Consider the following 72,089-nt stretch of genomic DNA (forward strand, 5'->3'; position numbering starts at 1 on the left):
TCTATTGTGTGTGGAATATAAAAGTACAGGTACAACAGATCACAGGTGGAATTATATTGATGCACTTTAGAAAAAAGAATATCCCTACAGTTTTTATGACATTCTGTATGGATAAGCACATTTTCCCTACGGATTGTTGTGAAACTCCGTAGGGACAAGTCTATCCCTATCGAATTTAAAATAATAACAGTAGGGAAAAGCTTATTTCCAAAAGAGATTATTTGAAACTTCTGTAGGGAAAGTTGGCTTATCCCTACGGATTTCATATTAAATACAGTAGGCAAATGTAGATTTCCCTATGGAATAAATTGGCATATCCCTACGGAGTTTGTTTGGAATTCTGTAGGGATATATATTTTTTCCCTACGGGAAAATTGGATTAACCTTACTAAAAATTTGATTTTCCCTACCGAAAAATGGAATTTCCCTACAGAAAAAGTGTATTATCCCTACGGACAAATATGTAGGGAAAATAGGGCATTTCCCTACTGTGGTCATTAATGCCCGTAGGGACAAATCTACGTTAGTCCCTACGGAGTAATCCGTAGGCAACAGTTCTATAGCCCTACGGATTATGACATCCGTAGGCAAAAGTCTTTCCCTACCCCTGATAAGGCTACTGAAGCTGCGCACCAAGAATTCCGTAGGTAAAAGCCTTTCCCTACAGATTTGGGTAGTTGTCCCTACGGATTTTGCCGTAGGGAAATCCCTGTTTTGTTGTAGTGCTTGAACTGTCCACAAGAGTGTCCTAGGTCCTGCTTTCATGGTATACAATTAGGGCTTAAGTTTAAGATAAGTGAAAAATACATATTAAGGATATTAGGATTGTTTTCAATGGAATTTTTGTTGGGGTTCCACGCAAAAGCAAATAGTCCCACATCGGATAAGTGAAATGGATGGGGATGGGTTATAAGGGAATGGGCACACTCCCTCCAACAACTAGCTTTTAGGCGTAAGTTCAAATGGTGTCAGAGCTCAGGGCGTGGTAACCCCGGTTTGCCTCCGAGGGCAGAAATGTGCCTCAGCGAAGATCTCAGAATCCCGGGTGTAGTTATCTCGTGGTTCCCACATTGCCGTCTCGTGGAGGGGCGAGATTGTCCGCGTTGCTTCCACGTGGAGGGGGAAGATTGTTGGGGGCTCCACGTGAAAGCAAAGATCCCACATCAGATAAGTGGAAGGATGTGGATGGGCTTATAAGGATTTGGGCACCGTCCCCTCAACGCCTAGCTTTTAGGGGTGAGTTCTACCCGGTTAAATTCCCTACAAATGGTATCAGAGCTCAGGGCACGGTAACCCCGGTTTGCCTCCGTGGGAGGGAATGCCCTCGGGGAAGTATCTCATGGTTCCCACGTTGTCGCCACATGGAGGGGCGAGATTGTCCACGTTGCTTCTTCGTAGAGGGGCAGATTGTTGGGGTTCCATTCAAAAGCAAATAGTCCCACATTGCCGTCTCGTGGATGGGGATGGGTTATATAAGGGAATGTGCACCCTCCCTCTAATAGCTAGCTTTTAGGGGTGAGTTCTACCTGGTTAAATTCCTTACAATTTTTTACCACCATCTTCTATGACGACGAGCTCCACTACGTCCCCGTCCTTGGAACCGACTGAAGCCTGAGCATCTGCCGACAAATCACCCTCTGATTCATTCTGTTTGAGAAAGTCAGAATGTAAACAAGAAATAGTTGCAGTTCATAGATGGAGAGAGAAGTGCTAAATTTTTTATATTTTGGTTTTGAGTTGAGCTGGCAAATGGGTGGGTCGGGTCGGGTTGACGCGCGGGTCACGCGGGTTGCGGGTCAAGATGACCTGCATTCCTACGGGTCAACAACCAGGTGACCCGTACCCAATGCGGGTGGTTCGGGTCGACCCGCGGGTCACCCGCAATTTTTTCCAAAAATCATTTACTTTGATGAGTGAAGAACTTTTTTTTTTTTGGTGAGTAAAGATCTTGATAGATTGAGAAAGGATAAACCTGGAGAACTGAACTTGCAAAGTACCATTCAAAAAAAAGAACTTGATAGATTGAGGTAATGTCAATCTCAAGGTGAAGTTAATTTTTTTTTTTTACAGAAAAGGCAATCTCAAGGTGAAGTTCTATTTCTTCTGAAAAGCTTCAAGGGGCAGGGATTGGTGCTAATAAAGAATCATGGCTGTAAGACAAATAAAAAATGACTGTAATAAGTAAATAAATGGTTTGGATCTAGTGGTGGGGTGGGGGCCGGCGGTAATGGTGTTGGCCGGCGGCAAGGAGGTTGGTCGGAGGTAGATATAATAGCCGGCGGCTCGGATGGTGGCTGGATCGAAGGTGTCTTCTTCAGTTTCTCTTCTTCACTTCTCTTCTGTTACAGAAATGGGAAACCCTAACTCCCTAAGTCTAAAAAGGCATAAAAGAGAAAACCCTAACTCCCTTTGTTTTGGCTTTTGATCTTTTGATCTTGACCTTTGGTTTTTTCATCTTTTTAAATAATAAAAAATTACACAAAAAAAAATCCCCAAAACCCGCGAGTACCCGCGGGTTAACCCGACCCGACCCATGTTTTGGCGGGTTGGGTGACCCGCGGGTCGACTTTCACGGGTCATGAAAATTCCAACCCGTGCCGGCAAATTTGCGGGTAGGCCAGGTCGACCCGCGGGCACGGGTCAGTTTTTGCCAGGTCTAGTTTTGAGTGTAGGTTTAAATAGAAAGTGGTATTTAAGTGAAATATGATCAATGGAAATTTAAGTGAAGAAAAATTATTTGCTTAAAATATATAAGCAAGGACGAGTATAGTAACTAAACTCATGTTATTATTTGCTTAAAATGTCGGGAGTACATAAGTATAAATACCGACATGGACATAGGTAGTCCTCCAAAGAAGCGATCTAACTGATTCTAGCAATTTCCCCCGGGTCCCCCAAAAAAGAAAGAATGAACGGTAGGATAACTCTCACTGTCAATGGGTTTAACAGTATAGCATTTGGGGGCAGATTCTTGAACGGAAAGCCGAAAATGGTCGACATCTTGAGTATCACCATTTTCCTGTATATACTTCATTTGTCCCACATAACTTGCATGCTTAAATCCTTCATCTGCAAAATGGCCACTCCCCATCTGAGGCCATGGTTCAATGCCAGCGTTGGAAACTCCCCCACCCCATTGAACAATAGTAGCATGATCAGTGAACGTGGAAGAGAAGAGAGCATTTGGCCAGTAACCTACCTTCTTATTATCGTTTCCAAATAATAACCACCAATCTTTGGTCACGGGATCCTACGATTAAATATAACATTAAACAAAAAAGTATTTAAAATAAAAGAATCAATATCTAAAGTTAGAAGGAATGACAATATCTAAAGTTAGAAGGAATGATTCACAAGATACAACTCCCTTCACTCTAAAATAGTGGAAAATCCCTTTAAGCTGTTCCCACACGCGCGCACACACACACACACACGGATTTGCTAGCGTCCATCACAGAAGGCATTTCGAGGATGGGCTGTTGCATTGAAAATAGCCACCTCATGAATGAAGGAAAAATCTGCTGAAAAGTGAGCCTAAGTTGCTGCTCTCACATGCAACAGCCCATCCACGAAATGCCTTCTGTGATGGACGCTAGCAAATTCCATATATATATATATATATATATAGAGGAAAGTGTTTCTAGTCCGGCCGACTAGAGATCATTCTCTAGTCCGCCACCCAAAAACACATGGGTCCCACATATTTGGGTGATGCAAAGCATTCATTTGATGGGCCCTGACATAGAGACGGTGTCCACAAGAAATTAGCTTCATAGGATCATCCCAACCCTATGATTTGTGGAGCTTAAAATGGACGGCTATAAACCGCCACAAATCTGTCCATTTTTTAACTCCACAAATCGAAGGGTTAAGAAGATCCTATGAAGCTGAATTTTTGTGGACATCCTATCTATGATGAGGCCTATCAAATGAATGCTTTAGATCACCCAAATATGTGGGACCCATGTGTTTTTGGGTGGCGGACTAGAGAATGATCTCTAGTCGGCCGGACTAGAAACACTTTTCTCATATATATATATATATATATATATATATATATATATATATATATATATATATATATCTGAGGAAAAGGAGTGTGCGGTTGACCGCACCTAAGCTTTGATGCGGTCGAGGGCTTAAACACATGGGTCCCACAAGTTTGGTGGTGATCAAAACCATTCATTTGCAAGGCCTCATCATATATAGGGTGTGTACAAAAAATCAGCTCCATTGGATCATCCTAACCCCTCCAAAAGTTGAGGGAAAAAATGGGCAGATTTGTGGCAAACGGTGTCTGTCCATTTTGCCCTCCATTTTTGGATGGGTTAGGATGATCCTATGGAGCTGATTTTTTGTACACACCCTATCTATGATGGGGCCTTGCAAATGAATGCTTTGGACCATCCTAACAATGTGGGCCCACATGAGTTTTGGGCCCTCGACCGCACCTAAGCTTGGTGCGGTCGAGCGCACAATCATTTTCCACTATATATATATATATATATATATATATATATAGAGGAAAATGATTGTGAGCTTGAAGCTCATATAGCTTATATGAGCTTGAGGGTCCAAACACCACATTTTTTGTGGTGATCCAAACCATTCATTTGCAAGGCCCCATCATAGATAGGATGTGTACCAAAAATCAGATCCATTGGATCATCCTAACCCTTCCAAAAGTAGAGGGCAAAAATGGGCAAATTTGTGGCAAACGGTGTCTGTCCATTTTACCCTCCACATTTGGATGGGTTAGGATGATCCTATGAAGCTGATTTTTTGTACGCATCCTATCTATGTAAGGGCCTTTCAAATGAATGCTTTGGATCATCCTAACAATGTGGGCCCACATGTGTTTGGGCCCTCAAGCTCATATAAGCTATATGAGCTTCAAGCTCACAATCATTTTCCTCATATATATATATATATATATATATATATATATATATATATATATATATATAGGGGCGAGGTTTATGAGCTATGGCTTAGCGTGAGCAAGCCACTATAAACACACCATCTCCATCTCCATGTTGTTTGACTCGTCCAACCCATTCATTCCATAGAACCTCGCATAGATAGGGTGTTCCTAACAAACCATCTCCATACAATCATCCTAACCACTCGATCGGTAGAAGCCCACTTTCTAGCCGTCCATTCTAAAACTCGATCCACAAATCAACAGATACCACGATCCTATGGAGATTATTTCATAGGGACACCTTACCTTTGTTGGGTCCTATAGAATGAACATGTTTGATGAGTCAAACAACATGGGAGATGGCGCATATAGAGGGATGCTCAGGTTGCGCGATACCACAGTGTCTTGTGAGATATAAGTAACCAAGAGTAATAGTTATACTGACATGTCAAGTGGGTGGGCCCGTAGAATCAATTCCTTCTTACAGCATAAAGGGGCAATTATATGATGTTGCATGTACTCGTTTTTTCTAAAGGAAATATGAGAGGGAAAATGTACAAGTTTGGGAATCTTGTGATATGTAAGTGCTTGCTATGGATGGGTCAAATACAAAAAGCCAACACATGGGACAATTCTATTTAAGCCTTTTTGTAGCCTTTCCTGATAAATTTCAAAGGCAACAAATTGGAGGATAAGAATTTTGATGTGTGTGTGTGTGTGTGTGTGTGAGAGAGAGAGAGAGAGAGAGAGAGAGAGAGAGAGAGAGAGAGAGAGAGAGAGGCCTAGAAGATAAATATGTTTGAAGAAGTAATACCTACTTACACTTATAGTTTCATCAAGTGAGACCTAAATCTGCATGCTCATATTGTTCCAAAGAAAAATATAACATATGTAATTTAACAATTAACTCTAGTTACAAGTCCCGCTCTTCTTCTTATTTTTTTCAGAAAAATGCATCCTTTCTGATTGAAGGTAAAGGAATTCAAAATTACCTTGTATACAGCGAGTGCTAAGGAATATTGGGTACCATTATAGGATGAAATCGTTTTAAAAGCAGCTCCTAGCGGTATGTCTGGAGAAACTTGTACGAAACCTGGGCAGAGAATATCTTCGCATCGTGTTTTACCATTCTGTGGTGTAGGTAAACCGGAAAAAAAAAAAAAAAAAAAAACAAAGATGAAATCAGTAGCATTCTAATAACAAATTTATATTAATTTAGATGACACAAGATTAAGTTACTTTTCAAGCATACCGTCCAGGTCGAACTTAAATGAGGGCGAAAGTCATTGTATAATTTAAGATCTACCTACACATTTTAAAAACTTGAAAATAAGAATACAATATTATTAGTCGTCTTACCTAATTAATGCAATTGATCCCACTACATCGGTCATGTTATTTGTTAAGAAACAACCAAACGCATAAAGGACCATATGAGAATGATGCAGATCACAGATCAAGTATTAGATATTAGCAGATGAAGGTTGAATTAGATAACTTACAGCCCATCCAACCGCTATTCCAACCTGCGACACATCCATAACAGCCATATAAGAATAACTAGTTTGGTTGCCTATAACTGTTGGCTCCCATACATTGAGGTCTGCTCTTGTTCCGTAAAATTTTCCCTTGTATGACGTTTGCGTTGCAAACTGTGAGTAATAAATAAAATTTGTGAGTCAATAACCTTTTTTTTATACACAGAGGCATTATATAATAAAATAATCTATATACTACACATGTTTGTTTTAGGATTAAGCAAAACAATCGTCTTAATGTTTCCACATTTATTAAAATATGACTATATTTTTCATTTAATAAAGAAAAAGGATATTCTTGTCATTGAAAACTTCTTATTGAATTTCATTGAATTTTATTTGTGCAAAAGGGGGGAGTGTTATAGAACTAAATGAAATAAGGGTGTCTGATGCAGCCCACACCCATGCGGCTGAGAAATTTGAAGCTCACATGAACCATCCCAAGCAAGTGAGAAGATCGGCCCGCGTTCAAGCCCAACATAAGGACCAAGCCCAAGTTGAATCCACCAAGCATAAAGGCCATCTCAAGCCCAAGATCATGGACATGCTAATTCGGGCCTCATCTAGTTGCATTCTCGTCATAATGATTCTGGTCGGTTTTGAAGCACGAATTTAGACCTTAGATGGATGAGTCATGGAAAATATTAAACTAAGAAGTTGTAGATCTTTGAGTTATGTTTCCGACGGATATTTATGGTCTTCATTTGGCCAAGTAGTTGGAAAGTTATGACCATTTTAGTAGATTGTTTCTGTAGGACTTTGACTAATTAATGTGTTTTGAATTCCTAAGCTATTAATGATGAACGTAAGTCCCTAAAATAGTTAGTGGGCTATCTTGAATGTCTTTTCTATTGTATTTTCTCTATAAAAGTCCAGCAAACATCTGTAGTGATGTTTTTAGCTGAATATTGATGAAAATTTGCCATGAGCATTTTCCCTTGAACCTTGTAGAGTTCAACCTTGAAACCTAGAAGAGTTTCACTCCTTCCTTGAAGATTAGGAGCTTTCCCCTATTGTTTGTATCCTTGAAGAGTTGTAACCATCAATCTAGAAGAATTGATGTTACCACTCTTCCTTGGCAACCTAGAAGAGTATGCATTGAAGTTGTTATCTTTACCCTGAATGTAATCTTTGCTGGACATCCCACTTCCAGCATACTTTCGAGTAATTTGCAGTTCTTTTATGAGAAAAGTTTCTTCACCAAAGTTATTGATCTTTGAGTCCTTCAAATTTTGGCTTTGGAATCAGGTCATTCCAACCCATATCGAAGGAGATAAGCTAATTTTACTCAACTTGCGCAAATCTGCTTCCCTATATCCAAATTATTGAGCGATTGAGTGTGTGTCTATCACTCTTCCGATCCTTAGTCCAAGAAGCCTAGGGGAGGCTTGCATCCGTGTCTTTCTAGCAGCTAAATTTTCTAGAAATAGGTTCATCTTCCTCACAACAAAAATAATAGAAACTTATTATGTAGTAAGAAGAATCGGAAAGTTGACTTATAAATCATCCATATTGACTGAACTTTAAAAAAATTTGAGGTCACTTATTTTCTTGGGTAATACATACAAATTTTTAATACGATTTTATAGAAAATGTACACAAATTTTAAAATATCCAAGCTTTGATAGAAACATGCACTCGAGTTTATATTGAGTATTGAGCGAGTAGGCCACACATACTTACCTCAATTCCAAATCATGTTTCCAATTATTTGAATAATGATTGAACTCTCATAAAAACAAATTATCCGATTCATAAAAAAGTTTATAATAAAATTATATGAGACGAAATGTGACGTACACGATTATTGGGTTGATCATTTGAAAGAGTCTCAGCATTTGAAGAATATCGTTTTCCAAAATTTGTGGCAGATTTAGCCCTAGTTAGGGCTTCCTTTCCAATCCTTCTGATAGGAACTGTTCTTAGAGGGCACCCTCCGTCCATGAGCTCTATCCCTAAAGATACGGCTATTGAAGAATGTTCTTTGACCTCAATCACTTTTGGAAGAGAACTTGGACTCATCTGCATCGCAATGTAAAATTTTCATCCCTATATTTACATTGTAATGAAAGAATATGTTCTATTTGGAAATGAACACCTAGTCTCACATATAACATATCACTTGAAACTGTAAGACAAAAACTACAAAAAATATAAGAAACGACCTTGATCTTATGATTCCTTAATAACGGATGATCAAAAGCAGGTTGTTTGTTGATATCAACACAATCAAAGATCTGCCCATATTCAGCCTGAAAAAAATACAAATATCCATCAATTTCGATATCATCGTACCAATACAATCTCTCTCTCTCTCTCTCTATATATATATATATATATGTATATACATATATATATATATATATATATATATAGAGAGAGAGAGAGAGAGAGAGAGAGAGAGAGAGAGAGAGAGGAAAGTGAAGCTACACCGCCGGCTTAAAATACAATGGGCCCACATTGTTTTGGTGATCCAAACCATTCATTTGATTGGCTTTCACATAGATAGGGTGTCCACCAAAAATCATCTCCATAGGATCATCCCAACCCTTCAAACGGTGGAGGAAAAAATGGACAAATTTGTGAAGGTTTTTACACGTTCATTTTTGCCTCCACAAATCGTAGGGTTGGGATGATCCTATGGAGCTGATTTTTGGTGGACACCAAATCTATGTGAGGGCCAATCAAATGAATTCTTTGGATCACCAAAACAATGTGGGCCCATTGTATTTTAAGCCGGCGGTGTAGCTAAGTTAACTACACCGGCGGTGTAGCTCCACTTTCCTCATATATATATATATATATATATATATATATATATAAGGGCGAAATTTCTGAGCTCTAGCTCAGCCTAAGCTAGAGCTCTATAAATCCACCATCTCCATGTTATTTCAGTCATCCAACCCATTCATTCTATAGGACCTCACATAGATAAGGTGTTCCTAACAAACCATCTACATACCATAATCCTAACCATTCAATCTATAGAAGCCCATTTTCTAGCTATCCATTCTAAACCACCACAAATCATAATGTTAACCATAACCTATAATCCTTACCATAACCATAACCATAATCATAACCTATAAAATGAATGGGTTGGATAAGTCAAACAACTATGGGAGTGGTAATTTCTGAGCTCGAGCTGAGAAACCTTTTCATTATATCCTCACAGCACCAAATACCTACTAAATTATATAAACAAAAAGGTTGGGAGGAATTCCATTGAGAAAAATAGGGATTTTGTTCTTTGTGAGAGGAGTTTCTTAATAGTTAGGGTATGGGTTTCAAGGAAATGTTGCAGCTCATTTTTCTATTTTCTTTTGTTCTCATTGGCTATGGAGTGGAAGGAGGAAGAAATAGCTCATCTAAAGTAGCAGTGAAGACTATTAAGGTTTGGTTAATATTTTCTTTGCTTTTGGGATAGCTAAGAAAAACCATCCCATGGTTATCTAAACCGTTCATCTGGTAATTGATATATATATATATATATATATGAAAAGGTTTCTGAGCTCGAGCTCAGAAATCACCACTCCCATAGTTGTTTGACTTATCCAACCCATTCATTTTATAGGTTATGATTATGGTTATGGTTATGGTAAGGATTATAGGTTATGGTTAACATTATGATTTGTGGTGGTTTAGAATGGATAGCTAGAAAATGGGCTTCTATAGATTGAATGGTTAGGATTATGGTATGTAGATGGTTTGTTAGGAACACCTTATCTATGTGAGGTCCTATAGAATGAATGGGTTGGATGACTGAAATAACATGGAGATGGTGGATTTATAGAGCTCTAGCTTAGGCTGAGCTAGAGCTCAGAAATCTCGCCCTTATATATATATATATATGAGGAAAGTGGAGCTACACCGCCGGCTTAAAATACAATGGGCCCACATTGTTTTGGTGATCCAAAGAATTCATTTGATTGGCCCTCACATAGATAGGGTGTCCACCAAAAATCAGCTCCATAGGATCATCCCAACCCTACGATTTGTGGAGGCAAAAATGAACGTGTAAAAACCTTCACAAATTTGTCCATTTTTGCCTCCACCGTTTGAAGGGTTGGGATGATCCTATGGAGCTGATTTTTGGTGGACACCCTATCTATGTGAAAGCCAATCAAATGAATGGTTTGGATCACCAAAACAATGTGGGCCCATTGTATTTTAAGCCGGCGGTGTAGCTTCACTTTCCTCTCTCTCTCTCTCTCTCTCTATATATATATATATATATATATATATATATATATATATATATATATATATATAGAGAGAGAGAGAGAGAGAGAGAGAGATTGTATTGGTACGATGATATCGAAATTGATGGATATTTGTATTTTTTTCAGGCTGAATATGGGCAGATCTTTGATTGTGTTGATATCAACAAACAACCTGCTTTTGATCATCCGTTATTAAGGAATCATAAGATCAAGGTCGTTTCTTATATTTTTTTGTAGTTTTTATTTTACAGTTTCAAGTGATATGTTATATGTGAGACTAGGTGTTCATTTCCAAATAGAACATATTCTTTCATTACAATGTAAATATAGGGATGAAAATTTTACATTGCGATGCAGATGAGTCCAAGTTCTCTTCCAAAAGTGATTGAGGTCAAAGAACATTCTTCAATAGCCGTATCTTTAGGGATAGAGCTCATGGACGGAGGGTGCCCTCTAAGAACAGTTCCTATCAGAAGGATTGGAAAGGAAGCCCTAACTAGGGCTAAATCTGCCACAAATTTTGGAAAACGATATTCTTCAAATGCTGAGACTCTTTCAAATGATCAACCCAATAATCGTGTACGTCACATTTCGTCTCATATAATTTTATTATAAACTTTTTTATGAATCGGATAATTTGTTTTTATGAGAGTTCAATCATTATTCAAATAATTGGAAACATGATTTGGAATTGAGGTAAGTATGTGTGGCCTACTCGCTCAATACTCAATATAAACTCGAGTGCATGTTTCTATCAAAGCTTGGATATTTTAAAATTTGTGTACATTTTCTATAAAATCGTATTAAAAATTTGTATGTATTACCCAAGAAAATAAGTGACCTCAAATTTTTTTAAAGTTCAGTCAATATGGATGATTTATAAGTCAACTTTCCGATTCTTCTTACTACATAATAAGTTTCTATTATTTTTGTTGTGAGGAAGATGAACCTATTTCTAGAAAATTTAGCTGCTAGAAAGACACGGATGCAAGCCTCCCCTAGGCTTCTTGGACTAAGGATCGGGAGAGTGATAGACACACACTCAATCGCTCAATAATTTGGATATAGGGAAGCAGATTTGCGCAAGTTGAGTAAAATTAGCTTATCTCCTTCGATATGGGTTGGAATGACCTGATTCCAAAGCCAAAATTTGAAGGACTCAAAGATCAATAACTTTGGTAAAGAAACTTTTCTCAGAAAAGAACTGCAAATTACTCGAAAGTATGCTGGAAGTGGGATGTCCAGCAAAGATTACATTCAGGGTAAAGATAACAACTTCAATGCATACTCTTCTAGGTTGCCAAGGAAGAGTGGTAACATCAATTCTTCTAGATTGATGGTTACAACTCTTCAAGGATACAAACAATAGAGGAAAGCTCCTAATCTTCAAGGAAGGAGTGAAACTCTTCTAGGTTTCAAGGTTGAACTCTACAAGGTTCAGCTAAAAACATCACTACAGATGTTTACTGGACTTTTATAGAGAAAATACAATAGAAAAGACATTCAAGATAGCCCACTAACAAATTATCCTACTCATAAAAAAGTTTATAATAAAATTATATGAGACGAAATGTGACGTACACGATTATTGGGTTGATCATTTGAAAGAGTCTCAGCATTTGAAGAATCTCGTTTCCCAAAATTTGTGGCAGATTTAGCCCTAGTTAGGTTTTCCTTTTCAATCCTTCTAATAGGAACTGTTCCTAGAGGGCACCCTCCGTTCTTGAGCTCTATCCCTAAAGATACGGCTATTGAAGAATGTTCTTTGACCTCAATCACTTTTGGAAGAGAACTTGGACTCATCTGCATCGCAATGTAAAATTTTCATCCCTATATTTACATTGTAATGAAAGAATATGTTCTATTTGGAAATGAACACCTAGTCTCACATATAACATATCACTTGAAACTGTAAAAACAAAAACTCTAAAAAAACATAAGAAATGACCTTGATCTTATGATTCCTTAATAACGGATGATCAAAAGCAGGTTGTTTGTTGATATCAACACAATCAAAGATCTGCCCATATTCAGCTTGAAAAAAATACAAATATCCATCAATTTCGATATCATCATACCAATACAATCTCTCTCTCTCTTTCTCTCTCTCTCTCTCTCTCTCTATCTATATATATATATATATATATATATATATATATGAGGGCGAGTTTTCTGAGCTCTAGCTCAGTCTAAGCTAGAGCTCTATAAATCCACCATCTCCATGTTATTTCAGTCATCCAACCCATTCGTTCTATAGGACCTCACATAGATAAGGTGTTCCTAACAAACCATCTACATACCATAATCCTAACCATTCAATATATAGAAGCCCATTTTCTAGCCATCCATTCTAAACCACCACAAATCATAATGTTAACCATAACTTATAATCCTTGCCATAACCATAACCATAATCATAACCTATAAAATGAATGGGTTGGATAAGTCAAACAACTATGAGAGTGGTGATTTCTGAGCTCGAGCTCAGAAACCTTTTCATATATATATATATATATATATCAATTACCAGATGAACGGTTTAGATAACCATGGGATGGTTTTTCTTAGCTATCCCAAAAGCAAAGAAAATATTAACCAAACCTTAATAGTCTTCACTGCTACTTTAGATGAGCTATTTCTTCCTCCTTCCAATCCATAGCCAATGAGAACAAAAGAAAATAGAAAAATGAGCTGCAACATTTCCTTGAAACCCATACCCTAACTATTAAGAAACTCCTCTCACAAAGAACAAAATCCCTATTTTTCTCAATGGAATTCCTCCCAACCTTTTTGTTTATATAATTTAGTAGGTATTTGGTGCTGTGAGGATTTAAGAGTAAGGCTTATTTAGGAAAGTAAATCTTCAGGAGAGATTTCTCAATTACTATTACGGCTTATGTGGGGAAAGAGTTGTGAAAGGTGATGCAGGTGCTTATCTTCCATTAAATGTATCCATATCCATATCCATTAAGTACTATCAGAATGGATATGGATACATTTAATGGAAGAAAAGTACAACATAATAAAAAAGGGAACGAATAAATTTGCCCCCCTTTTCTTCGTTGGGCAAGCCCTATAGTAATAATGTATTTATGATTCACTTTTTACACTAAAGGTTGTGGCCCCGGGTAGAAACTAAGTTAATTCTTTAACGGTTGCCACACCCTAGGGCTCTTATATTTTATATTGCCAGTGTCATCATTTTATATAAAATATTAGAGCACATTGAGTATTAGAAAATAAGTCTACCACTCGATGGAATTGCTATGTAGGCACAAAGCGAGAATGAGGTTGCTACATAGATTTATTCCATGGGTTCTGCTGCCAAAAACAAAAAACCCATTTTAATTAATAATTGTGGAGAAATCAATAATTATTAAGGCAAGCAAGAAGAGTAAAAAAAGACTTTGGAGGGAAATTTTGTCTTTTTCTTTATTCAATTCAAGAAGGAAGTTTTAGCTTGAATTGCAAGCCATTTGCCCTTCTCGTTCTTCATCTCGTCTCCCTTTGGAGAATATTTGATTTGGGAGAAGAGCAAGGTTCGATGGAAGAAGGTATGACCTCGATATTGCGATTTCATTTCTTGCGGGAAACACCAAAATTTCGTTTCGACTATTTCGCTTTAAGATTGAAATAAAAATAGATAAAATCGATTTCCCTTAGAATCAATTATCTCATGCAATATTCTAACTTTCTAACATAGAAATGTCTATAATGAGCATAGATTTCTAGTTTGAAATTTTCCCAGATTAAGGCTCTACAACTTTTGAGAAAAAGAAAAGAAAGATGAAGGAAAATAAAATGTCCTTACAACTTAGTGGAGAAGAAGAAGCTTAAGATTTCTAGGGTTTGTGTGAGAAGCATGGAAAACGAGAAACATTCAATCATATTTCAGCGATGAACAAGGACACAACGATCATTGATATTGCTGATCTTATCTGGAATAGCAACCGGATATGCAAATTTCAACAAGGTCTAGAGGGCTTCGTTCCAGATCTATAAGATCTACGTGTGGAGGTACCTCAGGAGAGAACATGGTAGAAGAATAGATTTACCATCTTTATTTCCATAATTGTTGTTCCTCTTGAGGTGCCCGGAATCCGTCAATATTTTGCAAGTGTCCTGCATGAGTAATATAATGTAGTTGTTTCGTCATTGTCATATGTCTTTACCTCTTCTTGGTATTTTTTTTCGTCACTGTCTGTGTCGGTACTTTTCCTATGTTAGATTTAGATTACGATTTTACCCTAAAGAAAGTAGTTAATATCATAACTTATTATTAAAGAGAATAGGCATAATACAGGTGGGATATAGATGGGATTTTTGGCAAAGGGTGGAAGAACTTAACCCACGTTTCCGCCTTTATATATCGTAGTTAGATTACAACCAATGCCCAATATTGCTTTATTTTTCTATTTTACCAGGTTTTAATAAATATGTAATTAAGACAGGTTTTCATTTCTCTATCGTCAATAATTTTAATGCTTCTTCAAATTAACAATTATCTTATCTTTTTCTCTATTGTCCTGTGCAACACATGGGTTTTTTTAATAGTATTCACATATACCCAATTTTCTATTTCACTTTTTTTTTTCTCCCAAATGTATTAAAATGATCTACTCATTGAAAATATTTTTCAAGTTTCTAGAACGTGTAGGGATTTCCATATAGTGTAGACGTGACCATAACACAAATTGAAGATCCTGAGATGCATGTCAGATCCTGAGATGCATGTCTTCTTGGAGGCCCATGACGTAAATTGAATAAGCTAAAATAACAAATCAAATTTACAAGTTGCAAAGGGAGGATGATGTTCTTGTCTTCTTGGATGACTCTAACAAAAATTGAATGACCTTCAAAATCAAACAACTTAACTTAAAGTATATAATAGATTTACCATCTTTATTTCCGTATTTCTTCAAATTTATCTAAATAAATTAAACACTCAACTCCTCGCACTGTTACAATTGAATACTGGATCGTGGGCAATTTTATCACCTTATAGGCACCCACGAGTCGATCCCGATACTTAGCGGCAAAGTAGATAAAGAACACCCCCAAAAACATAATTATTGCCGTCGCAACCATCACTGGATACCTGCGAGGTGGGACTCATAAGGAATATTGTCCGCATGATCTTTGAAATCCCTGGCCAAAAAAAATATTTGGAGTCACTCAAATGCCATAAGACCAAAATATGAAAGAAAAATATTCAACTTGGGCTGTTTTTGGCAATCATGAATTTTTTTCCATGAAATACTATTTTACCAAGTTGCGAGAGATGGGGAGTCATCCTCAATCACAGAGCTAAAATCCTTCTTTCATTCTCATTCTATTATGAAGTAGGCACTAGCATGATGGTCGAAACCCATGCCCTATTGTAGACACGCAATTTTGACCGAACCCTAAATTTTTGTTTTTAAATGAAAACCTTTTAAACTAGTGTATTAGTGTCCCAAATTTCATCTTGTGGTATGTTAGGATCCTAGGTAGGTCCCTCTAATATTTCATTAAAATCCGTCGGGGTCTGCCTAGCGAACGAGTGTAGGTTGTTGTATAGTGTAATTAGGGGTGCAACTTGGGTGGGCTCAACCCAAACCCGTTGGGTTCAACCCGGGAAAAAGTCGGGTTGGGTTGAGTTCGGGTCGGGTTCGGGTTCGGGTTTGGGTTGACTTCGGGTTCGGGTTGAGGGCTTGGACAACCTGACCCGAGTTCAACCCGACATTTTTAATATTTTTTATATTTTATAAGCTTAAAATCTCGGGTTGGGTTGGCAAAAAGGGTTCCTCAGGTCGGGTCTGGTTGAACCTCGTCAGGTTGGAACTTGGGTCGGGTCATGTTCGGGTTGAGTAAATGGTTGGTCGGGTTGGGTTCCGGTTGGCCTCAACCCGAACCCGACCCACCCGAGTTGCACCCCTAAGTGTAATATAGTGTAGAAAGAGGGGAGTGACTTATCCGGTTTGGATGTGCTCTAGTTAGATTAAGGTGTTATAGAAGGGTTGTCCCTGGGCAACTAAAGGGTTAAATAACCATTCTAATTTTTCATTAGACATTCTCCCCCCATGGACCACCCTTATTTACCAAGACAAGTTGAAATATTATAAAATGGGGGTGTCATTTGAACTTTAGGGGCATAATATTAGCATATACTCCGATAAATAGAAGTCAAGAAATGTCTTGAATTTTCTCATTTTCGTTCCTTCTCGGGAGAGAGAGAGAAAAAAAAATAATCCCAAAACCCTTCCCTCACTTCATCTTCTCCGATCGCACCATTGCCGGATTCCGGCCATGTCCCGGTTGGCTAGTTCCTTTGTAAGCTTCTTTTTCCAGGTTAGAGCTTAGCTTTTGATTGCTCAGGTTCATCATTCACTTGTTTTTATAATCCAGATATAGAATAGAATCTTGATGATAATTTCTGGTATTTTCTCATTAATTTGGATTCATTATTTAGGATCAGTTTTCCATGTGTACTTAGATCAGTTTTTAGAAGTGGTGACTAGGGGATTGTTTTGGCCATTGTTGTTCTCTGGTTTGGTATTTTTATGAGACTGGTTTAAGAAAATGATTGTAATAAGGGGAGTGGTTACATTAATCATACTATTCCTTGAGGAATGCATTAAATTGAGTTGCTTCTGTCATTTCAGCTGCATGTATCATAGATGCACAGAGACACTTCGAATACTTCCATTAGTATTACACATTACTGATTTCTTTAGGGAATCCATGATGAGTCTAATTTGTTCAAATTTCTATTGATCCAATGTTTTGGTGTCTGTGTTTAAAAAAGAAGAAGAAAAGGAACATTTTGTTTGTCCTTTAGTTCATTTTCCTATATAACCCTTAGATTCACCTGCTTCTTTGGTTTAAATTCTGATTTTTTTAGGAAGGTTTTAAAGCCCCCAAGCTTATGGATCATCTGTATTTTCAAATGACTATTGCATAAGTGGATGAATACATATGTTTTACGTCTATTATTCAGGTCATTGTCTTTAGGACAATCATTTAACTCACCTGTAATTTAGCTTCTTATAGTTTATCTTTAATACATGGCTAGTGGTCATTAATTCCTATGTTTTTAGAGTTCCTACTGATATATGTGTATTTGAAGCTTTCATGTGATATACGCATCTTTTTTCATTAGACACTTGTGTCAGGTTCAGTTAACAGAATATATGCATTATTTTCAAAATGTTCCGTATCAATTAACTCAAAAGGGTTTGGATTATGTTTTCTAGACATTCTTTTAGGTGACACAGTTGTTATTCTATTCTCTTACGTTGTCCCAAGTTATGCTAAGGTTATAGCATCTCAATGTTTGTTATGGTAACATGGCTCCTTAAATAACGTGCTCAATTATTCCTTTGCTAAAGCCTCATGGGATTACCCTGTTTTGATAAGTGTACCGATCTATCTGTTGTCATTGAGGTTACTCCTGATCTATTTGGTTATAAAGAGTGAGTTGGTGTGATTACATGCACAGATTGTAGGATTCATTTCTTGATGTAAGTGGTTATGTTTAGATAATAATATTATACTAATGTAGTTGCTTCTAGAGAACTATATTGACTCCCTTGGCAGTTATTTAAGCATTAAAAGCCTAATTAGGTTTGTGTATATAATGGAATATGGTTATGTCAATATTTTTTTTCTCATTCATAGGGGTTTATTTGGTTAGCTTATTTCTTCTCATGTTCCCTGATACAATTATCTTGATGCTCACTCCTTCTGTGATGACCTTCTACCACTCTCTGTTTTAAACCTGTTTGTTTATTCCCTAATGATTTGAACCATCCCACTTGAGTTCAGGTTTCAGTTTTGGATTTCTAAAAAGCTTCTTCATGATTTTAGGGTTCTCATTTGAGTTAAGGTTGTCATCACTCACCAGTATTTGATTTTGTCATCAGTTTGTTTTTGTACAACATAGTGAGAAATTAACTTGACTGTGTGGGGCTGTTTGGTGCATGATCTCCATTTTTTTTTTATCTACACATAAGTCATTATGTCAACTGGTATGAGCAGCAATAATATCAAAAGTTTCTTTTAAAAAGAAATTAACCATGAAAGAGGAAAAGATTGAGAAATCACCTGAACAGGTGAATGCCAATACCAGTAGAGTTGGAGTGGCTAAATCATTGCTGTTGTGTTTCGATTTTTTTAAAATAGCATGTATATTTTTGGCGTGTATTAGTCTTTTGACAGTTATACAAAACCTTCCGTTATTTGAGAAAAATCTTCTAGAAAATTCCAACTCTTATTGTCACATTACAAGGTTTGTTGATAGATTGGTCTCAAGGTCTCCTTTTCTGGTTTCAGTTTCTGTTCATATAGTCTTGTAGCTCATTTCATTGCCATTTCAGCATTTAGATAATCAATTTGATTACGGGCATTCCCAAGCAATTTTCCCTTCTCTCTAGAGCTTTATAAAGGTATACCTTCTACTCATTAGCATTAGATATATCTTGTTTAAGCTGTTCTAGCTCTGATTTGTAATGGCTCTACTGAGCTTCCATTCGTTGTTGTTCTCTAACCAGTCGAGTAAATTTTCTGATCTATACTTTGAAGAGAATTTCTAATTTTCTCAAGTTCCACTCCCTTCGTGTTGATGGACTTTGCATTCTGCCAAATAACTCTCATAAACTTCAGCTTGGGATGCTTATCATCATGATATCTCGTTGTTATGCTGTCCTTCTTACTCACCTGACCATCCTTCATAGTGATATAATCTAAGCCATCAGTTCGAGTAACCTTTATGGCCACATACAAGTTTCAACATACTGCTGTTCTACCAAACACTTGTGCAAAAGCTGACTTATAATGGGGAGAGAATATCAGTTTCTTTAATAGAGATATCAGGTCAGAAGTGTATGGAAAACTTATTTGTGGTGCCTTCACCCTATTCAGTGGTATAAAAGTAACCCTTCCAGTTTTTTTATAGCAAGGTATCTTATTATCCTAGTTAATATCTCACTTGTCTTAACCCCCACATGAAATAAACTATTTCCAGCAGTAACTTCAATGGTAATAAATTTTTTTCTACCTAAAGCTTCATGTTCACCCTTGGGTTACATTTGTTTAGATAAATTGCTCTTCATGGTAGTATAACAGTGCGAACCTCATTCTATTCATTTTTTTTTTTGGGAACAAAGTAGTTGATGAATTCTATTTATATCTAATTTTTAGTTTTGAGAAGGAAATGTTATTTTTGATGGGAGCACTTTGGTCTGCATGTTTAATTTCTCAGGGGATAAAAGAAACTGATGATCACACTGATGTTTTTAAGTATCATCTATTTTTATATTGATCATATAAGTTTTGGGTAATAGGTGTAAGAGCTTGCTTTATCTTGGACATACTGTGCATTTTAAGAAGTTAATGCTACAAAAACTTAATTTTCTTTTCAATAATTATGTCTGTTCAAGCTTCAACCACTAATATCGAAATTTTTAAGAAGGGACCAAGGCTTGACGATATGCGTTTTGTTAATAATCTCATAAAAGATGATCATGATAAGTATTGCTAGTATGTGCAATATCTATTAATGACATGAAGTCTACTGGTTTTTATTAATAAGAATATCATAGTTTTTTTAGTTTCCATTTGACAGGACATCATTGCAAGGGCAATGAAGGAGTCATCCCAAGCCCCCATCCTTAGGGGACTTGCTCGGTCCTAGTAGCACTCCCCTCTTTATTTATCAGACTAGCCTAGCTTTTTAGATACCTATAGACATTAGTAGCCTATTCATTGCAAGGGCAATGAAAGAGTCATCTAGAGCCCTCACTAGGAGACAAGCTATGTTTCATCAAGGTAATTCTCCTTTGGAGACAAGCCTCATTTAGAGCCTACCCTTAGGGAGGTCACCTTAGTCGTGTTAGAGAGTGAACCCATAGGAAGCATGTCTTGCCTCATTATTAGAGCCCCTACTAAGTTAAAGACTAACATAGATCTTAGTTTTCTTATCCCTATTTATCATTGCAAGGGCAATGATAGGGATACTTGAAGCCCACCTCTGTATCTAGGAGACTTGTCCAGTCTCACAAGCACCCTCCTTTGTCTCCTCTTCTTCTAGGAGACTTGCTTTAGTATAGTTAGCACTCCCCTTAGCGCTTATAGGTTAGGAGTCGGCCATTAGACTAGGAATCTACCCTTTAGCATAGGAGTTTGTCCTTAGCCAGAGAGTCAGTCTTTCAGAAATCAGTCCTACCGTCATAAGGAGTTAGGATTCTGTCCTACTTTTCATAAAGTCATGGGATTCTGTCCAACCCTTGCAAAGTATAGGATTTTTTCCAACCTTTGCAGAATACATGAGTCTATCTTACGCCTATAGATGATAGGAGTCTGTCCTACCCTTACATAGTATAGGAGTCTGTCCTTTAGATAGGAGTTCCCCTTTAGTTCTAGGGATTCTGTCCTTAGCGTTGACACTCCGCCAGGCTGTGGATCATGGGATGTGGTCTTATAGGTTCTCTTTAGCTGAAAGGGTTAAAACATTTTCAAAAGAACAAAAACACTTGAAAATATTTAAAAATCTAAAAACATTGAAATATAAAATTCAAAAATATCTGAATAGACATGGGTCATTAGGAGAGTAGTTAGGAGAGTCTGTTTCCGAACTACGTTGGCTTGATCATCTTCTACGAGGTACGTAGGTAGTGTGGGATCTTTATCCCAAGTCCAATCAAACCTTTCAAAATAAAAATTGTCAAATCTTCAAAAAAGAAATTATTCAATCCAATTTTTACAAACGTTTTTGAAAAGTCTTTCTCTAGAGTTAGGAGTCTGTCCTAGACGTCTTGGGTGTTTTAGAGTTAGGAGTTTGTCATAGCTAGGAGTTTGTTTACGCCTTTGTACGGTCAGTTGGATATACTCTTCGTTGACTGATGACTAAATTAGGATGTACTAGTGATCTCATTGTTTCCCTTAGGACACACAGCCTAGTTACACATATGATATAGGAACAACTTGCATTAGCTTAGGGCTAAACTTGCATTAGTTAAGGCATATGGGGTGTCATAAAATCTACAATTCGCTTGAATTTAAGTAATCGCACAAGAAGCTGTTAAAAACTAGTCGAGTCTAGTTGGTCGAGTCTAGGATAGCGGTCTTAGATGTGTTAGGAATTGTAGTTTAGAATAGGTGCGAAAACTACGTAGCCTTGATTCCTTAAGAGGCGGGGATACGCAGGCGGCTTGGATGAACATCAGACCATCCAAAGATTTGGGCCTGAAAAACAATTAGAGTGTTAGGGTTTGTTGTTAATATTTTAGGGTTTGTGGTTGTGGTCATCACTGTTTCTTACATAGGACTATGACTGTATGTTTTCTTTCAGACTGAGATCATTTCCTTATTTGATTACTCACATGCTTAGCTGTTGCATTTACCTGCTTACTTATTTTGATCCCATGCTTGGTTGTAGCTCTCATATACTTAGCTGTAGTTCTTTACTGTTTGCTTGTTTGTTATCTCCTGATCACATGCTTAGTTGTAGCTCTTTACCGATTACCAGTTTATTACTTCTTGATTATATTGCTTAGTTGTAGCTCCTTTATTGCTTTACTGTTTCCAGCTTATCATATCTGCTATATTCTGTTTAGTCGTAGCTGTGCATGCGTTTGTTACTGCTTTCCTAGATGTGATGAGTTAGGATTAGATATGATGAGTTAAGACTTGGATGTTTATTTTTCTCTATTAAACCCCGAGTCATGCATGTTTAGGTAGACGTCTTCTCGGGGATACCTGTTCCCATTTCACATGATTTTCACCCAAAATTCTTCAAAGTTAATAAAAATGGCATAAGAGACCGAGTGCTTGCACTCGGGCGGGTGGGGGTGCTCTCCGGACCTTCCTCATTCGTCACCAGGCACGAACCTTTTTTATCTCTTGTTATCCGTTGCAACACAGTATCTTTTGGGTTTCGGGGCCGACTTCTCTAGATGACGACTCTTCTTTATTTTAGGTACGTATTGGTTCCGGGCTAGTCCCCGAATCAAGAGGTATCTCATATACATCGCCACTCATGCTGTGAGAGGTACTCTTTCGAGAGTTCCTTGATAGAGCTCTCCTTCACTTGTGGAGATCTTGGAGGCCATTGAGAGCTCGTCTCTCACCAATCTCGGGATCGGGATCCACACCTCTTAGACGGGCTTAGATGTTGCTCCGCATTCAAAATGTCTAAGATAATTGTAGGATTCGATAGCAAAGTCTTAATTGACCTCATATATGGTAAAGGCTAAATTCCGTGGGCCATTCAAGACTTATGGAAGGAGATCCGAGCCCTTCTTGCTCTTCTTTCACCAAGCTGCCAACATCAATTTCGAGAAGGCAACACAGTATAGGATTCCCACGCCAACTTCAAATGTTTGTCTAAGCGCAACCTCTTATACTCATCCTGGGCCACCGTCTCGTGCCTAGCCAGAGGGACGGCAAGATGCGACCCCCCTGGCTCCCCAACATCAGGTCCACCACTACCATGTGTTGGCCTCCTCCCTTCCCCTAATGCCTCTGTAATCAATCCCATGTGGATCTCTTGGGTGTTGTACTGGAGCCTCATCAGTCCCGTGCATCGCTCCATTTTTTTGTATTCTATTTATCCACCCCATACACACACATACATCAAAAAAAAAGTTGCAAGAGATGGGGAGGGCTGGAGATGAAGAGGCTCGAGAAGGCATGAGTGAAGAGAGAGGGAGAGAGATAAGTGGCTGAAAAACAAGGCAAAAAAACTATATATTTCAGGCCATATTTGGCCGCCGTGAATTTTTTTCCATGGAATATTAAGGGCGCATTTGGCAAAATTATAGTTTCGTTTCTTAATTTTTATTCTTTTTCTTGATTCTGTTTTTATCCTCATTCTGATTCCGGAATCAGAATCATGTTTGGCTACTGACATAACAAAATTAATTTTTTTGTTTTTGATTTAAAACAGAATTACACTTGGAATGGGTTTCGTTTCACATGGGTTTTTCTTTTCATAGGTTTTTCTTTTCTTACTGTTGGGTGTCTAGAAATTATATTTTGGGGTGGCTTGTTCAGATTTTGCTAATTTGGGTTGTATCCAGGAAGTGCAGGGATTTCCATATAGTGTAGACGTGATCATAACACAAATTGAAGATCCTGAGATGCATGTCTTCTTGGATGGCCCAAGACCTAAATTGAATAAGCTAAAAAACCAAATCAAATTTACAAGTTGCAAAGAGAGGATGATGTTTTTGTCTTCATGGTTGACCCTGACAAAAATTAAATGACCTTCAAAATCAAACAACTTAAGTCAAGTATATAATAGAATCACCGTCTTTATTTCCTGTGTATTTCTTCAAATTTATCCAAACAAATTGAACAATCGACTTCTCACATTGTTACTGCTGAATAGTGGATCGTGGGCAATTTTATCACCTTGTAGGCGCTCATGAGTTGATCCCAATACTTAGCGGCAAAGTAGATAAGGAACACCCCCAAAAACATAATTATTGCTGTCGCAACCATTACTGGGATACTTGGGAGGTGGTACTCAAAAGGGATATTCCTGGTAAAAAAAAACAATATTTGGAGTCACTCAAATGCCATAAGACCTATCGGTTGTCAAAATACCAAACAAACAGTGCCTAAGGGTAAGTAGCAAATAGGAAAATTTAAGAAATGTCAATAGAAATAAAACTACAGGAAAAAAAAGTAAAACATACCTCGCAAGTTTGTTCATGGACCAAGCATGATAAGATAAATGGCCCTTATAATCCAACAATAAGTAGAACTTACCTCATGAATTCTTCTTCTTCTTCTTCTTCTTCTTCTTCTTCTTCTCTCTCTCTCTCTCTCTCTCTCTCTCTCTCTCTCTCTCTCTCTCCCGCTCTCTTTTTCCTCCCTTTATAATATTTCTTATTTCCACATTTTCTCTCTTCTATTTTACATCATTTTCAAACATTGCACTCTCTTCCTCCTCTATCATTTTGTTTTAATTGCAGTGGAAATGGGAGAGCTTTGATGGAGACACATCAACATGATCTGGAGCTTCTATATGAAGCTACGCCCACTATTACATAGTGGGCCCCATATGTGAAGGATCTTGACTGTCCATCTGATGTTAGATAACCAGGTGGTTACCAATCAAATGCAACCCCGCGAATGATCTATTAAGCAATTAATGGGAGAGCTTTGATGGAGACACATCAACATGATCTGGAGCTTCTATATGAAGCTACGCCCACTATTACATAGTGGGCCCCATATGTGAAGGATCTTGACTGTCCATATGATGTTAGATAACCAGGTGGTTACCAATCAAATGCAACTGTAATGTTCCTTTTTAGGAACATTGATCAAGGACTGTGCTCCATCATGTTCAAGGGCCACCCTTTTGATCATTCTCAAGAAGGCACCCCTTATAGTGCTAATGTGGGCATAAGCCAAGGGCCATCTTCGTGTGGGACCACTCAGTGGGCCGAAGATCAAATGAAGTTGCAAGGTTTGAGCGGTGTGGGGCCCCTTTTTATGTGTTTGGGCATCATCCGTGGGGCCGGACCGAGTGATGGTGGCCCAATTGTGGGACCATTGGAGTGGAAGTCCCTCTTTAGTGCATTGGCCAAGGAGCCATCTGGTGTCCAAATGGCCCATAAGATGGCCTTATTTTGTACTAATCCTCCTTGGAAAAAATGATACGAGCACCACTCTTTTTGAATATAAGTGCTTGACTTGGAATGAGGGTGGTATGCAATCAAGACATTCAAAGAACTTATCTCCTATGCTAGTGAAGCAACCAACTTAGAAGGCAGTGGGTTTTCTAATTGGACGGTGCAGTGAGCACCCCATCCATCCTCCATCCTCCATCCTCCTTGCAGCGTGTGCCCTTGGAGATCACCCATATTCCACAACCATTGAAGAGAGCATCCCCTCCATCCAGCCAAGCTTCCCCATCTTGGACGTCCATCCCAAGCTTCCACGAATGTTATGTTTTTATTCTCTACTTGGTCATTGTTGATTTGGTAGCTTCCCAATCATCTCTTTATGAGAGCTATAGCTCTATTCTCTTATGTAAAGCCATTTTTGGTGGGTGGAATGATATAGAAGTGCAAAACAATCCCTATAAATTGATGCAATTGAACTGTTTGATGAAATGTCTATGTGAATGGCCATTCTTTTTGTAGTTAAAAAGGTGGGTGATGGCTCACCATTCCTTTTGAAGAAAAGGGCCATTACAAGTGGTATCAAAGCATCATCCTGCCAGCCTTGGTGCCCAAGGGAACTCAGAAATGCGCTGCGAGAAAATTGGTCCACGTTTGGACAGCTTTTAGTGGCTTGATTGCTCCATCCACTACGCCCCCTAGGTGTTTGAGGAAATTCCCAAGTGAAGGTAACAGTTCTGGGCAGTTTAGAACTGCAGAAATACACTTGCAACAACGCCCACCAACTGTTTGAGAAAAGGCCCAAGAGCAAAAACGTTTTCTGGTCGGTGTTTGGGCTGAAAAAAAAAAAAAAAAAAGCCTAGCTACTGACACCTCCTAGGTGTTCGACGAATTGCTCAAGTGAGACTAGCAAATTTTGAGTTGTTGTGACATTCCTCCATTGGCGCCCCCTAGGTGTTTGAAGAAAGTCCTACAAGAACCATTCTACAAAGGGACAACTATCATCCGTGGTGTACCCCGACTGCTTGAAGAAAGGGCTATGCAAACCGTATAGGAAGGGGCATAACTCAAAACAGCACACCCCAATCTATAAAGCTTGCATGCTAATTGTTTGTTGGGTGCTCTGTGAGACATCAAAGGAGTTTGCACAACCATTATTGTTGGGAAGTTTGTGAGACTTCAAGCATCGCTCCTTGAAGCGGTGATTGCGCGGACAGAAATTACAAACACAAGTGTTGTATAAGAGCTACTACAACAAGGTATCAAGGTATTTTCGTAGGCACACCAACTGTTTGTAGAAAAGCTGAAGAGAAGTGCATAGCTCTGGCCAGTTTTGGGCTGCTGAAATGCCAAGGCACGGACGCCCCTAGATGTTCGATGAAATGCTCCAATGCTGCAATGAGACTTGCTAACTGTTGATGATCAAGCTGTGGCGCCCCCTAGGTTTTTGAGGAAGGACTACAAGAACCCATATTTCAAAGGGAGGTGGCTCAAATCTGCCGTTGCTCAAACCTGCATGCCAATTGTTTGTGTTGTACACTGTGAGACATCAAAGGAGTTTGCACAACTATTGCTTGTTAGCATTTTGTGGCGCATCAAGCATTGGCCGTTGAAGTGGTGATTGTGTGGCATGGATACTTCAAACATGGGTGTTATATAGGAGCTGCTACAAGGAGGTATCAAGGTCTTTCGCTATGCACACCAAATGTTTGTCGTGTGGTCCATGAGGGGACTACATAGTTGATTTGGGACTGCACACCAACCATGTGTCCGGTGGCCTGTAAGACAGCTTGAGAAATTAAAAGGACCGCATTCTCCATAGGTGGACAGATTTGCAGAGTCCCCATGGAGTCCACACAGAGAAGGCCTATGAAAAATGATGCAGAGGAGAGGTTGGTAGCACGCTTTGCTTATGCTATGGACACCCGCTTTGCCCGCCTTGAGCGCACCCTAGTCGAGGCTATAGAGTGCTTGACAACTCGCTCAAACAAGGGTAACAATTTTAGGGTGGTGACTATGCCCCCTGATTTGGAGAGCGCCTCTACATCCCTTACCATAGACATACCAACCCTTCATCCATGCCGACCAATAGTTTATGAGGATATTATGACATCATTTGAGAGCGAAGTTAGTGCCCTAGTGACTTGCACTCCTACCCCAACACCACCCCTGCTGACTTGCACGCCTACACCACCACTACCTCCGCCCACACCGCAGATGCCAGCACATATTGATACCATTGGTGCTAAATCAGAGGCCGAGTGTGAAGAGGTTGTTGATGATCACAGTGATAGTAGGGATGGCACTTTGGGTGGGGGACCAAGCCTTCAGATGCAGATCATCAATGTGGCTCCATATGAGGTGGAGATAATCAAGGTGCTTTGTTTACCACTCCAGTCCATGTCCCATGATGAGGATATGGATTTGGATGCCCCTATCTTGATGACCCTCTTGCTGGGAGGGGCACCTATGGACATGATGCATGGAGGAGCTCTGCTAGTAATTATTCCCAATTTCGAGGAACCAACACAGTACCCTTGGAACTCCAACATTGATCGACAATGTTGTTGTCAGTATTTGCTCGATGCTCATGGACTTCATCAAGCGCATCATCCCCATGTACCACGCAGATTCCCATTTGACCGCGGACGACACAATGACAGTGTAGTATCATTTCTCTTCCAATTGCTTGGGGGCAAGCAATTCGGGAAGGGGAGATTTGTAATGTTCCTTTTTAGGAACATTGATCAAGGACTGTGCTCCATCATGTTCAAGGGCCACCCTTTTGATCATTCTCAAGAAGGCACCCCTTATAGTGCTAATGTGGGCATAAGCCAAGGGCCATCTTCGTGTGGGACCACTCAGTGGGCCGAAGATCAAATGAAGTTGCAAGGTTTGAGCGGTGTGGGGCCCCTTTTTATGTGTTTGGGCATCATCCGTGGGGCCGGACCGAGTGATGGTGGCCCAATTGTGGGACCATTGGAGTGGAAGTCCCTCTTTAGTGCATTGGCCAAGGAGCCATCTGGTGTCCAAATGGCCCATAAGATGGCCTTATTTTGTACTAATCCTCCTTGGAAAAAATGATACGAGCACCACTCTTTTTGAATATAAGTGCTTGACTTGGAATGAGGGTGGTATGCAATCAAGACATTCAAAGAACTTATCTCCTATGCTAGTGAAGCAACCAACTTAGAAGGCAGTGGGTTTTCTAATTGGACGGTGCAGTGAGCACCCCATCCATCCTCCATCCTCCATCCTCCTTGCAGCAGTGTGCCCTTGGAGATCACCCATATTCCACAACCATTGAAGAGAGCATCCCCTCCATCCAGCCAAGCTTCCCCATCTTGGACGTCCATCCCAAGCTTCCACGAATGTTATGTTTTTATTCTCTACTTGGTCATTGTTGATTTGGTAGCTTCCCAATCATCTCTTTATGAGAGCTATAGCTCTATTCTCTTATGTAAAGCCATTTTTGGTGGGTGGAATGATATAGAAGTGCAAAACAATCCCTATAAATTGATGCAATTGAACTGTTTGATGAAATGTCTATGTGAATGGCCATTCTTTTTGTAGTTAAAAAGGTGGGTGATGGCTCACCATTCCTTTTGAAGAAAAGGGCCATTACAGCAACCCCGCGAATGATCTATTAAGCAATTAATGGTTCTATTTTAGGTACTCGGAGAAATCATATGCCTTAGTTACAAAATGCTTTGAGATTTTCTCACTTGCACCAAAAGTGAGAAAATGTGACTCTCACAGAAGCTAAACCTGAAAACTTCAAAGAAGCTATGACACATAAGCATAAGGAACAGTGGGAGAAGGCTATGCAAAAAGATCTCAATTCCTTGATTTCGGAATAGAGCAAACTGAATAGCAGCACAACCGAAGGTTCTCAGGATAAAAGAGGTTCGTAGCAATAATCAAGATCAGGCTTATCTCTATTTATTTTCTTTCCGTTTGCATTTGTGTTTATTTCTCTTCATTAGGGTTTGGGTTGGGATTAGATTTTTTGCTGATTTTGTTTCTACTTTTCTGACAATTGCGTTAGAAAGATACAACAGACTTTGGTTTCTCTGATTTATTTGCTTAGTTATAGTTGATTAGATGTGAAGAAATTTAGTCTGAAATCTCCAAGTTGCTTGGTTATCAGCAAATAAGTTGAGATTCATCAATGTGTAATGCATGAAGGTAAATAACAAAAGGAATTTCTTTTGATAGTTTTTGGTAGAGAAATATATGCTTAAAAATCAGATGATTGCACTATTTGCAATATGTAATGCATTAATGAGATGTCGTTACATGGGTGATTTAGAGGACGTGCTCCAACATTACGTTGGTTGTGGAATATGTGAACGTATAATGGATAATGGGTTTTATGAATAATGGGTTTGGGCCTATGTGAATGTATAAATTGTGTTGTGCGGATATTTGGCTTTATTATTTTTCTTTTTGTCATGGATCTTCATTGGACATGTGTTTCCATTGGAGTACATCTTCTCCAAATTTGGCCTAAATGTGTTAGAATCCCACTTTTTTCCACTTGCTGTTGTAGGGGACCAAATTGATTGACATTTATTTAGTAATTCTTCATTGTAAAATAACTACTATATTTGAGTTGCTATATATTTCTGTTTTGAATGGTTAGTTGCTATAGTTCACTTACAGAGTTTCCTTTCTCTTTTCTCCTTTTTAGTAATTGATTCCATTGTTTGTTGATAATTTAATTATTAATTTATGATTTATCACCACCACCACCAGATAATTATTTGCACGCCCCTTCTTTCATTGATATGACCTTTTATATGAACACAATGACATGGAATTTCTCATAGCTTGTACTTCCTTCATGCTCATTCATGTCAGCGTATTCATTTGTTAGGTGATTGTAAATCTACAATATTAATGTTTGTGAGTCTCTTTTTGCTCTTGAAGACATGAAAAAATTATTCAACCTTTTCTTCATTATGTACTTTCTGGTATCAAAGAGCAAGGCCAATCATTTTATAGATCCAGGACTATATATTTCAAAAAGATGGACATATATAGTCCTCTTAGGTGTGCTACATTGAATGGGTGACATGCCTAATTTAAAGGGGTGTATGAAGACTTTAGGTGATGGGGAATTAAACTTGTATGGCCTTAAAAGGTTATTTAGAACCTTATAAATGTAAAGGATCTTCTGTTGCCCTTTATTTAATACCTTATAAATGTAAAATTCTTTACTAAATACCTCACATTTTTAGGCTCTAACTATTTTTTAAATGATGCCACTTTATTAATGATTAAATACTGACTCACAACCGAGGAGGTTGAGAGAAGCTAGAGAATAAGGGACGGAGAAAAAGATGATACAACAATCACAATCAAAGAGGTGAATAGACGTATATCCCTAGCGAAGGGTGATCAACTCAAGCAAGACAATTGGCCTCTTCATTAGCTGACCTCGAGTATAAGGGTACAGAACTGGGTGGCCCTCCCCTATATCCAAGATCTTGTCTAACATCTTGGAGAATGTCCAAGGGTGCGGGTGCCCTTGCTTTTTTTCTAATTCATTTAATTCATCTGAGATGGCTGCACTCTCGTGCAATAGTCCTTCAGCGAAATGCCTTCTGCGATGGCCCCTAGCGAATCTCTTTTTTATATTCTTAAAACTCAAAATTCTAACATGTGGTGTTTGTCGTAGAAAAAATCATTCACATTCCAACTCTATATCCTGCAATATTTTCTATAGCTCACCGTGATTTCAATATGCCCCACATCTATAGTGACAGCTTTTCTTCTCCCTAGGCCTGGAAGCATTGACTATGGGTATTTTTGTAATATGAAAATCGCGTAACTTCGTGTACTTTTTAAGATATTAAAGTTTTTGGTCGTAGATCGTTTGGCTACTTTTTAACCTTCGCACAGTGAAAAATCCAAAACCAAAGACTTAGTCACAGAAGGTGACAAACCGATCATGAATGATTATGAAGAATAGCTCATTCCATGAATTACTCCTCTTTTCCTTTCATTCTATTCAGTTTTGAAAAGGAAAATATGACATTATTGTGGATGTTTGTTACTGTCACCCTCTTGTTTTTGTCGTTTCCAACCATCTCTCTCTCTCATATATATATGCCATTCAAATGGTTTGAAAGTTTGGCCGACATCAGCCAATGGTAAACTAAAACTGAAATGATTACATTCACTTTAAATTATAATTACATTACTTGTAAAGTTGATATCTTTATTTATTTTTACTTAGAATGAGTATAATATACTATACATTTAAATTGACTGACGGCATGACGGCATGACGGCATGTAGGGCACGATCTATGTAATACCATCCACTTGTAGATACAATCATAGTGAAAAATGTGGTTGCATGTAAGCTTTTTAAGGTTGGTATTACTTTCTTCAAATTTCTCCAAACAAATGGGACACTCGTCGTCTTGCATGGTTTGTGGTGAATACTGAATCGTCGGCAGTTCGTTCATAGCGTCCACGAGAGCATGCACGAGTCGACGCCGATCCCGATACTCAGCGATAGGGTAGTATAAAATGAATCCCACCAAAACCGTAAACGTCAGTGCCACAATCACTGATAGGGTAATAATCACCGATTTTGGGACGGGGGCCTCAGTCGCTGGATCGACATTCAAAATCCTGCCAAAAAAAAGAATATTTAGTGTCATCTACATACCCCCTTTTAAAGTACATGTTACTGCTAGGGTAAATTATGTCTCGTATGAAGCAAACAACATGTACACTAGAAATAGAAAACGAGCAAATATGTTCAGGTTCACGAAGCACTAAACCCAACTCCAAATTTAGCTAGTTTTGGGTCAAACAGTTTAGTTCCATATGGCTATCAGCAATCTCCAAAAAGGGCAATACTAGATATATTCAAATCTGGAAAATGGTTTGAATGCCAAAAAAAAAAAAACGTATTGGCCTCTATCAGATCCATGACTCTTCTCATAACTTTGAAGAAAGGATTATGATTATCACCTTCCTACTTAATTCTACATAATAACAGCAGATGGTTGGTTGAATTTACCCTAAAAACAAGTATAACTTATCAATGCTAAGAGGAACTGTTACACACTACAGAATGCAGGACAAGGGAAAAAAATATCGCAGATTAAAGCATATGGCTTAATCACATATGTATTAATAAATCAGCAGTTAACTTTTCACACGGAAAGAAATGGAAAATCCAAAGCAAAATAGCGCATGCAACAAAATTTAATGAAAAGAAAGAAAAAAAAAGAAGCAGAGATATGTACCCCATTTTTCTTCTTCTTATTCTTCTTCCCTCTCTCTCTCTCTCTTTACTGAAAGTTTACTGAGAAATGAGGACAAGAGAGCATTAATAAGGAGAAGGCCAAAAATTTATTAAGGGCAGTGATAAATTCACACCCTTGAAAGGAATAGGGGTTATTATTCTTTCAAAGAGGTAAATTTATCACTGCCCTTTATTAAATGTATCCATATAAAGCATGCTCTGTAAGATCATCCGAATTGGTTTAAAACATGAACAAATTATATAAAATTGCACTTAGGTATACTAAACACAATTTGCTAGAGGTAGATTAGACGACATTTACTTAGTTTATTGAGCTAAGGTGTATTTGATCAGATTGCAAGAACAGTATTCACATAAATGTTTCATCTCGAAGGCCAAAAAAAGAGTAAATAAGAGTAGGTACCAGAATAAAATAAAAATTAGAGTTTGAGGAAATCCTAAGATTGCAAACATGTGCCTCAGCCATTCATCCAGGAGAGGGATAAAAATGGAATTCTTCATTTAGAGTTCGGGTGGGCGGTAAAAGCACAGGAAAGAGAAAAGGATAGAGCATCCGAAAAATTCAAAAAAATCGACTATTTTCTCAGTTGCTATATAGTAATAGATAGATAGAAGCATTTGTTTACAAAAATACATTGGCAAGCTGGCAACTCCGCAGCAAAAGTGAGAAACTAAATGCTTCTTTAAATAGTCGAGGAAGCCTATTTCCACTCAATTGTTTCAATAATAACACCCTACTCTTTGCTTAGCACTTTTTAAATCAGCTTTTGAGAGCATTTTTGGAATTATAACGAACTATAGAAGTTATTGAGAAAAGTGTTCAAGCAAAGGCAAAGAGCCACCATGAATCATGGGTGAGGAAATATTTCATTTTCGATTTGAATAATGTATACAACTGTGTATTAGAGGTAGAATTTGCTTATGGAGGAATGATAGAGGCAAGGGCGCCCTTGCATAAGGAGCCAGAAAAGGGCCCTAGATTGGATCCATATCATTTTCGGTTACTTTTTAAAATCAACTGTAAAGGTAAAATCAGTTACACTTAATGATGTGGAACCAATCAAGGGCCCTCTTCGGCTCCTTATTCGAGGGTGCCCTTCCCTCTATCATTCCTCTTTTTTTTTTTTTAAAAAGAAAAGATAACCGTTCATGTGCAAAGAAGATTACAATTGGGAATCAATGGGCAAAGACAACTCGAACTGCGAAACAGATCAGTGTCTCTCAGATAAATATTTCTATCCGACTCTAGAACTGATAGTCTAAGATAGGTTTTGAATCAAGGGTGTGGGAATATCATTTCTCTACAAGCAAACATTTTCATGCACCAGTGTTAAAAAATGGGCCAGCCCCATCAAAATAAAGAACGACGTGTAAAATTGTGGACCCACCATATATACATGTACTCGGTGGAGATTGCGGGACCTACTCTACGAAAGCATGAGGCAAAAATGGTGGGCCACACCCGATGCATGGTTTTCATAGAAGGAAAAATTGCCAATTGGGGACACCAAAATACTAGAATTGTCAACGGGGGACACAATTTTGAAAAATTGTGAAAGAGGGTTGATAATCCCCTTTTGAGAGTTTGATAACCCCATTTAGAGGGTCCGTAACCCCCTTTTAGAGACTTGATAACCCCTATTTCGTCCCTCTAACAATTTTTCAAAAGTGTGCCTCCCGTTGGCAATTCTCGTATTTTGATGTCCCCCATTGGCAATTTTTCCCTACACAGAGTTGGTGGGACCCACCCTAATCAAATTAGATCACTAAGGTTAACGGGTCTTTTGGACTTTTCCATAAGGCGGTTCTCCTCTTTTCAAAGATAAGTGCATTTTGGTCCTTTACAAGTAAAAAAAATCCCCTAAGGTGTCAATTTCATTTCATTTTGATTGAAACATTTCATTCCAGTTTGAAAAATGGAACAAAAATACTCTCTATTCTGTTTCAGCCAGAATTACATTACTTTTCGGCCCGTTTCAGCTGTTTTATTCACAAAATAAAAATAAATAAATAATAGTTTCACCCCTTAACAGTCCTTTTTTTGGTTTTTTTACTGCTTTACTCTTCCTGTTGCCATTTTTTTACCGTAAAAAATTGTTTGAAGGATATTTCGCCTTTTTTCCTCCCAAACATGAAAAACCCTATACAAACCCATCTTAGCCCTATTAATTTTCTTTATTTTACTAATATGTTATGAAATGGAAATGAAACAGAATCAAGACCAGTTATCTATTGTATTCTTCATATAACTGAAAAGAGCAAAAGTGGACTCTCTTAAGATCAGTTATCTATTGTATTCTTCATAATAGAGCCATCTAAATGCGGGTATGCCACACAAGCTACAACAGCCCACCCAAAGCAACCCATGCACTGGAATATCTAGTTATCCAAGAATACTGCACAAGCCACGAAGGCCCCACCAAAGTATACTAAGTGTCAAATGCACAACTGTAATACTACTCATGCATCACACAGCATGATAAGGAAATCTATGTATACAAGTCAGCAACAGAAGTACGCACTGTGTATAGTGACATAACAAGTCAGAACCAATAGAATATACAAACACAGATTCCTCAGCCATAAAAAATGAAAGGATACATTGGCATGCCGGGTCCCAACTTACGAAGTTCAGAATAAAACCATGGAAAATGAAAGTATACATTGACATGACACCTTATACCACTGTCGTGATGAGCCGTAAAAAAAGGGTAGTACTAGGGGTGTAACTCGGGCCGGGTTGAGTCTCGTCGAGGCCAACCCAAACCCAACCTGATGCATTCCTACTTCAACCCGAACCCGACCCTCAACCCGACAAGAGTCAACCTGAACCCAACCCGCCCCCTGAATAACTCAACCCTAACCCCACCTGACCCAACTAGATCCTCTCCTTGCATTCCTTAATCCTTCCAATCCTTCCAAGAGAAACATCCATCAAATCTCTGCAACTTCGCAAAGAACAAATAGTCCCCAAAAATCATCTCCCATACAACAATGTTCTGAACCGGGATACACATTACAACAAATCCAACGGCTGCTGCAAGATGGAGGGATAAACTGCTATCAAGTTATGTGTTTTTTTATTTGACTAGACATAGCCCTCGACTTATGTGTTTTTTCATGCCCTTTATTCGAGGGTGCCCTTGCCTAGTTGCCTCTATCATTCCTCTTTTTTTTTAAAAAAAAAAGAAAAGATAACGGTTCATGTGCAAAGAAGATTACAATTGGGAATCAATGGGCAAAGACAACTCGCACTACGAAACAGATCAGTGTCTCTCAGATAAATATTTCTATCCGACTCTAGAACTGAAAAACATACCTCTATGGGCTAGTTTGGCTACCATGAATATGTTTTTCACATGGACTATTAGCTTTACCCAATGGTTAAGGAGGGTGAAAGACACGAGAGAGAGGAGAGGGTAACAAAAGCTTGAATTAACGACAAGGAAACAAAAAACTCCACCCAAAATATGATAGATTTTTGGAATTTGCTTATGGAGGAATGATAGAGGCTAGGGCGCCCTTGCATAAGGAGCCAGAAAAGGGCCCTAGATTGGATCCAAATCATTTTCTGTTACTTTTTAAAATCAATTGTAAAGATAAAATCAGTTACACTTAATGATGTGGAACCAATCAATGGCCCTTTTCCGGCTCCTTATTCAAGGGCACCCTTGCCTCTATCATTCCTCGTTTTTAAAAAATTATATATATAACAGTTCATGTGGAAAGAAGATTACAATTGCGAATCAATGGGCAGAGACAACTCGGAATATGAAACAGATCAGTGTCTCTCAAATAAATATTTCTATTCGACTCTAGAACTGAAAAACATACCTCTATGGGCTAGTTTGGCTACCATGAATATGTTCTTCACATGGACTATTAGCTTTACCCAATGGTTAACGAGGGTGGAAGAGGGATCGACACGAGAGGGAGGAGAGGATAACAAAAGCTAGAATTAAATAGAGTCTTCTACTTTGCTTTATTTGGGATTTTTGCAAAAGAAGTCTTCTAATTTGCTTTATTTGCAAATAGAGTCTTTTCCTTTTAGAATTTGCAAATTGAGTCATCAAGTTTGAGTGAATTTTGCAAATCAGGTCTTGGTATCCGTTTGCGACCAAAATACCCATGTTAATTTTTTTTTTGTCTGACTCAATGAAAGAGAACAAAATGTCATTACACGTATAAAGACAAATTACCTTATGAAAAACCAAAACACACATGATAGTCAAAGATAGGTTTTGAATCAAGGGTGTGGGAATATCATTTCTCTACAAGCAAGCATTCTCATGCACCAGTGTTAAAAAATGGGCCAGCCCCATCAAAATAAAGAATGACGTGTAAAATTGTGGACCCACCATATATACATGTACTCGGTGGAGATTGCGGGGCCTACTCTACGAAAGCATGAGGCAAAAATGGTGGGCCACACCCGATGCATGGTTTTCATAGGCGATGACTCATATAACTGAAATGGAAATGAAACAGAATCAAAACCATAGGAGATGACTCATAACTGAAAAGAGCAAAAGTGGACTCTCTTAAGATCAGTTATCTATTGTATTCTTCATAATAGAGCCATCTAAATGCGGGTATGCCACACTAGCTACAACAGCCCACCCAAAGCAACCCATGCACTGGAATACTGCACAAGCCACGAAGGCCCCACCAAAGTATACTAAGTGTCAAATGCACAACTGTAATACTACTCATGCATCACACAGCATGATAAGGAAATCTATGTATACAAGTCAGCAACAGAAGTACACATTGTGTATAGTGACATAACAAGTCAGAACCAATAGAATATACAAACACAGATTCCTCAGCCATAAAAAAATGAAAGGATACATTGGCATGCTTGGTCCCAACTTACGAAGTTGAGAATAAAACCATGGAAAATGAAAGTATACATTGACATAACACCTTATACCACTGTCGTGATGAGCCGTAAAAAAAGGGTAGTACTAGGGGTGTAACTCAGGCCGGGTTGAGTCTGGTCGAGGCCAACCCAAACCCAACCTGATGCATTCCTACTTCAACCCGAACCCGACCCTCAACCCGACAAGAGTCAACCTGAACCCAACCCGCCCCCTGAATAACTCAACCCTAACCCGACCTGACCCAACTAGATCCTCTCCTTGCATTTCTTAATCCTTCCAATCCTTCCAAGAGAAACATCCATCAAATCTCTGCAACTTCGCAAAGAACAAATAGTCCCCAAAAATCATCTCCCATACAACAATGTTCTGAACCGGGATACACATTACAACAAATCCAACGGCTGCTGCAAAATCCAAGCAAAAATAAAAAACAAGGAGTTATGAAAACCACTACCAAAGTTTCTAATCTTTTATCTGTAGAAATCCACGTGTATTGACATAGCCCACGACTTCTTCGCCAACATTTTAGGGTTTGTAATTGCTTCCATATTTTTTCACAAAGTCAACATCAGTCCTTTAACGCACCTTTTACTATCCTCTAGTTCATCTCCACCTTTGGAATTGATCAAAGGCCGTGAATGATCTTTGATCACGATGGAGAGAACTTCTTTTCTTCTTCCTCTCGTCCATTTCAGAATGTTTCTCCATCAAGCTTCTAAACTCGGTTCCGGCACTGTTCATTCTTATACTAAAAGCAATAAAAAGCGATAAAAAGATAAAAAATCTTGGGTTGATTGTCGGGTTGGGTTGCCAATGCCTCAACCATAACCCGACTCGGATTAAACTTGGGTTCCCAACCCTAATGCTAACCCGACCCGGCCTAGCATCAACCCAACCTGACAAAAAATTGGTTTCAAATCGTCGGGTTCGGGTTGAGCCCGACCCAAGTTGCACCCATAGGTAGTACAAATGGTGGGTATTGGCATTCATACCATTGTAGACTAAGCTCATCTAGGTACATATTGTTGCATTGGGATGTGATATTCATATGATACATATTGCATAAGTTTTATTGCATACATGGATCATGGCATTCCAAGTGAAACTGATAAAAGAATATCCAATGTAAAATGTGTTGTTTGTAATGTTGTTCCATATTTAAATAAGTATCAGTATATGTTAATATTTACAAAAAGATCAATTGGAATATTATTAGTTTATTTTTTCTATGATTTCACATGACATAGAAGTTTCTTTGAATCCCTATTTCGAGCATGTCTGTTTCTCCCGTCATAACTATCATCCGATCATGAATGATTATGAAGAACAGCTCATTCCATGAATTACTGCTCTTTTCCTTTCATTCTATTCAGTTTTGAAAAGGAAATTATGACATTATTGTGGATGTTTGTTGCTGTCACCCTCTTGTTTTTGTCGTTTCCAACCAGCTCTCTCTCTCTCTCTCTCTCTCTCTCTCATATATATATATATACCATTCAAATGGTTTGAATGTTTGGCCGACATCAGCTAATGGAAAAGAAGGCTAGTTAAACTAAAACTGAAATTATTACATTCACTTTAAATTGCAATTACATTACTCGTAAAGTTGATATCTTTTCTTATTTTTACTTAGAATGAGTATAATATACTATGCATTTAAATTGACTGACGGGATGACGGGATGACGGCATATAGGGCACAATGTATGTAATACTATCCACTTGTAGATACAACCATAGTGAAAAATGTGGTTGCATGAGAGCTTTTTAAGGTTGGTATTACTTTCTTCAAATTTCTCCAAACAAATGGGACATTCATCGTCTTGCATGGTTTCTGGTGAATATTGAATCGTCGGCAGTTCTTTCATAGCATCCTCGAGGGCATCCATGAGTCGACGCCGATCCCGATACTCAGCGATAACGTAGTATAAAATGATCCCCACCAAAACCGTAAGCGTCAGGGCCACAATCACTGATAGGGTAATAATCACCGATTTTGGGACGGGGGCCTCAGTCGTTTGTTCGACAACCCAATTTTTCCTGGCCAAAAAGAGAATATTTAGTGTCATCTACATACCCCCTTTTAAAGTACATGCTACTGCTAGGGTAAATTATGTCTCGTATGAAGCAAACTACATGTACACTAGAAAATAAATAGAAAACAAGCAAATATGTTCAAGTTCACGAAGCACTAAACCCAACTCTAAATTTAGCTAGTTTTGGGTCAAACAGTTTAGTTCCATATGGTTATCAGCAATCTCCAAAAAGGGCAATACTAGATATATTCAAATCTGGAAAATGGTTTGAATGCCCAAAAAAAAAAAAAAAAAAACGTATTGGCCTCTTGCAGATCCATGACTGTTCTCATAACTTTGAAGAAAGGATTATGGTTTTCACCTTCCTACTTAATTCTACACAATAACAGCAGATGGTTGGTTGAATTTACCCTAAAAACAAGAATAACTTATCAATGCTAAGAGGAACTGTTACACACTACAGAATGCAGAACAAGGCAAAAAAATATCGCATCTAGATGAAAAAAGAGGAGGAAAAGAAGAGAGATCTAGATTTTTCAATTATAAAGACAAATATAAATACACAATAATGACACTTTTCAAATAGGTCCAGTAAAATCAAAATCTCTGGCTATTTCCTAATTTATGGATACTTCTTTGTATCACATATGAAAATGAAACAGATCAAAGGCTACTGCTGCGGCAGATTAAAGCATATGGTTTAATCACATATGTATTAATAAATCAGCAGTTAACTTTTCACACAGAAAGAAATGGAAAATCCAAAGCAAAATAGCGCATACAACAAAATTTAATGAAAAGAAAGGAAAAAGAAGCAGATATATGTACTCCATTCTTCTTGTTCTTCTTCTTTTGGAGGATCGAACAAAGTTTGTCTCATTCAATTAATTCATGTGAGAGGGATATGCTAGGGACCATCACAGAAGGCATTTTGTAGGCAGGCTTTTTCATGAGAGAGTAGCCACCTCATATGAAGTGCTTGCTCTCTCATGCAACAGCCTCTACATGAAATGCCTTTTGCGATGGTCCCTATCAAATAATAAACATAAAAAGTGATCATGATGGAAAACCTTTTTTTTTCTTTTTTTGGAAGGATAATAATGATAGATCGGGTTGGCAGAAATGCCTTCTGCTCATTTAGTGGTAGAAAATAGGGTTCATGTCTAAAGAAACATCGCATGCATGCATACATAACATGAAGAAATAAGGATAATTGCTAAGGTGTTTGTAAGCTGCTTCCTTTAATTTTTTCTCTACGAATCGAAAGGTTAGGATCATCCTATGTAGATGATTTTTGGGTATGACCTATTTACTCTGAGCATAACTACTAAAAACATCTCCGTAGTATGATCTAACTCTTTGATATGTCATATGATGTCTTCTATTTGTAGATTGAAGGTTTAGGATCATCCTATGAATATGATTTTATAGGGAAGGCCTATTTACATTGGGCCCAACAAATAAACGTTTTGGATTTCAAATAACGTGGGCTCAAATATGTTTTTATAAAAAATAAAAACATGTTATATGGTCTCCGCATGTAGGCCCATGTGCATGCATTTTTTATATTTTTTTTGGACATAGTGGGCCTACTGTTCAGGGATAAAAACATTCAGTTGTTGGGCCCACCATATAGTTGGGTTTTGATTGAGAATTAGAGTAATTTATTAAGGGCAGTGATAAATTCACACCCTTGAAAGGAATAGGGGTTACTATTCTTTCAAGGAGGTAATTTTATCACTGCCCTTTATTAAATGTATCAATATAAAGCATGCTCTGTAAGATCATCCGGATTGGTTTAAAACATGAACAAATTATATAAAATTGCACTTAGGTATACTAAACACAATTTGCTAGAGGTAGATTAGACGACATTTACTTAGTTTATAGAGCTAAGGTGTATTTGATAAGATTGCAAGAACAGTATTCACATAAATGTTTCATATCGAAGGCCAAAAAAAGAGTACCAGAATAAAATAAAAATTAGAGTTTGAGGAAATCCTAAGATTGCAAACATGTGCCTCAGCCATTCATCCAGGAGAGGGATAAAAATGGAATTCTTCATTTAGAGTTCGGGTGGGCGGTAAAAGCACAGGAAAGAGAAAAGGATAGAGCATCCGAAAAATTCAAAAAAATCGACTATTTTCTCAGTTGCTATATAGTAATAGATAGATAGAAGCATTTGTTTACAAAAATACATTGGCAAGCTGGCAACTCCGCAGCAAAAGTGAGAAACTAAATGCTTCTTTAAATAGTCGAGGAAGCCTATTTCCACTCAATTGTTTCAATAATAACACCCTACTCTTTGCTTAGCACTTTTTAAATCAGCTTTTGAGAGCATTTTTGGAATTATAACGAACTATAGAAGTTATTGAGAAAAGTGTTCAAGCAAAGGCAAAGAGCCACCATGAATCATGGGTGAGGAAATATTTCATTTTCGATTTGAATAATGTATACAACTGTGTATTAGAGGTAGAATTTGCTTATGGAGGAATGATAGAGGCAAGGGCGCCCTTGCATAAGGAGCCAGAAAAGGGCCCTAGATTGGATCCATATCATTTTCGGTTACTTTTTAAAATCAACTGTAAAGGTAAAATCAGTTACACTTAATGATGTGGAACCAATAAGGGCAAAGAAGATTACAATTGGGAATCAATGGGCAAAGACAACTCGGACTACGAAACAGATCAGTGTCTCTCATATAAATATTTCTATCCGACTCTAGAACTGATAGTCTAAGATAGGTTTTGAATCAAGGGTGTGGGAATATCATTTCTCTACAAGCAAACATTCTCATGCACCAGTGTTAAAAAATGGGCCAGCCCCATCAAACTAAAGAACGACGTGTAAAATTGTGGACCCACCATATATACATGTACTCGGTGGAGATTGCGGGACCTACTCTACGAAAGCATGAGGCAAAAATGGTGGGCCACACCCGATGCATGGTTTTCATAGAAGGAAAAATTGCCAATTGGGGACACCAAAATACTAGAATTGTCAACGGGGGACACAATTTTGAAAAATTGTTAAAGAGGGTTGATAATCCCCTTTTGAGAGTTTGATAACCCCATTTAGAGGGTCCATAACCCCCTTTTAGAGACTTGATAACCCCTATTTCGTCCCTCTAACAATTTTTCAAAAGTGTGCCTCCCGTTGGCAATTCTCGTATTTTGATGTCCCCCATTGGCAATTTTTCCCTACACAGAGTTGGTGGGACCCACCCTAATCAAATTAGATCACTAAGGTTAACGGGTCTTTTGGACTTTTCCATAAGGCGGTTCTCCTCTTTTCAAAGATAAGTGCATTTTGGTCCTTTACAAGTAAAAAAAATCCCCTAAGGTGTCAATTTCATTTCATTTTGATTGAAACATTTCATTCCAGTTTGAAAAATGGAACAAAAATACTCTCTATTCTGTTTCAGCCAGAATTACATTACTTTTCGGCCCGTTTCAGCTGTTTTATTCACAAAATAAAAATAAATAAATAATAGTTTCACCCCTTAACAGTCCTTTTTTTGGTTTTTTTACTGCTTTACTCTTCCTGTTGCCATTTTTTTACCGTATTAAAATTGTTTGAAGGATATTTCGCCTTTTTTCCTCCCAAACATGAAAAACCCTATACAAACCCATCTTAGCCCTATTAATTTTCTTTATTTTACTAATATGTTATGAAATGGAAATGAAACAGAATCAAGACCAGTTATCTATTGTATTCTTCATATAACTGAAAAGAGCAAAAGTGGACTCTCTTAAGATCAGTTATCTATTGTATTCTTCATAATAGAGCCATCTAAATGCGGGTATGCCACACAAGCTACAACAGCCCACCCAAAGCAACCCATGCACTGGAATATCTAGTTATCCAAGAATACTGCACAAGCCACGAAGGCCCCACTAAAGTATACTAAGTGTCAAATGCACAACTGTAATACTACTCATGCATCACACAGCATGATAAGGAAATCTATGTATACAAGTCAGCAACAGAAGTACGCACTGTGTATAGTGACATAACAAGTCAGAACCAATAGAATATACAAACACAGATTCCTCAGCCATAAAAAATGAAAGGATACATTGGCATGCCGGGTCCCAACTTACGAAGTTCAGAATAAAACCATGGAAAATGAAAGTATACATTGACATGACACCTTATACCACTGTCGTGATGAGCCGTAAAAAAAGGGTAGTACTAGGGGTGTAACTCGGGCCGGGTTGAGTCTCGTCGAGGCCAACCCAAACCCAACCTGATGCATTCCTACTTCAACCCGAACCCGACCCTCAACCCGACAAGAGTCAACCTGAACCCAACCTGCCCCCTGAATAACTCAACCCTAACCCAACCTGACCCAACTAGATCCTCTCCTTGCATTTCTTAATCCTTCCAATCCTTCCAAGAGAAACATCCATCAAATCTCTGCAACTTCGCAAAGAACAAATAGTCCCCAAAAATCATCTCCCATACAACAATGTTCTGAACCGGGATACACATTACAACAAATGTGGTTGCTGCTGCAAGATGGAGGGATAAACTGCTATCAAGTTATGTGTTTTTTTATTTGACTAGACATAGCCCTCGACTTATGTGTTTTTTCATGCCCTTAATGAGACTTTTGTTTCAACCTATCATGTTAAAGAAATCAAATGGTTTAGATAAAAAGAGTACTCCTCACGAGGATCAACACCAAATCCAACGGCTGCTGCAAAATCCAAGCAAAAATAAAACACAAGGAGTTATGAAAACCACTACCAAAGTTTCTAATCTTTTATCTGTAGAAATCCACGTGTATTGACATAGCCCTCGACTTCTCCGCCAACAGTTTAGGGTTTGTAATTGCTTCCTTATTTTTTCACAAAGTCAACATCAGTCCTTTAACGCACCTTTTACTATCCTCTAGTTCATCTCCACCATTGAAATTGATCAAAGGCCGTGAATGATCTTTGATCACGATGGAGAGAACTTCTTTTCTTCTTCCTCTCGTCCATTTCAGAATGTTTCTCCATCAAGCTTCTAAACTCGGTTTCGGCACTGTTCATTCTTATACTAAAAGCATAAAAAGACAAAAAATCTTGGGTTGATTATCGGGTTGGGTTGCCAACGCCTCAACCATAACCCGACAAGAATTAAACTCAGGTTCCCAACCCTAATGCTAACCCGACCCGGCCTAGCATCAACCCAACCCGACAAAAATCGGGTTCAACTCGTCGGGTTCGGGTTGAGCCCGACCCAAGTTGCACCCATAGGTAGTACAAATGGTGGGTATTGGCATTCATACCTTTCTCGACTAAGCTCATCTAGGTACATATTGTTGCATTGGGATGTGATATTCATATGATACATATTGCATAAGTTTTTTTTCTTTAAATAAGTTTATTGCATGCATGGATCGTGGCATTCCAAGTGAAACTGATAAAAGAATATCCAATGAAAAATGTGCTGTTTGTAATGTTGTTCCATATTTTAATAAGTATTAGTATATGTTAATATTTACAAGAAGATAAATTGGAATATTATTAGTTTATTTTTTCTATGATTTCACATGACATAGAAGTTTCTTTTCCCAGCTCAGTTTCCTCAGTTGAAACTCATCCCTTATATATTTTCAGATGCAATAAAATGTGCTGTTTGTAATGCTGTTCAATATAGTAATAAGTATTAGTATATGTTAATATTTTCAGATGCAATAAAATGTGCCGAAATCCCAAATGTATTAAAATGATCTATTCATTGAAAATATTTTTCATGTTTCTAGGACGTGCATGGATTTCCATATAGTGTAGACGTGACCATAACACAAATTGAAGATCCTGAGATGCCTGTCTTCTTGGATGGCCCAAGACCTAAATTGAATAAGCTAAAAAAATAAATCAAATTTACAAGTTGCAAAGAGAGGATGATGTTCTTGTCTTCGTGGACGACCCTAACAAAAATTGAATGACCTTCAAAATCAAACAGCTTAACTTGAAGTATATAATAGAATCACCATCTTTATTTCCTGTGAATTTCTTCATAATTCTCCAAACAAATTGAACACTCGACTTCTCGCACTGTTACTGCTGAATACTGGATCGTGGGCAATTTTATCACCTTGTAGGCACTAATGAGTCAATCCCGATACTTAGCGGCAAAGTAGACTAAGGAACACCCCAAAAAACATAATTATTGCGGTCGCAACCATTACTGGGATGCTTAGGAGGTGGTACTCAAAAGGAATTTTCCTAAAAAAAAAACAATATTTGGAGTCACTCAAATACTGTATGACCAATCGGTTGTCAAAATACCAAACAAACAGTGCCCAAGAGGGGGCTACTACACTCACAGCTCACTTGCATCACCACCTGAGCTGCGCTACCGCTTCGCCTCATTAGGAGGTCGAACCAAGGACCTATGGAAGTCGGGCTGCCCCGTCCCCATGGAAACGTAATGGTGTCCTGAGGGAGGAGTTTAGAGGCCTTATAGCAGCACAGACCTCTTTTTCTTTCAAGTAGCAAAGAGGAAAATTTAAGAAATGTCAATAGAAATAAAACTATAGGAAAAAAAGTAAAACATACCTTATGACTTTGTTCATGGACCAAGTATGATAAGACAAATGGCCCTTACAATCCAACAATAAGTAAAACATACCTCGTGAATTCTTCTTCCTCTTCTTCTTCTTCTTCTCTCTCTTCTAGTCTATCCCGCTCTCTTCTGCCCCCCTTTATAATATTTCTTATTTCCACATTTTCTTTCTTCTGTTTTGCATCATTTTCAAACATTGCACTCTCTTCTTCCTCCTCTATCGTTTTGTTTTAATTGCAGTGGAAATGGGAGAGCTTCGATGGAGACACATCAACATGATCTGGAGCTTCTATATGAAGCTATGCTCACTATTACATAGTGGACCCAATATGTAAAGGATCTTGACAGTTTATCTGACGTTAGATAACCAGGTGGTTAGCAATCAAATTCAACATCGTGAATGATCTATTAAGCAATTAATGGTTCTATTTTAGGTACTCGGAAAAATCATATGCCTTTAGTTGCAAAATGCTTTGAGATTTTCTCACTGGCACCAAAAGTGGGAAACTGGATACTAGTTTAAATAATTAAGGAAGCCTATTCCCACTCCTTGGTTTCAGTAATAATACCCCACTATTCGCACTTTTAAATAGGTTGTTTAGAGAATTTGCACGGCAATTTAGTGGAATGCCTTTTGGGGGCTTACTTTTGCACCAGAGAAAACCCACATAGACTAACTTTTTGGCAGAATTTGTCTTGTTTATTAATTCATCCGAGGTTGTTGTTCTCTTATGCAAAATGGATTTCCCGAAATTGCCTAACAAAGCCCTTTCTTAGAATTATAACAAACTTTACAAGCTTTATTAAGAAAAAGAATACAGGGTTTCTTTTGTATTCTAATGCTAACCAGAAAACTAGCATCCTTGATTTAGTTTATTCTGATGTATGTGGCCCTATGACTGTGAAAACTCTTAGTGGTGCATTGTATTTTGTTTCTTTTTTTTTATGATGCATCCAGGAAAGTTTTGACCTATGCTATGAATAACAAAGATTAAGTGTTTGAAATCTTTCAGAGGTTTCATGTTATGGTTGAGGGGCAAACGTCGAAGGCATTGAAATGTCTCTGCTCGGATAATGGCGGCGAGTACACCTCAAGAAAGTACAAGGATTATTGTGTGAAGCATGGCATTAGACATGAGAAGACCGTCCCTTACACGCCACAGCACAATAGTGTTGCAGAAAGAATGAACCACACAATAGTGGATAGAATTAGAAGTATGCTTTCATCTGTTGGGCTACCTAAGGAGTTTTGAGGTGAAGCCATGTGTACAACGTGCTACTTGATAAATCGATCTCCTTCATCGCCATTAGAAGGAGAGGTGCTAGAAAGAGTATGGGCAGACAAAGATGTGTCCTACTTACACTTACGAGTGTTTGGATGCAAGGCCTTTATGCGTGTACCTAAGGAGAATCGAAGCAAGCTGGATGACAAGGCAACCTAATGTGTATTTTTGGGTTATGGTGATGATGAATTTGGGTACAAGTTGTGGGATCCCAAGGCCAAGAAGTTGCATAGAAGTCGCGATGTCCATCATCAAGATATGTCTCTCATAGAAAGGGAAAGAAAGGCGTCAACAAGATATCCATCATCAGAGTATGTGATTCTCACATAAGCTAAACCTGAAAACTTCAAAGAAGCTATGACACATAAGCATAAGGAACAGTGGCAGAAGGCTAAGCAAAAAGGGATCAATTCCTTGCATAAGAACAAAACCCATGAGTTGGTTGAATTGCAAAGAGTCGAAAAGCTTTGAAGAACAAGTGGGTATTCAAAGTGAATAATCAAGATGACAAGAAGAATATGAAGTAGAAAGCAAGGCAAGTTGTGAAAGGATTTAGGCAGGAAAAAGGTATTGATTTTGATGAAATCTTTTCTCCCGTGGTGAATATGTCCTCTATTCGCACTATCCTAAGTCTAGCTGCTAGTCTAGACTTAGAAATTGAACCACTAGATGTCAAGACAACTTTCCTACATGGAGACTTGATTGAAGAAATCTACATGAAACAGCCAGAAGGACTTCATGTAAAGGGCAAACATCACATTGTTTGTAGGTTGAAGAAGAGTTTGTATGGGCTGAAGCAAGCTCCAAGACAGTGGTATCAGAGCCAGATACGTGGTAACCCCGGTGTAGACTCCGAGGATGGAAATATCCCTCGGGGAAGATCTCGGTAACCCTGGTAAGCCATCGAGCACGGAAAAATCCCTTGGGGGAGATCTTGTAGTTCCCACCTTGCCTCCGCATGGAGGGGCGAGATTGTCCACGGTGCTTCCACGTGGAGGTGGAGATTGTTGGGGGGTTTCACTTGAAAGAAATTAATCCACATCGGATAAGTGAGTGGAAGTGGATGGGCTTAAAAGGATTCGGGCACCCTCCCCTTAATGGCTAGCTTTGAGAAAAATACGGAAAGTGGATAGCTGCAAAACTTATCTATGTGAAAAGGGCACCTTTGCTCATATCATCAAAAGACGCACCAATCTTAAAAAGGTAGAGGGCAAAAGACCCTATAGCCCTTCCTGACACCATTAGAGTCCAACATCAATTATTCTCTTTCTAGATTTGAATATTTAATTATTTCTTAAGTCCCTTTCTCTCCTGAAATTTTATATTAGTATACCGGCCATGTTATCAAGGAAATCCTATTATTAAGCACCCTCACCCTCACGTTATTACGAACTACCACATTATCAAGGAAACCCTATTAGCAACCTCTCTCTCTTACAGATCCATTTAAGCTTCTAACCCTCACCCTCACATTATTACAAACTGCCACGTTATCAAGGAAACCCTATTAGCAACCTCTCTATCAAACAGATCCATTTAAGCTTCTACACTGCATAGGCCCGTCGTTACCAATGAACGTAAACTCAGAAACGACAACATTACTAAGAATATACCAGCAACGTTTCTCGGCCAATCGTTGCCAACAAACGAAAACCCTAAACTCAGAAACAACAACGCTATTAAGAATATACCAGCAACATTCCTCAGCCGGTCATTACCGACGAACGGAAACCCTAAACTCATAAACGACAACGTTATTAACAATATATCGTGTCGGCCTGTCGTTCCAACGAATGGAAACCCTAAACTCAGAAACAACAATGTTATTAAGAATATACTTGCAATGTTCCTCCACCCGTCGTTGCCAATGAACGGAAACTGCAACGTTATTAAATTTACCGCCGTGCGTTAAGCGATTACTTCGCTGTCCGGCAAGGTTATTCACTAGTCGACCCGTACTTTTAAATAACTTGAACCCAAAACCGAAACGTTCCGAAACTGAAATCGGCGAAATGTCCCAAATTTTGGCCAAAATTTCAGAAATTTCATCAATTTCTACGAAATTTAAAAAACTATATTATTTTTTTAATCCTTTCCTAAATTTCAGCTGGAATTACTGAAATTTTGGCCCAAAAAAGGGGATTTGATTTCCTTTGTCTTTACCAAATTCACCTGAAATTTCGGGATTTCGGCAAAAGTTTTGGTTTCGGCTTGGTTCGAAATTACCCCCGAAACCGAAATTTAAAACCTTGGTTGCTATCACCAAATTGTATTTTATTTATAACATAAATGAAAAATCTAAAACTCAAAGAGCAATAAACGCATATCGGTGATAGCAACCAATGCATGGGGGCACCCTTTCATCTGGTTTTTGCTTAGAATTCTCCATCAGGTGAAATTTGCTTACTAGCTATGGAAATCTTCCCAGGGTAAGGCAAGAGTTTGAAATCTTGCCAAACATGACCCATAAATTCACAAAATTACCGTAGTAACCATGACCTGAAGAATTTGATGGATCAAATTTTATCAGATGGTAATAAAATGCGTGATTCTTGTTAAACTTTTAAAATTTAGACTACATGTGTTTCGATCAAAGCCTAATAGAACAAGAGGAAAAACCACGGGGACCTAAGGTGTAATTTCATTTCATTTTGGCTGAAACATTTCGTTCCATTCTGAAATATGGAACAAAAACACTATCTTTTCCGTTTTGGCCCGAATTTCATACGTTTCGACCCATTTCAGCCCTTTTTCACTCTATTAAAATTGTTAGAAGGGTACTTCTCATCCCCCCACACGGAAACAAAAAATCCACCCAAAACATGATAGATTATTTTCCTTATTTTTTAGCCACTTTTCACCTCTACTAGTTCTCCTTCTCCCACCAGGCCTACCCTCGTCTCACCTCTTGAGAAACTAATTTATCATGAAAAAAATAATTCATGGTTGCCAAACATAACCTATAAAGTCACAAAATTAATGTAGTCATAAACCAAGACCTAAACAATTTGATGGATCAAATTTTATCAGATGGTAATAAAATGTGTGATTCTTGTTAAACTTTTAAAATTTAGACTACATGTGATTCGATCAAAGCCTAATAGAACAAGAGGAAAAACCACGGGGACCTAAGGTGTCAATTTCATTTCATTTTGGCTGAAACATTTCGTTCCATTCTCAAAAATGGAACAGAAACACGCTATTCCATTTTGGGCAGAATTTTGTTACGTTTCAACCCATTTCAGCTCCTTTTTTTACTGTATTAAAATTGTTAGAAGGATATTTTTCATCTCCCCATTTTAAAATTTAGACTACATGTGATTCGATCAAAGCCTAATAGAACAAGCGGAAAAACCAGGGGGACCTAAGGTGTCAATTTCATTTCATTTTTGCTAAAACATTTTGTTCCATTCTGAAAAATGGAACAAAAACACTCTCTATTCCGTTTTGGCAAGAATTTCGTTATGTTTCGACCCATTTAAGCCCTTTTTTTATTGTATTAAAATTGTTAGAAGGATATTTTTCATCTACACCCCCTTCCCCCAAACATTAAAACCCCTATATAAACCCATCTAAACCCTATTAATTTTCTTTCTTTTATTGATATTTGTAATAAATTTAATGTTTTTAGTAATAGAATGTGCTTCTATTAATTTTGGTTCATATAACGATTTCTTATATGTTTCGAGCAACATTTTTAGATTTTTAAAAAAAGTTCTCCTTATATCATCTTTTCTAAAACAAATCGTGGAAGTAGCCAGAACACCAAAACGATGCTTTCCATTGCCCAAAACGAAGCGGCAAACAAAACCAAATTGAGACCAGAGAAGAGAAAAAGAGATGACTTTCTTAGTAATCAGTTATATGATGTATTCTTTATAATAGAGTCAGGTAAAAATTCTTGGAAAATTTTTGAACATATATACATACCTAGTTGAAACAACTTGATCAGAGAAGTATCCCATAAAAAATTCTTCTACTATTAGAGTGTCAATGGATCAACTTCGAATCAGATCTACCTATGCCTTGGTCACGATGATCTGTTCAGATCCCTTATCGGATCCTATTTTCTATGTCTGGGTCATGATCTATCTTCACTCGAACTGTCCATCAGAGTGTCCTAGGTCCGACTTTCATGGTATACAATTAGGGCTTAAGTTTAAGATAAGTGAAAAATACATATTAAGGATATTAGGATTGTTTTCACTGGCCAAATTTTTGTTGGAGTTCCACGCAAAAGCAAATAGTCCCACATCGGATAAGTGAAATGGCTGGGGATGGGTTATAAGGGAATGGGCACCCTCCCTCCAACAACTAGCTTTTAGGGGTGAGTTCTACTTGGTTAAATTCCCTAGCAAATGGTGTCAGAGGGAATGTCCTCGGAGAAGATCTCGGAAACCCCAGTGTAGTATCTCATGGTTCCCACGTTGTCACCGCGTGGAGGGGCGAGATTGTCCACGTTGCTTCTACGTAGAGGGGGAGATTATTGGGGTTCCATTCAAAAGCAAATAGTCCCAAATCGGATAAGTCAAATGGATGGGGATGGGTTATAAGGGATTGGGCACCCTCCCTCTAACACCTAGTTTTTAGGGTTGAGTTCTACCCGGTTAGATTCCCTACAATTTTTTCCACAATCTTCCATGACGACGAGCTCCACTACGTCCCCATCCTTGGAACCGACCCTCTGATTTATTCTGTTTGAGAAAGTCAGAACGTAAACAAGAAATAGTTGCTGTGCATAGCTCGAGGAGAGAGAAGTGGTAAATTTTTTATATCTTGGTTTTGAGTGTAGGTTTAACAAGAAATTGGTATTTAAGTGAAATATGATCAATGAAAATTTAAGTGAAGAAAAAGTATTTACTATTTTGGGTAAATTTTATTGCTTCTAGTAATTTCCAGTTATTGGTCTCCTCTCCTTTGTCCACTTACAATTACAATGCCCAAATTATATTTTTTAAAGTATATTTTGAGTTTTCCTTAATTTTTCTTATTTATTCATTGTGTTGGTATAGGTTGAAGGCTGCTATATTCTTCATTTTTTTGCACTCCCCCTTATGTCAGGCAACCACATGTCCTTGGGCCTATTCCAATCATACATCCCGTGCCTAAGATAAAGGACCCCAAAAATTAATAGATTATTTTGTTTTTTCTTGGTAGAACCCTAAACAAGGCTTGGTCGATCTGGCTACTGAGAACAGTTACTCTTACTTCTCTGTAATTTCCTTTTTCATTATTATTATTATTTTGATGGGTAAGCTGGGGTTTGCTGGGGCCCTTACTTGTTTATTTGATAAAGAGAAAGATGATACAATTATGGATACAATAAACCATCCCTAACTCGTAACATAAAAGAGAGGGAGATCGAAAATTCAAGATAGGCGAGCACTAAGCCTAGAGATAGAAATGCTTAATATTCCTGAGTCACATAATCAGCTAATTTGATAGGAGTATGTTGGGCTCTTTGAGAGCGTCTTGGCCTAGTTTTCTTGGAAACTTCCTGCCATGGTTTATTTGATTCCTCTAGTTGTGGACTCTCTTCTTCATTGTCCTCTTGCAGTCTTGCTCAATTGGGATCAGATTGACTAGATGATGCTACTCGATCAATGAGAAAGAAGTAAAAATAGCAAATATGATGCCACAAATGGTAAATGGGCCAGACATGTTTCATAACAACGGACCAGATTACATACACATGGCACATGTAAGGGTGTGTGGTAAGAGGCTAAGAACCATCATCTTGCATCATCTTACTGTATTTGGGATGAGCATAATGAAGAAAACTTACAATTTCTCTGTGATTTCGGTCTCCTCAATGAGAGAGAAGTAAAAATAGCAATCATGAAACCAAAAATGGCAAATGGCCAGACATGTATCATATCAACGGACCAGATTACATACGCGTAGCACATGTGAGAATTTAGGTAAGTCTTGGGATTAGTGATTTTAGGATTAGTTTCCTTTTATCCATTTGTTTTCAATTTCTAGCTAGTTCTTTGTTAGGTAAGACTTGGGATTATCTTATTTTATATTTGCCTGTGGACATGTTGAGATTATGATTATATTATCTTATGGTGGACTTTACTTTAATGTTGGATTTCATTTCCGCTTCATTGTTGTATTTCGGTTAACGGGCCGAGCTCTGGGCCTTTAAAATCCAGGCCATTACAGCTGCTATCTTCCCCATTTTTATTTCTGAGCTCTCCATACCCCAGGTAACAACATGCCCTTGGGCCTATCCCAATTGCACATCCCACGCACCTAAGACAAAGGACTACAAAAATTCGTAGAAGAGATTTTTCTTGGTAGAACCCTAAACAAGGGTTGGTGGATCTAAGGGGTTATGATCATTTGATTTAAGTATTCAGCACTTGGCTAAAATTATGGTTGACGTTTAAATCAACTAATTAGACTGCATACACGAGGCAGAGTATTTGCTTAAAATGTTATTATTTGCTTAAAATGTCGTGAGTACATAGTATAAATACCAACATGGACTGATTCATCAATGGAAATTTAAGTGAAGAAAAATTATTTGCTTAAAATATATAAGCAAGTACGAGTATAGTAACTAAACTCATGTTATTATTTGCTTAAAATGTCTGGAGTACATAAGTATAAATACCGACATGGACATAGGTAGTCCTCCAAAGAAGCGATCCAACTGATTCTAGCAATTTCCCCCTGGTCCCCCAAAAAAGAAAGAATGAACGGTAGGATAACTCTTACTATCAATGGGTTTAAGAGTATAGCATTTGGGGGCATCAACAGCACTGGAAAGCCGATAATGGTCGACATCTTGAGTATCACCATTTTCCTGTATATACTTCATTTGTCCCACATAACTTGCATGCTTAAATCCTTCATCTGCAAAATGGCCACTCCCCATCTGAGGCCATGGTTCAATGCCAGCGTTGGTAACTCCCCCACCCCATTGAACAATAGTAGCATGATCAGTGAACGTGGAAGAGAAGAGAGCATTTGGCCAGTAACCCACCTTCTTATTATCGTTTCCAAATAATAACCACCAATCTTTGGTCACGGGATCCTACGATTAAATACAACATTCAACAAAAAAGTAATTAAAATAAAAGAATCAATATCTAAAGTCAGAAGGAATGATTCACAAGATACAACTCCCTTCACTCTAAAATAGTGGAAAATCCCTTTAAGTTGTTCCCATACGCGCGCGCGCACACACACACACAGATTTGCTAGCGTCCATCACAGAAGGCATTTTGAGGATGGGGTGTTGCATTGAAAACAGCCACCTCATGAATGAAGGAAAAATCTGCTGAAAAGTGAGCCTAAGTTGCTGCTCTCACATGCAACAGCCCATCCACGAAATGGCTTCAGTGATGGACACTAGCAAATTCCATATATATATATATATATATATATATATATATATATATATATATATATATATATATATATGAGAATAGAGTTCCTGAGGTTAACCTCATATAAGCTTATATGAGGTGGCGCTCATAAAACATAATGCACCCACTTTGTTTGGATGATCCAAACCATTCATTTGCAAGGCCCCATCATAGATAGGGTGTGTACCAAAAATCAGCTCCATTGGATCATCCTAACCCTCCAAAAGTGGAGGAAAAAATGGGTAGATTTATGGGCAAAAAGTATCAATCCATTTTTCCCTCCACTTTTGGATGGGTTAGGATGATCCAATGGAGCTGATTTTTTGTACACACCCTATCTATGATGGGGCCTTTCAAAGGAATGCTTTGGATCATCCTAACAATGTGGGCTCCTTATGTTTTATGAGCGCCACCTCATATAAGCTATATGAGGTTAACCTCAGGAACCCTTTTCTCTCTCTCTCTCTCTCTCTCTCTATATATATATATATATATATATGTGTGTGTGTGTGTGTGTGGGGGGGGGGGGAGGTTTATGAGCTATGGCTTAGCCTGAGCAAGCCACTATAAACACACCATCTCCATGTTGTTGGACTCGTCCAACCCATTCATTCCATAGAACCTCGCTATGGCTTAGCCTGAGCAAGCCACTATAGATAGGGTGTTCCTAACAACCCATCTCCATACAATCATCCTAACCACTCGATCGGTAGAAGCCCACTTTCTAGCTGTCCATTCTAAAACTCGATCTAGAAATCAACAGATACCACGATCCTATGGAAACTATTTCATAGGGACACCTTACCTTCTTTGGGTCCTATAGAATGAACATGTTTGATGAGTCAAACAACATGGGAGATGGCGCATATAGAGGGACGATCAGGTTGCACGATACCACAGTGTCTTGTGAGATATAAGTAACCAAGAGTAATAGTTATACTGACATGTCAAGTGGGTGGGCCCGTAGAATCAATTCCTTCTTACAGCATAAAGGGGCAATTATATGATGTTGCATGTACTCATTTTTTCTAAAGGAAATATGAGAGGGAAAATGTACAAGTTTGGGAATCTTGTGATGTGTAAGTGCTTGCTATGTATGGGTCAAATACAAAAAGCCAACACATGGGACAATTCTATTTAAATTTTTGTAGCCTTTCCTGATAAATTTCAAAGGCAACAAATTGGAGGATAAGAATTTTGGTGTGTGTGTGTGTGTGAGAGAGAGAGAGAGAGAGAGAGAGAGAGAGAGAGAGAGAGAGAGAGAGAGATCTTTTGGGAAGCCTAGAAGATAAATATGTTTGAAGAAGTAATACCTACTTACACTTATAGTTTCATCAAGTGAGACCTAAATCTGCATGCTCATATTTTTCCAAAGAAAAATATAACATATGTAATTTAACAATTAACTCTAGTTACAAGTCCCGCTCTTCTTCTTATTTTTTTTCAGAAAAATGCATCCTTTCTGATTGAAGGTAAAGGAATTCAAAATTACCTTGTATACAGCGAGTATTAAGGAATATTGGGTTCCATTATAGGATGAAATCGTTTTAAAAGCAGCTCCTAGCGGTATGTCCGGAGAAACTTGTACGAAACCTGGGCAGAGAATATCTTTGCATTGTGTTTTATCATTCTATGGTGTAGGTAAACCAAAACAAAAAACAAAAAACAAAGATGAAATCAGTAGCATTCTAATAACAAATTTATATTAATTTAGATGACACAAGATTAAGTTACTTTTCAAGCATACCTTCCAGGTCGAACTTAAATGAGGGCGAAAGTCATTGTATATTTTATGATCTACCTACACATTTTAAAAACTTGAAAATAAGAATACAATATTATTAGTCGTCTTACCTAATTAATGCAATTGATCCCACAACATCGGTCGTGTTATTTGTTAAGAAAACAACCAAACGCATAAAGGACCATATGAGAATGATGCAGATCACAGATCAAGTATTAGATATTAGCAGATGAAGGTTGAATTAGATAACTTACCGACCATCCAACCAATATTCCAACCTGCAACACATCTGTAACAGCCATATAAGAATAACTAGTTTGGTTGCCTATAACTGTTGGCTCCCATACATTGAGGTCTGCTCTTGTTCCGTAAAATTTTCCCTTGTATGACGTTTGCGTTGCAAACTGTGAGTAATAAATAAAATTTGTGAGTCAATAACCTTTTTTTATACACAGAGGCAATATATAATAAAATAATCTATATACTACACATGTTTGTTTTAGGATTAAGCAAAACAATCATCTTAATGTTTCCACATTTATTAAAATATGACTATATTTTTCATTTAATAAAGAAAAAGGATATTCTTGTCATTGAAAACTTCTTATTGAATTTCATTGAATTTTATTTGTGCAAAAGGGAGGAGTGTTATAGAACTAAATGAAATAAGGGTGTCTGATGCAGCCCACACCCATGCGGCTGAGAAATTTGAAGCTCACATGAACCATCCCAAGCAAGTGAGAAGATCGGCCCGCGTTCAAGCCCAACATAAGGACCAAGCCCAAGTTGAATCCACCAAGCATAAAGGCCATCTCAAGCCCAAGATCATGGACATGCTAATTCGGGCCTCATCTAGTTGCATTCTCGTCATAATGATTCTGGTCGGTTTTGAAGCACGAATTTAGACCTTAGATGGATGAGTCATGGAAAATGTTAAACTAAGAAGTTGTAGATCTTTGAGTTATGTTTCCGACGGATATTTATGGTCTTCATTTGGCCAAGTAGTTGGAAAGTTATGACCATTTTAGTAGATTGTTTCTGTAGGACTTTGACTAATTAATGTGTTTTGAATTCCTAAGCTATTAATGATGAACGTAAGTCCCTAAAATAGTTAGTGGGCTATCTTGAATGTCTTTTCTATTGTATTTTCTCTATAAAAGTCCAGCAAACATCTGTAGTGATGTTTTTAGCTGAATATTGATGAAAATTTGCCAGGAGCATTTTCCCTTGAACCTTGTAGAGTTCAACCTTGAAACCTAGAAGAGTTTCACTCCTTCCTTGAAGATTAGGAGCTTTCCCCTATTGTTTGTATCCTTGAAGAGTTGTAACCATCAATCTAGAAGAATTGATGTTACCACTCTTCCTTGGCAACCTAGAAGAGTATGCATTGAAGTTGTTATCTTTACCCTGAATGTAATCTTTGCTAGACATCCCACTTCCAGCATACTTTCGAGTAATTTGCAGTTCTTTTCTGAGAAAAGTTTCTTCACCAAAGTTATTGATCTTTGAGTCCTTGAAATTTTGGCTTTGGAATCAGGTCATTCCAACCCATATCGAAGGAGATAAGCTAATTTTACTGAACTTGCGCAAATCTGCTTCCCTATATCCAAATTATTGAGCGATTGAGTGTGTGTCTATCACTCTCCCGATCCTTAGTCCAAGAAGCCTAGGGGAGGCTTGCATCCGTGTCTTTCTAGCAGCTAAATTTTCTAGAAATAGGTTCATCTTCCTCACAACAAAAGTAATAGAAACTTATTATGTAGTAAGAAGAATCAGAAAGTTGACTTATAAATCATCCATATTGACTGAACTTAAAAAAAAATTGAGGTCACTTATTTTCTTGGGTAATACATACAAATTTTTAATAAGATTTTATAGAAAATGTACACAAATTTTAAAATATCCAAGCTTTGATAGAAACATGCACTCGAGTTTATATTGAGTATTGAGCGAGTAGGCCACACATACTTACCTCAATTCCAAATCATGTTTCCAATTATTTGAATAATGATTGAACTCTCATAAAAACAAATTATCCGATTCATAAAAAAGTTTATAATAAAATTATATGAGACGAAATGTGACGTACACGATTATTGGGTTGATCATTTGAAAGAGTCTCAGCATTTGAAGAATATCGTTTTCCAAAATTTGTGGCAGATTTAGCCCTAGTTAGGGCTTCCTTTTCAATCCTTCTGATAGGAACTGTTCCTAGAGGGCACCCTCCGTCCATGAGCTCTATCCCTAAAGATACGGCTATTGAAGAATGTTCTTTGACCTCAATCACTTTTGGAAGAGAACTTGGACTCATCTGCATCGCAATGTAAAATTTTCATCCCTATATTTACATTGTAATGAAAGAATATGTTCTATTTGGAAATGAACACCTAGTCTCACATATAACATATCACTTGAAACTGTAAAACAAAAACTACAAAAAAATATAAGAAACGACCTTGATCTTATGATTCCTTAATAACGGATGATCAAAAGCAGGTTGTTTGTTGATATCAACACAATCAAAGATCTGCCCATATTCAGCCTGAAAAAAATACAAATATCCATCAATTTCGATATCATTGTACCAATACAATCTCTCTCTCTCTCTCTCTCTATATATATATATATATATATATATATATATATATATATATATATAGAGAGAGAGAGAGAGAGAGAGAGAGAGAGAGAGAGAGAGAGAAGCTACACCGCCGGCTTAAAATACAATGGGCCCACATTGTTTTGGTGATCCAAACCATTCATTTGATTGGCTCTCACATAGATAGGGTGTCCACCAAAAATCAGCTCCATAGGATCATCCCAACCCTTCAAACGGTGTAGGCAAAAATGGACAAATTTGTGAAGGTTTTTACACGTTCATTTTTGCCTCCACAAATCGTAGGGTTGGGATGATCCTATGGAGTTGATTTTTGGTGGACACCCTATCTATGTGAGGGCCAATCAAATGAATTCTTTGGATCACCAAAACAATGTGGGCCCATTGTATTTTAAGCTGGCGGTGTAGCTCCACTTTCCTCATATATATATATATATATATATATATAAGGGCGAGATTTCTGAGCTCTAGCTCAGCCTAAGCTAGAGCTCTATAAATCCACCATCTCCATGTTATTTCAGTCATCCAACCCATTCATTCTATAGGACCTCACATAGATAAGGTGTTCCTAACAAACCATCTACATACCACAATCCTAACCATTCAATCTATAGAAGCCCATTTTCTAGCTATCCATTCTAAACCACCACAAATCATAATGTTAACCATAACCATAACCATAATCATAACCTATAAAATGAATGGGTTGGATAAGTCAAACAACTATGGGAGTGGTGATTTCTGAGCTCGAGCTCAGAAACCTTTTCATATATATATATATATATATATATATATATATATATATATATATATATATATATATATATATATATATATATATATATATATATATATATATATCAACTACCAGATGAACGGTTTAGATAACCATGGGATGGTTTTTCTTAGCTATCCCAAAAGCAAAGAAAATATTAACCAAACCTTAATAGTCTTCACTGCTACTTTAGATGAGCTATTTCTTCCTCCTTCCACTCCATAGCCAATGAGAACAAAAGAAAATAGAAAAATGAGCTGCAACATTTCCTTGAAACCCATACCCTAACTATTAAGAAACTCCTCTCACAAAGAACAAAATCCCTATTTTTCTCAATGGAATTCCTCCCAACCTTTTTGTTTATATAATTTAGTAGGTATTTGGTGCTGTGAGGATTTAAGAGTAAGGCTTATTTAGGAAAGTAAATCTTCAGGAGAGATTTCTCAATTACTATTACGGCTTACGTGGGGAAAGAGTTGTGAAAGGTGACGCAGGTGCTTATCTTCCATTAAATGTATCCATATCCATATCCATTAAGTACTATCAGAATGGATATGGATACATTTAATGGAAGAAAAGTATACAACATAATAAAAAAGGGAGGGAATAAATTCGCCCCCCTTTTCTTCGTTGGGCAAGCCCTATAGTAATAATGTATTTATGATTCACTTTTTACACTAAAGGTTGTGGCCCCGGGTAGAAACTAAGTTAATTCTTTAACGGTTGCCACACCCTAGGGCTCTTATATTTTATATTGCCAGTGTCATCATTTTATATAAAATATTAGAGCACATTGAGTATTAGAAAATAAGTCTACCACTCGATGGAATTGCTATGTAGGCACAAAGCGAGAATGAGGTTGCTACATAGATTTATTCCATGGGTTCTGCTGCCAAAAACAAAAAACCCATTTTAATTAATAATTGTGGAGAAATCAATAATTATTAAGGCAAGCAAGAAGAGTAAAAAAAGACTTTGGAGGGAAATTTTGTCTTTTTCTTTATTCAATTCAAGAAGGAAGTTTTAGCTTGAATTGCAAGCCATTTGTCCTCGTTCTTCATCTCGTCTCCCTTTGGAGAATATTTGATTTGGGAGAAGAGCAAGGTTCGATGGAAGAAGGTATGACCTCGATATTGCGATTTCATTTCTTGCGGGAAACGCCAAAATTTCGTTTCGACTTTTTCGCTTTAAGTTTGAAATAAAAATAGATAAAATCGGTTTCCCTTAGAATCAATTATCTCATCCAATATTCTAACTTCCTAACATAGAAATGTCTATAATGAGCATAGATTTCTAGTTTGAAATTTTCCCAGATTAAGGCTCTGCAACTTTTGAGAAAAAGAAAAGAAAGATGAAGGAAAATAAAATGTCCTTACAACTTAGTGGAGGAGAAGAAGCTTAAGATTTCTAGGGTTTGTGTGAGAAGCATGGAAAACGAGAAACATTCAATCATATTTCAGCGATGAACAAGGACACAACGATCATTGATATTGCTGATCTTATCTGGAATAGCAACCGGATATGCAAATTTCAACAAGGTCTAGAGGGCTTCATTCCAGATCTATAAGATCTACGTGTGGAGGTACCTCAGGAGAGAACATGGTAGAAGAATAGATTTACCATCTTTATTTCCATAATTGTTGTTCCTCTTGAGGTGCCCGGAATCCGTCAATATTTTGCAAGTATCCTGCATGAGTAATATAATGTAGTTGTTTCGTCATTGTCATATGTCTTTACCTCTTCTTGGTATTTTTTTTCGTCACTGTCTGTGTCGGTACTTTTCCTATGTTAGATTTAGATTACGATTTTACCCTAAAGAAAGTAGTTAATATCATAACTTATTAATAAAGAGAATAGGCATAATACAGGTGGGATATAGATGGGATTTTTGGCAAAGGGTGGAAGAACTTAACCCACGTTTCCGCCTTTATATATCGTAGTTAGATTACAACCAATGCCCAATATTGCTTTATTTTTCTATTTTACCAGGTTTTAATAAATATGTAATTAAGACAGGTTTTCATTTCTCTATCGTCAATAATTTTAATGCTTCTTCAAATTAACAATTATCTTATCTTTTTCTCTATTGTCCTGTGCAACACATGGGGTTTTTTAATAGTATTCACATATACCCAATTTTCTATTTCACTTTTTTTTTTCTCCCAAATGTATTAAAATGATCTATTCATTGAAAATATTTTTCAAGTTTCTAGAACGTGTAGGGATTTCCATATAGTGTAGACGTGACCATAACACAAATTGAAGATCCTGAGATGCATGTCTTCTTGGAGGCCCATGACGTAAATTGAATAAGCTAAAATAACAAATCAAATTTACAAGTTGCAAAGGGAGGATGATGTTCTTGTCTTCTTGGATGACTCTAACAAAAATTGAATGACCTTCAAAATCAAACAACTTAACTTAAAGTATATAATAGATTTACCATCTTTATTTCCGTATTTCTTCAAATTTATCTAAATAAATTAAACACTCAACTTCTCGCACTGTTACAATTGAATACTGGATCGTGGGCAATTTTATCACCTTATAGGCACCCACGAGTCGATCCCGATACTTAGCGGCAAAGTAGATAAAGAACACCCCCAAAAACATAATTATTGCCGTCGCAACCATTACTGGATACCTGCGAGGTGGGACTCATAAGGAATATTGTCCGCATGATCTTTGAAATCCCTGGCCAAAAAAAATATTTGGAGTCACTCAAATGCCATAAGACCAAAATATGAAAGAAAAATATTCAACTTGGGCTGTTTTTGGCAATCATGAATTTTTTTCCATGAAATACTATTTTACCAAGTTGCGAGAGATGGGGAGTCATCCTCAATCACAGAGCTAAAATCCTTCTTTCATTCTCATTCTATTATGAAGTAGGCACTAGCATGATGGTCGAAACCCATGCCCTATTGTAGACACCCAATTTTTACCGAACCCTAAATTTTTGTTTTTAAATGAAAACATTTTAAACTAGTGTATTAGTGTCCCAAATTTCATCTTGTGGTATGTTAGGATCCTAGGTAGGTCCCTCTAATATTTCATTAAAATCCGTCGGGGTCTGCCTAGCGAACGAGTGTAGGTTGTTGTATAGTGTAATTATGGGTGCAACTTGGGTGGGCTCAACCCAAACCCGTTGGGTTCAACCCGGGAAAAAGTCGGGTTGGGTTGAGTTCGGGTCGGGTTCGGGTTCGGGTTTGGGTTGACTTCGGGTTCGGGTTGAGGGCTTGGATTAAATTGAGGAATGCATTAAATTGAGGTTACATTAATCATACTATTCCTTGAGGAATGCATTAAATTGAGTTGCTTCTGTCATTTCAGCTGCATGTATCATAGATGCACAGAGACACTTCGAATACTTCCATTAGTATTACACATTACTGATTTCTTTAGGGAATTCATGATGAGTCTAATTTGTTCAAATTTCTATTGATCCAATGTTTTGGTGTCTGTGTTTAAAAAAGAAGAAGAAAAGGAACATTTTGTTTGTCCTTTAGTTCATTTTCCTATATAACCCTTAGATTCACCTGCTTCTTTGGTTTAAATTCTGATTTTTTTAGGAAGGTTTTAAAGCCCCCAAGCTTATGGATCATCTGTATTTTCAAATGACTATTGCATAAGTGGATGAATACATATGTTTTACGTCTATTATTCAGGTCATTGTCTTTAGGACAATCATTTAACTCACCTGTAATTTAGCTTCTTATAGTTTATCTTTAATACATGGCTAGTGGTCATTAATTCCTATGTTTTTAGAGTTCCTACTGATATATGTGTATTTGAAGCTTTCATGTGATATACGCATCTTTTTTCATTAGACACTTGTGTCAGGTTCAGTTAACAGAATATATGCATTATTTTCAAAATGTTCCGTATCAATTAACTCAAAAGGGTTTGGATTATGTTTTCTAGACATTCTTTTAGGTGACACAGTTGTTATTCTATTCTCTTACGTTGTCCCAAGTTATGCTAAGGTTATAGCATCTCAATGTTTGTTATGGTAACATGGCTCCTTAAATAACGTGCTCAATTATTCCTTTGCTAAAGCCTCATGGGATTACCCTGTTTTGATAAGTGTACCGATCTATCTGTTGTCATTGAGGTTACTCCTGATCTATTTGGTTATAAAGAGTGAGTTGGTGTGATTACATGCACAGATTGTAGGATTCATTTCTTGATGTAAGTGGTTATGTTTAGATAATAATATTATACTAATGTAGTTGCTTCTAGAGAACTATATTGACTCCCTTGGCAGTTATTTAAGCATTAAAAGCCTAATTAGGTTTGTGTATATAATGGAATATGGTTATGTCAATATTTTTTTTCTCATTCATAGGGGTTTATTTGGTTAGCTTATTTCTTCTCATGTTCCCTGATACAATTATCTTGATGCTCACTCCTTCTGTGATGACCTTCTACCACTCTCTGTTTTAAACCTGTTTGTTTATTCCCTAATGATTTGAACCATCCCACTTGAGTTCAGGTTTCAGTTTTGGATTTCTAAAAAGCTTCTTCATGATTTTAGGGTTCTCATTTGAGTTAAGGTTGTCATCACTCACCAGTATTTGATTTTGTCATCAGTTTGTTTTTGTACAACATAGTGAGAAATTAACTTGACTGTGGGGCTGTTTGGTGCATGATCTCCATTTTTTTTTATCTACACATAAGTCATTATGTCAACTGGTATGAGCAGCAATAATATCAAAAGTTTCTTTTAAAAAGAAATTAACCATGAAAGAGGAAAAGATTGAGAAATCACCTGAACAGGTGAATGCCAATACCAGTAGAGTTGGAGTGGCTAAATCATTGCTGTTGTGTTTCGATTTTTTTAAAATAGCATGTATATTTTTGGCGTGTATTAGTCTTTCGACAGTTATACAAAACCTTCCGTTATTTGAGAAAAATTTTCTAGAAAATTCCAACTCTTATTGTCACATTACAAGGTTTGTTGATAGATTGGTCTCAAGGTCTCCTTTTCTGGTTTCAGTTTCTGTTCATATAGTCTTGTAGCTCATTTCATTGCCATTTCAGCATTTAGATAATCAATTTGATTACGGGCATTCCCAAGCAATTTTCCCTTCTCTCTAGAGCTTTATAAAGGTATACCTTCTACTCATTAGCATTAGATATATCTTGTTTAAGCTGTTCTAGCTCTGATTTGTAATGGCTCTACTGAGCTTCCATTCGTTGTTGTTCTCTAACCAGTCGAGTAAATTTTCTGATCTATACTTTGAAGAGAATTTCTAATTTTCTCAAGTTCCACTCCCTTCGTGTTGATGGACTTTGCATTCTGCCAAATAACTCTCATAAACTTCAGCTTGGGATGCTTATCATCATGATATCTCGTTGTTATGCTGTCCTTCTTACTCACCTGACCATCCTTCATAGTGATATAATCTAAGCCATCAGTTCGAGTAACCTTTATGGCCACATACAAGTTTCAACATAATGCTGTTCTACCAAACACTTGTGCAAAAGCTGACTTATAATGGGGAGAGAATATCAGTTTCTTTAATAGAGATATCACGTCAGAAGTGTATGGAAAACTTATTTGTGGTGCCTTCACCCTATTCAGTGGTATAAAAGTAACCCTTCCAGTTTTTTTATAGCAAGGTATCTTATTATCCTAGTTAATATCTCACTTGTCTTAACCCCCACATGAAATAAACTATTTCCAGCAGTAACTTCAATGGTAATAAAATTTTTTCTACCTAAAGCTTCATGTTCACCCTTGGGTTACATTTGTTTAGATAAATTGCTCTTCATGGTAGTATAACAGTGCGAACCTCATTCTAATCATTTTTTTTTTGGGAACAAAGTAGTTGATGAATTCTATTTATATCTAATTTTTAGTTTTGAGAAGGAAATGTTATTTTTGATGGGAGCACTTTGGTCTGCATGTTTAATTTCTCAGGGGATAAAAGAAACTGATGATCACACTGATGTTTTTAAGTATCATCTATTTTTATATTGATCATATAAGTTTTGGGTAATAGGTGTAACATCTTGCTTTATCTTGGATATACTATGCATTTTAAGAAGTTAATGCTACAAAAACTTAATTTTCTTTTCAATAATTATGTCTGTTCAAGCTTCAACCACTAATATCGAAATTTTTAAGAATGGACCAAGGCTTGACGATATGCGTTTTGTTAATAATCTCATAAAAGATGATCATGATAAGTATTGCTAGTATGTGCAATATCTATTAATGACATGAAGTCTACTGGTTTTTATTAATAAGAATATCATAGTTTTTTTAGTTTGAATTTGACAGGACATCATTGCAAGGGCAATGAAGGAGTCATCCCAAGCCCCCATCCTTAGGGGACTTGCTCGGTCCTAGTAGCACTCCCCTCTTTATTTATCAGACTAGCCCAGCTTTTTAGATACCTATAGACATTAGTAGCCTATTCATTGCAAGGGCAATGAAAGAGTCATCTAGAGCCCTCACTAGGAGACAAGCTATGTTTCATCAAGGTAATTCTCCTTTGCAGACAAGCCTCATTTAGAGCCTACCCTTAGGGAGGTCACCTTAGTCGTGTTAGAGAGTGAACCCATAGGAAGCATGTCTTGCCTCATTATTAGAGCCCCTACTAAGTTAAAGACTAACATAGATCTTAGTTTTCTTATCCCTATTTATCATTGCAAGGGCAATGATAGGGATACTTGGAGCCCACCTTTGTATCTAGGAGACTTGTCCAGTCTCACAAGCACCCTCCTTTGTCTCCTCTTCTTCTAGGAGACTTGCTTTAGTATAGTTAGCACTCCCCTTAGCGCTTATAGGTTAGGAGTCGGCCATTAGACTAGGAGTCTACCCTTTAGCATAGGAGTTTGTCCTTAGCCAGAGAGTCAGTCTTTCAGAAATCAGTCCTACCGTCATAAGGAGTTAGGATTCTGTCCTACTTTTCATAAAGTCATGGGATTCTGTCCAACCCTTGCAAAGTATAGGATTTTTTCCAACCCTTGCAGAATACATGAGTTTATCTTACGCCTATAGATGATAGGAGTCTGTCCTACCCTTACATAGTATAGGAGTCTGTCCTTTAGATAGGAGTTCCCCTTTAGTTCTAGGGATTCTGTCCTTAGCGTTGACACTCCGCCAGGCTGTGGATCATGGGATGTGGTCTTATAGGTTCTCTTTAGCTGAAAGGGTTAAAACATTGTCAAAAGAACAAAAACACTTGAAAATATTTAAAAATCTAAAAACATTGAAATATAAAATTCAAAAATATCTGAATAGACATGAGTCATTAGGAGAGTAGTTAGGAGAGTCTGTTTTCGAACTACGTTGGCTTGATCATCTTCTACGAGGTACGTAGGTAGTGTGGGATCTTTATCCCAAGTCCAATCAAACCTTTCAAAATAAAAATTGTCAAATCTTCAAAAAAGAAATTATTCAATCCAATCTTTACAAACGTTTTTGAAAAGTCTTTCTCTAGAGTTAGGAGTCTGTCCTAGACGTCTTGGGTGTTTTAGAGTTAGGAGTTTGTCATAGCTAGGAGTTTGTTTACGCCTTTGTACGGTCAGTTGGATATACTCTTCGTTGACTGATGACTAAATTAGGATGTACTAGTGATCCCATTGTTTCCCTTAGGACACACAGCCTAGTTACACATAGGATATAGGAACAACTTGCATTAGCTTAGGGCTAAACTTGCATTAGTTAAGGCATATGGGGTGTCATAAAATCTACAATTCGCTTGAATTTAAGTAATCGCACAAGAAGCTGTTAAAAACTAGTCGAGTCTAGGATAGCGGTCTTAGATGTGTTAGGCATTGTAGTTTAGAATAGGTGCGAAAACTACGTAGCCTTGATTCCGACCATCCAAAAATTTGGGCCTGAAAAACAATTAGAGTGTTAGGGTTTATTGTTAATATTTTAGGGTTTGTGGTTGTGGTCATCACTGTTTCTTACATAGGACTATGACTGTATGTTTTCTTTCAGACTGAGATCATTTCCTTATTTGATCACTCACATGCTTAGCTGTTGCATTTACCTGCTTACTTATTTTGATCCCATGCTTGGTTGTAGCTCTCATATACTTAGCTGTAGTTCTTTACTGTTTGCTTGTTTATTATCTCCTGATCACATGCTTAGTTGTAGCTCTTTACCGATTACCAGTTTATTACTTCTTGATTATATTGCTTAGTTGTAGCTCCTTTATTGCTTTACTGTTTCCAGCTTATCATATCTGCTATGTTCTGTTTAGTCGTAGCTGTGCATGCATTTGTTACTGCTTTCCTAGATGTGATGAGTTAGGATTAGATATGATGAGTTAAGACTTGGATGTTTATTTTTCTTTATTAAACCCCGAGTCATGCATGTTTAGGTAGACGTCTTCTCGGGGATACCTGTTCCCATTTCACATGATTTTTGCCCAAAATTCTTCAAAGTTAATAAAAATGGCATAAGAGACCGAGTGCTTGCACTCGGGCGGGTGGGGGTGCTCTCAGGACCTTCCTCATTCGTTACCAGGCACGAACCTTTTTTATCTCTTGTTATCCGTTGCAACACAGTATCTTTTGGGTTTCGGGGCCGACTTCTCTAGATGACGACTCTTCTTTATTTTAGGTACGTATTGGTTCCGAGCTAGTCCCCGAATCAAGAGGTATCTCATATACATCGCCACTCATGCTGTGAGAGGTACTCTTTCGAGAGTTCCTTGGTAGAGCTCTCCTTCACTTGTGGAGATCTTGGAGGCCATTGGGAGCTCGTCTCTCACCAATCTCGGGATCGGGATCCACACCTCTTAGACAGGCTTAGATGTTGCTCCGCATTCAAAATGTCTAAGATAATTGTAGGATTCGATAGCAAAGTCTTAATTGACCTCATATATGGTAAAGGCTAAATTCCGTGGGCCATTCAAGACTTATGGAAGGAGATCCGAGCCCTTCTTGCTCTTCTTTCACCAAGCTGCCAACATCAATTTCGAGAAGGCAACACAGTATAGGATTCCCTCGCCAACTTCAAATGTTTGTCTAAGCGCAACCTCTTATACTCATCCTGAGCCACCGTCTCGTGCCTAGCCAGAGGGACGGCAAGATGCGACCCCCCCGGCTCCCCAACATCAGGTCCACCACTACCATGTGTTGGCCTCCTCCCTTCCCCTAATGCCTCTGTAATCAATCCCATGTGGATCTCTTGGGTGTTGTACTGGAGCCTCATCAGCCCCGTGCATCGCTCCGTTTTTTTGTATTCTATTTATCCACCCCATACACACACATACATCAAAAAAAAAGTTGCAAGAGATGGGGAGGGCAGGAGATGAAGAGGCTCGAGAAGGCATGAGTGAAGAGAGAGGGAGAGAGATAAGTGGCTGAAAAACAAGGCAAAAAAAACTATATATTTCAGGCCATATTTGGCCGCCATGAATTTTTTCCATGGAATATTAAGGGCGCATTTGGCAAAATTATAGTTTCGTTTCTTAATTTTTATTCTTTTTCTTGATTCTGTTTTTATCCTCATTCTGATTCCGGAATCAGAATCATGTTTGGCTACTGACATAACAAAATTAATTTTTTTGTTTTTGATTTAAAACAGAATTACACTTGGAATGGGTTTCGTTTCACATGGGTTTTTCTTTTCATAGGTTTTTCTTTTCTTACTGTTGGGTGTCTAGAAATTATATTTTGGGGTGGCTTGTTCAGATTTTGCTAATTTGGGTTGTATCCAGGAAGTGCAGGGATTTCCATATAGTGTAGACGTGATCATAACACAAATTGAAGATCCTGAGATGCATGTCTTCTTGGATGGCCCAAGACCTAAATTGAATAAGCTAAAAAACCAAATCAAATTTACAAGTTGCAAAGAGAGGATGATGTTTTTGTCTTCCTGGATGACCCTGACAAAAATTAAATGACCTTCAAAATCAAACAGCTTAAGTCAAGTATATAATAATATCACCGTCTTTATTTCCTGTGTATTTCTTCAAATTTATCCAAACAAATTGAACAATCGACTTCTCACATTGTTACTGCTGAATAGTGGATCGTGGGCAATTTTATCACCTTGTAGGCGCTCATGAGTCGATCCCAATACTTAGCGGCAAAGTAGATAAGGAACACCCCCAAAAACATAATTATTGCTGTCGCAACCATTACTGGGATACTTGGGAGGTGGTACTCAGAAGGGATATTCCTGGTAAAAAAAAACAATATTTGGAGTCACTCAAATGCCATAAAGACCTATCGGTTGTCAAAATACCAAACAAACAGTGCCAAAGGGTAAGGAGCAAATAGGAAAATTTAAGAAATGTCAATAGAAATAAAACTACAGGAAAAAAAAGTAAAACATACCTCGCAACTTTGTTCATGGACCAAGCATGATAAGACAAATGGCCCTTATAATCCAACAATAAGTAGAACTTACCTCATGAATTCTTCTTCTTCTTCTTCTTCTCTCTCTCTCTCTCTCTCTCTCTCTCTCTCTCTCTCTCTCTCTCTCCCACTCTCTTTTTCCTCCCTTTATAATATTTCTTATTTCCACATTTTCTCTCTTCTATTTTACATCATTTTCAAACATTGCACTCTCTTCCTCCTCTATCATTTTGTTTTAATTGCAGTGGAAATGGGAGAGCTTTGATGGAGACACATCAACATGATCTGGAGCTTCTATATGAAGCTACGCCCACTATTACATAGTGGGCCCCATATGTGAAGGATCTTGACTGTCCATCTGATGTTAGATAACCAGGTGGTTACCAATCAAATGCAACCCCGCGAATGATCTATTAAGCAATTAATGGTTCTATTTTAGGTACTCGGAGAAATCATATGCCTTAGTTACAAAATGCTTTGAGATTTTCTCACTTGCACCAAAAGTGAGAAAATGTGACTCTCACAGAAGCTAAACCTGAAAAATTCAAAGAAGCTATGACACATAAGCATAAGGAACAGTGGGAGAAGGCTATGCAAAAAGATCTCAATTCCTTGAATTCGGAATAGAGCAAACTGAATAGCAGCACAACCGAAGGTTCTCAGGATAAAAGAGGTTTGTAGCAATAATCAAGATCAGGCTTATCTCTATTTATTTTCTTTCCGTTTGCATTTGTGTTTATTTCTCTTCATTAGGGTTTGGGTTGGGATTAGATTTTTTGCTGATTTTGTTTGTACTTTTCTGACAATTGCGTTAGAAAGATACAACAGACTCTGGTTTCTCTGATTTATTTGCTTAGTTATAGTTGATTAGATGTGAAGAAATTTAGTCTGAAATCTCCAAGTTGCTTGGTTATCAGCAAATAAGTTGAGATTCATCAATGTGTAATGCATGAAGGTAAATAACAAAAGGAATTTCTTTTGATAGTTTTTGGTAGAGAAATATATGCTTAAAAATCAGATGATTGCACTATTTGCAATATGTAATGCATTAATGAGATGTCGTTACATGGGTGATTTATATGACGTGCTCCAACATTACGTTGGTTGTGGAATATGTGAACGTATAATGGATAATGGGTTTTATGAATAATGGGTTTGGGCCTATGTGAATGTATAAATTGTGTTGTGCGGATATTTGGCTTTATTATTTTTCTTTTTGTCATGGATCTTCATTGGACATGTGTTTCCATTGGAGTACATCTTTTTCATTTGATTGACTACCATTATTGCTAATTCATCTTTGTTTCTTTGGAAATTTCTAAGTGACAGAAACCCTCTTTAACTGTTGGAATTGTCTTTGAGAGCTTTGGTGCCCTATTCATTGAAGTGTTTTCCCGATTGGAAATGTGAGTCAAAATTCTCTTCTTCTTATGTAAGAGGTCCTCTTCTATCTTTACATGCTACAAGGCTTTATGTTCATAATTTTTTAGAGCCTCGAACCCTAATATCCAGATTTTGGTTGCTACAAACCATGAATACATGATTTGTCTAGCCTGACAATCAACCAAAGATTCATTGTGATCTTCTCCAAATTTGGCCTAAATGTGTTAGAATCCCACTTTTTTCCACTTGCTGTTGTAGGGGACCAAATTGATTGACATTTATTTAGTAATTCTTCATTGTAAAACAACTACTATATATGAGTTGCTATATATTTCTGTTTTGAATGGTTAGTTGCTATAGTTCACTTACAGAGTTTTCTTTCTCTTTTCTCCTTTTTAGTAATTGATTCCATTGTTTGTTGATAATTTAATTATTAATTTATGATTTATCACCACCACCACCAGATAATTATTTGCACGCCCCTTCTTTCATTGATATGACCTTTTA

At 37.6% G+C, this 72,089-nt stretch overlaps 2 protein-coding genes and 2 long non-coding RNA genes across 4 annotated transcripts; 1 reads left to right on the plus strand and 3 right to left on the minus strand.

Annotated features, from left to right (window-relative positions):
- Positions 1–2,811: 2,811 nt before the first annotated feature.
- On the minus strand, positions 2,812–13,322 carry LOC143889370 (protein neprosin-like). The gene is made up of 7 exons (XM_077393539.1): positions 13,287–13,322; positions 8,628–8,714; positions 8,263–8,484; positions 6,427–6,576; positions 6,177–6,230; positions 5,917–6,054; positions 2,812–3,250 (listed from the first exon to the last, which is right to left on the minus strand). Exons 3-7 carry the CDS (start codon positions 8,482–8,484, stop codon positions 2,873–2,875), a joined length of 942 nt encoding a protein of 313 aa, XP_077249654.1. The 5' UTR covers positions 8,628–8,714; positions 13,287–13,322; the 3' UTR covers positions 2,812–2,872.
- LOC143889533 (uncharacterized) lies at positions 9,636–11,199 on the plus strand. The gene is made up of 3 exons (XR_013254852.1): positions 9,636–9,856; positions 10,812–10,898; positions 11,043–11,199. It is a non-coding gene; the product is annotated as an uncharacterized LOC143889533 (long non-coding RNA).
- An 18,134-nt stretch (positions 13,323–31,456) lies between the features above and the next one.
- Positions 31,457–36,512, minus strand: LOC143889374 (uncharacterized). The gene is made up of 3 exons (XR_013254821.1): positions 36,425–36,512; positions 32,571–32,629; positions 31,457–31,947 (listed from the first exon to the last, which is right to left on the minus strand). It is a non-coding gene; the product is annotated as an uncharacterized LOC143889374 (long non-coding RNA).
- A 17,400-nt stretch (positions 36,513–53,912) lies between these two features.
- LOC143890781 (protein neprosin-like) lies at positions 53,913–60,330 on the minus strand. Its single transcript, XM_077395464.1, has 7 exons — positions 60,035–60,330; positions 58,931–59,017; positions 58,565–58,786; positions 56,730–56,879; positions 56,479–56,532; positions 56,224–56,361; positions 53,913–54,397 (listed from the first exon to the last, which is right to left on the minus strand). Exons 1-7 carry the CDS (start codon positions 60,146–60,148, stop codon positions 54,020–54,022), a joined length of 1,143 nt encoding a protein of 380 aa, XP_077251579.1. The 5' UTR covers positions 60,149–60,330; the 3' UTR covers positions 53,913–54,019.
- Positions 60,331–72,089: the final 11,759 nt, after the last annotated feature.

Source organism: Tasmannia lanceolata, unplaced genomic scaffold (assembly GCF_043159265.1).
Source record: "Tasmannia lanceolata isolate RefF3 unplaced genomic scaffold, GAP_Taslan_0.1 ptg000013l, whole genome shotgun sequence".
Taxonomy (NCBI): domain Eukaryota; kingdom Viridiplantae; phylum Streptophyta; class Magnoliopsida; order Canellales; family Winteraceae; genus Tasmannia; species Tasmannia lanceolata.

What these genes read in the sequence shown, in the direction of transcription:
- LOC143889370 (XM_077393539.1), bottom strand. Translation starts at nt 8,484, where the DNA reads ATGAGTCCAAGTTCTCTTCCAAAAGTGATTGAGGTCAAAGAACATTCT. An exon ending in ATGATCAACCCAATAATCGT is followed by an intron (nt 6,577 to 8,262) that starts GTACGTCACATT and finishes TATTACTCACAG; the next exon opens with TTTGCAACGCAAACGTCATA. An exon ending in TAGCACTCGCTGTATACAAG is followed by an intron (nt 3,251 to 5,916) that starts GTAATTTTGAAT and finishes ATTTAATCGTAG; the next exon opens with GATCCCGTGACCAAAGATTG.
- LOC143890781 (XM_077395464.1), bottom strand. Translation starts at nt 60,148, where the DNA reads ATGGGTTTCAAGGAAATGTTGCAGCTCATTTTTCTATTTTCTTTTGTT. An exon ending in ATGATCAACCCAATAATCGT is followed by an intron (nt 56,880 to 58,564) that starts GTACGTCACATT and finishes TATTACTCACAG; the next exon opens with TTTGCAACGCAAACGTCATA. An exon ending in ATTTAAGTTCGACCTGGAAG is followed by an intron (nt 56,362 to 56,478) that starts GTATGCTTGAAA and finishes CCTACACCATAG; the next exon opens with AATGATAAAACACAATGCAA.